Here is a 72,089-nt window from a genome sequence, read left to right on the forward strand (position 1 = left end):
GCAGAAACTGCCTTCTTGACCACTGGACACACTATTGGTCTCATCTGCTGGAACCTGTCTTCACATGCAGAGGAAGTCCCTAACTTACTGTGGTTTGGAGACCCATTGGCTGCCCTCACCTGGGTTATTTGTTCAGTCAAAGCCATTCCTGGTGTGGGACCACCGTCACATGCTGACAGCTTCAATGAGCCAAAGGTGAGAGCTGAGTGCAGGGTGGGGGACCAAAGGGGGATAAACTATCCCAGAAGAAGCTCAATGTGGCCTCCACCAGAGATACACCCCTTCCCCTAATGCGCCATACACCCCTTGAAATAATATTGGGAGAATATTACCCTCTCAGATTGGTTCCCTCAGAGTTGCATTCCGTCTCTCCCCATCCTTTCCTTCCATGTCCTTTTCCCCCCAAAGGCACAGCAACAACAAAGCTTGCACATGTATACAAATGTTAAATTGTGGTGGCGTCACTGGTGTAGCTTAAGATACATCCTACTGTTGCTGTGGGCCTTGAAGCAACAGCTGGAGAAACCGTGTGGTGGGACATTCATCATGTTTAATTCTCACCCTGGCCTCTTGGAACAATAACTCCGTTCTTGCCAACTTCATGTGACAGCAGCTCCAGCAGCATTTCAATGCTCCGGTATATGGCATTCGTGTTTATAACAAGCGACTACGGGGGCAGGTTAGTTCTAATGATACGAATTATTATGCAATATAGCATGCTGGAAACTCTCTGTATGCCCAGGGGCTAGGCTTTACCAGCTGTATCTTATCCTTACCTGACCCAAAAAGCTGATTCTTTTCACCTGAATCTTCGTTTGTGAAGAGATCCTGTTAATTTGAATTAAGTTCCAATGGGTGTTGCGTCAGGTGGTTCTGACGTTTCGATGGTAACATCAGAGTGTAGAGTATTTGGTGTGGGAAGTTTTCTTTCCAGTCGGGAGAAAATTAGTTTAACTTTTGCGTGGGGCCTTAGCTGACAGCTGTGAGTGAGAATTCTCCACCTGCAAAATGAGGATAAATTGTGTGCACATTTCATTTGGTGGGTCCAGATACAGCCATTTGAGCTAGGCAGCATGACTTGACGGGGGCAGGACTAAAGAGGCCAGGAATAGTTTATATATGGCCAGGAGTTGGTCAGTTAAGGGGGGTCTGTTAAACGGAGGCAGCGTTTGTAGGACATTTGCAATTGTTGGTGTTTGTAGAGTCAGCCAGAAGATGGAGAAGAAGACAGCGGAGGAAAGGAGGGCAGAAAGAAGAGCTTGGAAGTAGGTGGAATGGCTTGTTGGCTGAAGATTTGCTCAAGATAGCTGAATCAGTTGGCTCAGGCTGAAGAGATGAAGGGAGGATTTGCCTGCAGCAGAGAGGCAACAAATGAGCACAGGGAATTTCAGAGGAGCATGACTGATTCGTTTGCACTGGGCGCAGAGCACCGGGGGCACCACAACTATGGAAGGTGAGAGGCGGGGGGTGCCGAATTTTGGCATTGCACATGGCGCCACTGAAATTTGAGACCCCCAGATCCACCACTGGAATAAGGAACATTGTACTCTCCTTGAGAATGCTTCTTGTTTACCTGGATAGAAGATAGGAGAAGGGCTCTGCAAGTGTTTATCAAAACTAGCCTACTACGGAAAGTTTAAATTTGCCTTTGTTGCTGTGCCGACTTTTGCCTCTGGCCCTGTGTTGTTCTGGCACGTAGTGCCCGAAGGCTGCTTAGAAAGGAATGAGCCCTTGGGCTCAAGGCCGGCCCACCCGTGAGGCAACGTGAGGCAACTGTCTCAGGCAGCAGAATCCACAAGGGACAGCAGTCTCAATGCCAATATTTCTTTCTCCCTTGTTCCTGATGTAGATCTTCCCTCACACCTTCCCTGGCAAGGAGGGGGGGGCACCATTTCGGGGTCTGCCAAAATGTATTTGGTCTGAAAATGGTTCCCCTTTCCTGCGGTAGGCAGAGCAAAAAGCTTCCAGGCCAGCCCCAAGTTGCCTGGCCCCTCAATTCTTGGTCTTCACCCTGAGATTTTACATGTTCCACACAAGAAGGTCAAAGTGCTGGAATTTAAGGTCAAACCCAGAAACATACCTCTCATTTCTTCTGTTACACTACCCTGTGATTTATGTATTTTGGCATTTCCCACTTGCATTTCTAGAGATGTATTTAATCCTGTTCTGTTAAGAGATGAGTGGTGCTCAATTAAGTTTTTATTGTGTTCCAGAAACTGTGGGAGAAGGGGCTCATTACTAAACAACTCCACAAATCTTTTTAATGCAAATGAAATCTGAAGGGGGAAAGGCTTCTAAATCACGCAGACACTTAATTAGAATTGGAAACATTACATTTCATTGATTATTATTTTTTAAATAGGGAGTGCTTACGATACATTTCAAAGGCTTCGTTTTTGCCAAACTATAGACCATTTTCTAGCATAATAAAATCAAAGCATACCTCATGCCTGGCTTTATTTTTTAAAACAAGGCTTTTGCAAGAACTGCCAAACGAATGCCAAAAGGACTAGCAGGAAACTCTGGAGTCCTAAGGGTGAAGCTTTTGAACATTTGAAATATTCACATTGGGAAGTTTCCCCTTTTGTTTCTTGTGGCATTACAATTTATTGCCGCTTGTCATTTCCGTAGGGGCTTCGCCCTAGGAGTCCTCAGATGGTATTATTGTAATGCCGTTAAGCAGAGCTATCATAATAAATAAAGGCAGACGGCAGATGCCAGCAAGAATAAAAGATTCGGGATTTTCTGCTTATATCTTGCTGCTGCTACTCCCAGTTTATGCATTCAACAGAACAAAGTGGCAAAGCTTGCAAAACGGGTCATTCCATGTTTCTAAGCCAAGGAAAAGGTGGTAACTGGGTGTTCATCAGACAGGGCAAAGTCACTAAGATGCTGAGGGGGTCTATTTTAGGGAAGGTGGAAGAGGCAGATTCCGCCCCCCCCTCCCCAGTTCCAGACCACATAAGATTATTCTCCCTGAGTACCTCAATCTGGGCTATTGTGAGGTTTTAAATTACAAGTGATTTATTCTTGAATATAAAGGTAAAGGTAAAGGTACCCCTGCCCGTACGGGCCAGTCTTGACAGACTCTGGGGTTGTGCGCCCATCTCACTTAAGAGGCCAGGGGCCAGCGCTGTCCGGAGACACTTCCGGGTCACGTGGCCAGCGTGACATCGCTGCTCTGGCCAGAGCCAGAGCCAGAGCCGCACACGGAAACGCCGTTTACCTTCCCGCTGGTAAGCGGTCCCTATTTATCTACTTGCACCCGGAGGTGCTTTCGAACTGCTAGGTTGGCAGGCGCTGGGACCGAGCAGCGGGAGCGCACCCCGCCACAGGGATTCGAACCGCCGACCTTTCGATCGGCAAGCCCTAGGCGCTGAGGCTTTAACCCACAGCGCCACCTGCGTCCCTATTCTTGAATATACCCAAGGGCAATTACTGAACTCTGCTGCGAGGTTACATACATAAATGGTTTTCATATGCTTCTGGTGGCATGTTAAATGGGGTGGTGTAGCCCCCTAGCCGTTGTCCTCTCTGCAAGAGCTGGTCCAAGGCATTTGAGCACCTGACACAAACCACAAAATGGTGCCCTGTCCCCGCAAGTAGGAAAGAAGGAATGAGTGAAGATCGACATTGGGAACAAGCAGGGGAATCAAATTAACCTTACCAGATGGCTGAAGTGGGAATCAAATGCTATAATGGGAGGGGATGGGGAAGGCCTGGTCTTCGTGTGACTGGGTGGTGTAGAGCCCAGGAGACCCCAGGGGGCACAGACCAGTTGGCATATATACATGGAATGGGTGTGTGTTTTTTGGGGGGGACACACAATATGCCAGCAAGTTTGGAAAACTCAGCAGTGGCCAGAGGATTGGAGAAGATCAGTCAACATCCCAATCCCAAAGAAGGGCATTGCCAAAGAATGCTCCAACTACCGCACAATTGCGCTCATTTCACACACTAGCAAGGTTATGCTTAAATTTCTACAAGGCAGGCTTAAGCAGTATGTGGACCAAGAACTCCCAGAAGTTCAAGCTGGAACAGAGGCAGAGGAACCAGAGACCAAATTGCAAACATGTGATTATGGAGAAAGCTAGAGAGTTCCAGAAAGACATCTACTTCTGCTTCATTGACAATGCAAAATTGTGTTGACCACAGCAAACTATGGTAAGTTCTTAAAGAAATGGGAGTGCCTGATCACCTCCTCTGTCTCCTGAGAAATCTCTATGTGGGACAAGAAGCTACAGTTAGAACTGGATATGGAACAACTGATTGGTTCAAAATTGGGAAAGGAGTACGGCAAGGCTGTATATTGTCTCCCTTCTTATTTAACTTATATGCAGAATTCATCATGCGAAAGGCTGGAATGGATGAATCCCAAGCCAGAATTAAGATTGCCGGAAGAAATATCAACAATCTCAGATATGCTGATGACACAACCTTGATGGCAGAAAGTGAGGAGGAATTAAAGAACCTTTTAATGAGGGTGAAAGAGGAGAGCGCAAAATATGGTCTGAAGCTCAACATCAAAAAAATTAATATCATGGCCACTGGTCCCATCACCTCCTGGCAAATAGAAGGGGAAGAAATGGAGGCAGTGAGAGATTTTACTTTCTTGGGTTCCATGATTACTGCAGATGGTGACAGCAGTCACGAAATTAAAAGACACCTGCTTCTTCGGAGAAAAGCAATTTCAAACCTAGACAGCATCTTAAAAAGCAGAGACATCACCTTGCCGATAAAGGTCTGTATAGTTAACGCTATGGTTTTCCCAGTAGTGATGTATGGAAGTGAGAGCTGGACCATAAAGAGGGCTGATCCCTGAATAATTGATGCTTTTGAATTATGGCGCTGGAGGAGACTCTTGAGAGTCCCATGGAGATCAAACCTATCCATTCTGAAGGAAATCAGCCCTGAGTGCTCACTGGAAGGACAGATCCTGAAGCTGAGACTCCAATACTTTGGCCACTTCATAAGAAGAGAAGACTTCCTGGAAAACACCCTGATGTTGGGAAAAATTGAGGGCACAAGGAGAAGGGGACGACAGAGGACGAGATGGCTGGACAGTGTTCTCGAAGCTACCAGCATGTGTTTGGCCAAACTGTGGGTGCCAGTGGAAGACAGGAGTGCCTGGCACGCTCTGGTCCATGGGGTCACAAAGAGTCAGACACGACTAAACGACTAAACAACAATATTGTCCTTCGCCTCAGGAAGCCAGACCCTCATACACCCAAACTACTTTTGTATACACACCCCATTGAGCGCGACATCGCACCTTCTCAGCATATTGCTATTTCAGCTTCTAATTGCTACCGGGAAAAGCAGTCCAATTACTTGCTAAACTATGGCTGCAAGATTTCAGTGGTAGATTAATCAATTAGGAAGTAATTGATTAGCTGGTAGGGGACCAATTTTCATCAAGTGAGGATAAATTGTAATCAGGGGTGGTGGTGAATTGAAGGCACACATTTTGAAGTTCTTTAGGTTCAGAAGAATCACTATAGCAGTTAACTAAAGAGGAAGCATAGAAGATGGCCTTACCTTCTGAGTAGAGCTTTTGCTTGTAAAACGGCAATATCCTTAGATATTTCATAAAGGCACCTAGTTTGAGGATTTGTGTTGACAAAATAGGTAAATGTGTTTATATTTTAAACACTGGTTAATCAACTGGAATTTTTATTTGGTTGACATCCTACCTGAAGCCCATTCAACATTTCAGAATCCATCTAAAAGGTCGTGCGATAAATATGTCATGTGAACTGGAGCCCAGTCAGTTGAGATGATGGCCTCTCGAGGTTTGGGGAAACGTCATATGATGAGGATATTTGTGGAAAAGTTAGAGCAGAACCATACCAGGACAGAAGGTATCATCAACCCAAATCTATGTACCGATGATTCTGTAGGTAGGAAGAGCTTTATTTGGCAGCAATATCTCATTTTGTTAATTCTCAAGTGTAACCATCCTTAGCTGCATAGACACACTTCTTATGGTTCTAGTGCACAGGCTCCCGCACATGTCTGAAAACAGAAGAATACATAGAATCATAGAATCTTAGAATTGCAAGGGACCTTGAGGGTCATCTAGTCCAAGCAGGAATCTTAGCTAAAGCGCCCATGACAGATGACCACCCAATCTCTGCTTAAAAACCTCCAAGGAAGAAGAGTTCACCACCTCTCGTGGGAGTTTGTTCCACTGCTGAACAGCTCTTGCTGCCAGAAAGTTTTTTCAAATGTTTAGTCGGAATCTCCTTTCTTGCAACTTGAAACCATTGTTTTGAGTCCTACCCTCCAGAGCAGGAGAAAACAAGCTTGCTCCTCCTCCATGTGACAGCCCTTAAGATATTTGAAGATGGTGACCATATCTCCTCTCAGTCTCCTCTTTTGCAGGCTAAACATACCCAGATCCTTCAGGCGCTCCTCATAAGGTTTAGCTTCCAGACCCTTGATCATCTTGGTTTCCCATTTCTGCACATGTTCCAGCTTGTCAATATCCTCCTTAAAATGTGGCGCCCAGAACTGGACACAGTATTCCAAGTGTGGTCTGACTAAGGAAGAAGAGAGTGGTACTATTTACTTCCCTTGACCAGGACACTATACAGTGGTACCTTGGGTTAAGTACTTAATTCGTTCCGGAGGTCTGTACTTAACCTGAAACTGTTCTTAACCTGAAGCACCACTTTAGCTAATAGGGCCTCCTGCTGCCGCCGCGCCACCAGAGCACGATTTCTGTTCTCATCCTGAAGCAAAGTTCTTAACCTGAAGCACTATTTCTGGGTTAGCGGAGTCTGTAACCTGAAGCGTATGTAACCTGAAGTGTCTGTAACCTGAGGTACCACTGTATTTCTGTTGATGCAGCCTAGAATAGCATAAGCTTTTTTTGCTGCTGCACTACACTGTTGACTCATGTTAAGCTTGTGGTTCACCAAAACCCCTAGATCTTTTTCAAATGCACTGCTGGTAAGCCAGATGGCCCCCATTGATAGGGTTGCCATACTGTTCTACAACTGTACCGATACAGAGAAGGGTAGAAAGAAGCTGTTTGGTAAGAGGAAACCTGCAGAAATAACTCTGCCAACGAAGGTTGCTATCAAGCAGCGTGGAAAGAGGACGGTCTGCTAGGATGGTCAAGTCTGTGGCCAGAGACAGTATTGAAGGCCAGCTCTTCTTCCCCCCAAAACTGGGGTTGGCATCAGATTAATGGTGGGCTGGGTGAAGTCCTCTGGCTTATAATCCTCAAATTTGCTATAAACTGATCTCTTGAGGCTGCATTAAAGCACAGAAGGGCTCCACTGATTCTTCTGAGAGGGAACGCTCTACCAATCTAAAAAGTAAGCCCCGCCCCACCCCCAAATCGTTGTGCTTTTCTCCCCATCCTCATTTTGTTTTTTTCTTCCGCTCCCCAGAAGTTTGCTGGAAAAGTTCCGTTTGGAATTTTTGTCTCGGGACGATATGATCAATGGAAGTGACAAGGCTGGTTCAAAATTAGCCTTGCTAGCATTCAAAAATGGCAGTTTGGGTGCTGTATGGCGCCACTGTGTTTGTGCACAGACATTTGCACACATATGTGTGGACACGTATGTGTGGACTAGAGACAAGGTGCATCCGTTCAATCATTCGGTGGTGGAATTATTTTCTAGAGACCTGGAAGCTAAATCATGAAGTCTGGCAAGGGCTGTAGCAGTTCGCACCGATGCACCAGAAAATAACAGCTGGGACAGTGTGATAACACCAACTCCATGCATTCAAACTCATGCATTGACTCAATGCATGATGTGGGAGTAGGACTGCACCCACTAGCCGCCCCCCCCCCCACTGTAGCACACCCCGTTTCCGTGTTGACATGGACATGTGCAAAAAAGAGCCTTCACATGTACAGCTGCATGCATGAAGGCTTATGTGCAATCAGGAAACCCACAAAAACCAAGTTCCCCATTGTGTGGAGGCCTTTGCATGTAACACAGTTCATGTGACACCTTTCTTTGCAGACAATAGTAGGCTGGTGTAGCACACAGCTTTGAGAACAGGCCTACCTGCGGCCCGGCTCACATCCAATATTTAAAAAATACTTTCTGGAGTCGCAGAAAACAGAACATCTTTAGGTATTTGGTCCAAACTAGAAATTTGCCAAGCGTATTACTTTTGCAACAGCATCATAGCAAATCCTTTGCATTAGACAGCCTCTTACTCCACCGTCACTTCAGATTCCTCCACCTTCTGCGTTGTGAAATAGTGTGAAATATTTGAAAACATGCATGTACAGCTGAGGAATATATTAACATGTTAAAAAGCTGGAAAGCTTTTTTCAAGTTTTTCAATTCCTTTCATTTTCTATCTCTGGTGTATAAAGCACAGAGTTTACATTTAGAAGTCAGGGGTCTCTCTCATCATGCTAGTATTTTCAAGAATATGTTATTCAATGAAATGGAGTGAAATACAACTAAAACAAAAGTTCAGGATCTATTTTCCATTGCTATTGTGACACTTGTGTGTTTGGCCTCATGCATCAGATATACACTGAGCATGTGCAGGCATGCACACACTAATTTATCCATGCATCTATGCATACTTCTCCACCTGCGCATATACACATCACACATTCCCACATATGCACATCTTGATCTCTCCCCACCCGATATCTTCTGCTGGACAGACTCAAGCTGTGCCCCCATCAATTGGTGCACAGTTATGGTGCCAATGTCTACTGCCAGCCCACCAAAATGCAGACAGCAGCCTGTTCCAGCTGCTACCACTATGGTTTGCATTGCCACCCCCACTGATGATGGCAAGCTGCTGGTGAGCTTGCCACTGGAGACACATGGCTCTGCTTGCAAACTTCCCTTGCTGCCATCAGAATATTCTTCTTCCTCTCTTACCAGACCAAATGGATGGAGATGAGGTGATGTAATGGTACAACTGTGGGGGCAAGTTGAGAAATGATTTGGTGGAGGAATGCAGTGTCTCTTCATCTTACCTTACCTTTCCCTTACCTTTCCCACCCCGACCTGGCCACAGTGATCCATGCGACGGGCACCTCCAGGCTTGACTACTGTAATTCGCTCTACGCAGGGCTGCCCTTAAAACTGTCCCAGAAACTCCAGCGGGTGCAGAATGCTGCAGCGAGGCTCCTCACGGAGTCTCTGCCATGGGAGCATGTTCACCCAGTGCTTTTCCAGCTGCACTGGCTCCCGGTGGAGTACAGGGTCAGATTTAAGGTGCTGCTTTTGACCTTTAAAGCCCTTCATGGCCTAGGACCCTCGTACCTACAAGACCACCTCTCCTGGTATGCCCCATGGAGAGCCTCAAGGTCCATAAATAGCAACACCCTAGTGGTCCCGGGCCCTAAGGAAGTTAGATTAGCTTCAACCAGAGCCAGGGACTTTTCAATACTGGCTCCAGCCTGGTGGAATGCTCTGCCTCATGAGACCAGGGCCCTGCAGGATCTGATTTCTTTCCGCAGGGCCTGTAAGACAGAGTTGTTCCACCTGGCCTTTGGCTTGGAGCCAATTTGATTCCCCCCCTCTTTCTTTTTCCTTTTTCCTTTCTCCTCCTGTGATGAGGCTGTATTTTAATATTTTAATGTTTCAATATTTTAATTGTTGTATTTTAATCTTGTATTTCCATTTCTGGTTGGGAGGGGCCCATGTCAGCTTTGGCATGTGGTCCAGAGAATGATTAGCGAGTCCAGAGGCTTGGAGACGGGGTCTTTGGCCAACCCCAAAACCAAAGAATTTGGGTCAGAGTCAGAGGTCTGGCAAAACGGTTGACTAGGGCATAAGGGCCACCCTATCTCAGATTGATGCCATGAGCCTGAGCTTTTCTGCGATATGTGTCCTTTATATATTTCTCTTGTGTTTCTATTTGAAAGTAAGATCCCCGAATTGGGGATAGAAAATGGGAGCGCCTGTTTTACATTATGTTTTTATTTCCGTTATATGAGGGCATGCAGTTTTGTCAAGAAAGATTGCCAAGTACGTGCAAATTCCCCCTTCCAACCCCTGAAAGAAGTCATTCAAACAAAGGCCTAGAAGCAGTGTGTCCAAACTCACGTTCAAATTGTGTTTGTGGTCACTTCACTCAGCTTTCACAGTGCACCCAAGTAAATGGAAATTGCAGATACCCTTATGATGCTTGTGTGCAATCATATGTACTGGGATAGCTCACACATGCACACAAACAGCAAAAAACATTTTCTGGTTTGTCGTCTGCCTTTGCGCCCTCCATTTCTGGGAATCAGCAAAGAAGGTAAAATTTTGTTCAGGCCAGTAAAATGCTTCCGATACACAATCACTAGCTCTTCTGGAACTTGGACAAAATGAAGCACCTTCGTTATGCAAGTTTCCCTAATGGGAAAACCATTAGATGTGCAAGGAAAATAATACTCTTCAAAGGTGGCTTGTGTCTGGTTTGCTGTTATCACTGCTACCAAACGCCTTATACATGAGCATTTCGCTTTCTTGTGCAGATGTCTTTAAAGCCTGGTTTTGTCTATGACGGAAAACTTCTTAATAGCCCTCTGTCCTAAGCATCCTTACTAAGCAGCAAGTCACACTGAACACAGCAGGACTTACTTCTGAGTCAATATGCTTGGGAGTGTGTTGCAATTTTTCTTTTCATCGCCTTTCACGATCAAAAACTCCCTAGGTTCTTTACCAAAAATGCTGTGAAAGTATTCATAATGTAATATATCTGTAAGATTTCTAGCGTTACACAATAGTCCAGCAAAGAGAATGACTTAAATCTTGAGGCAATTCAATCGTTTGCTTGATTTTATTTAGAATGTGTCCAACACAATTCTCCGTTTGGGTTCCACATTTCAAACTCACCCTTTGTATTCTTAGGAACATTATATGAAGTCTTAAAAACTTGTTTGATAGAAGAGGGAATGTGAATTCTTAGTGACCCTGCTGGACATTTATATGTTAACTGATTCTCTCTGACATGGGACTCAAAAGTACTTATCTATTATGTTGGGTGGGTAGGGAAATCCAGGCATACAAATAGTCACAGAAATGCCTTAGGTCTTAAAAATCTGACTTTGCTTTTGTACTGGGACCATATTTCGAACCTAATACCATACACTTAAGCTTAACTCTTCTGCATTTTGTCTAACTTTTTTGTTCAATCGTTGCAGAAGTGGACAGCTAAATACACTGTTCCAAAAGTAGTACCTTGTCCTATTGGGAAGAGGAAAACCATTTGGCTCCTCACAGCCCCTTGACTTGGGTTCATCTGGTGTCAAAGCCTTCATATGATCACATTGGTTTTATTGGTGAACAACAGCACACCACAATTATCACCATAGCTAGCACATTTTGACCAACTGGGTGCTTTTGCCTTTTTTTTTTTTTAACACTAGAGCGTCTGTCTTTGCTAGAATTTGTTTTTTTTTTGTTTTTTTATGAACCAAAGGTCATATTACAGAGCACAAATGAGGTCTAAAATTTAGCCACAGCAGACCACAGCTCCACAGGAAAAAAAAAAAAACACATCTTCAAGTTAGGTTGACCTGCTTGGAAACATAGATTAAAAACAGCACAGCAAACATGGATCTGCAATGTACTGCTTCCTTATTTAAATATTAACTGCTTCGTTTTACATGGAAATGAACTAAGCAACGATGGATGGAATTTCCAGAACCGCCCGGTTGGTGTTGCTGTGCCATGGGGGGGCGGGGGGGGGAGAAGCAGGCGACAAGTGTGGCTCAGATGGAAGAAGAGGGCGGGGTGGGGAAGGGGGCAAGTGATACAATCTCAACATCTGCGCTAAAGTGACTTGTTAATGATCAACCGATCATTTGCCAGTTTCAAAATATAATCTTATACAACATTTCCCCTCCCTCCCTCTGTAAACAGATCTGTTCATAAATAATTTGGACGTCTCCATGACATTCATGATATCTAACAGAAGCTGAAGTAGAAAAAGGATGGATGTGGTATACAGCATTGAGGAAATGTCAAAGAGTACTTCATCGTTGTCGTGTTGTTTTGTTTAGCGTCTGATGAGCGGGTTGCACGTAGCATCAGCCATCAGACACAGGGGGGGTCACCCACCCGTATTTTTCATGGGTCTTCACCAAGCTCTTAAATGTTGCTTCGGCTTCCTTGCGGCTGAAGGACTTTTTTGATTTCCCGGCTTTTCTGCAGATGCGTCCCTGTGTAAAAGAAAACAAAGGGGGGGGGGAAGAGAGAAAAGAAAGGTGTGTTCAGCACCCCAATGCAGATGCAAGCGTTAAATAACCCCCCCCCAGCAATACAAATTCATCAGCCCTCTTCAGTAAGAACATACAGTGGTGCCCCGCGAGACGAATGCCTCGCAAGACGGAAAACCCACTAGACGAAAGGGTTTTCTGTTTTGGAGGCACTTTGCAAAACGAATTTCCCTATGGGCTTGCTTCGCAAGACGAAATGTCTTGCGAGTTTTCAGACTTTTTTTCCCTCCCGCCCTTTTTCTAAGCCGCTAAGCCGCTTATCTGCTTGTCCGCTAAGCTGATAAGCCGCTTAAAGCCGCTAAAAGCCGCTAATAGCGCTAATCCGCTAAGCCGTCAATGGGCTTGCTTCGCAAGACGAAAAAACCGCTAGACGAAGAGAATCGCGGAACGGATTAATTTCGTCTTGCGAGGCACCACTGTATCCATGTGCTCTCACAGACGTGTGGGTCCAGCTTCCTTCCTGGATGACAATGCATGAGTTGGCCACAACTCCAGCTAAGGCATGACTGATACAAGTTTCTTATGTGCACAGGAGACAGTTCCTGATTGATCAGAGTTCGTGTCCTCATGGAAGTAGTCTAGATGCATACAGATGTATGTATCAGGACTGAGTTTCACCCCTTGTTGTTTAGGGGGCATGGCTGGCGTGCACATCAGCATCTAGGGGATGGGGCTATAGGCAGGCACATTCCAGACAGACCCTTCACACAATCAGTACCTATGGGTACCTGATGCCTGAGCTGGACTGTGGTGCTCCTAAGTATTTACCGTATTTTTCGCCCTATAGGACGCACTTTTTCCCCTCCAAAAATGAAGGGGAAATCTGTGTGCATCCTATGGGGAGAATGCAGGCTTTCGCTGAAGCTTGGAGAGCGAGAGGGGTCGGTGCGCACCAACCCCTCTCGCTCTCCAGGCTTCAGGAAGACATCCGCAGCCTAGGCAGCCCTGCGGGAGTTCCCATAGGGCTGTCTAGGCTGCGGATAGTAGCCTGCTTCCCGGAGCGTCGGGTGCCCTGAAAGCAGAGTGCCCAGCACTTCGGGAACACATCCGCAGCCTAGGCAGCCCTGCAGGAGTTCCCCACAGGGCTCCCCACGCTGCGGATAGCAGCCTGCCGCCCGGCGCGCAGGACACCCTGAAGCAGAGCGCCCCGCACGCCGGACAGACATCCGCAGCGTGGGGAGCCCTGCAGGAGTTCCCCGCAGGGCTCCCCACACTGCGGATAGCAGCCTGCCGCCCGGCGGGGAGGGCACCCTGAAGCAGAGCGCCCCTCGTGCTGGGCAGACATCGGCCAGCCCCACAAGCTCAGGGGACAGCAGGGAGGCCCAGCGCTGCCATCCCGCTGTTCCTCGACCTGGTTCGGTTTCCCCGACCTGCTTTTGGGGGGGAGATAAAGGGAAATTCCCCCCCCCTTTATTTCCCCCCCAAAAAACTAGGTGTGTCCTATGGGACGGAGCGTCCTATGGGACGAAAAATACGGTATGTAACTTCAAGATCAAAGCCAGGTTTGGATAATCAACCAAGACCTGGCCCACTGCTATTGTTATAGATGAGCGAAGCATCACATTAAAGCGCAGAATATGCAAACTTTTTAAAAAGTGGATTTTGCCCCTAAAAAATAGTTAAATCTGACAAACAAACAAAAACAATTCTTGTAAATGCAGACTCCAATTTAGCTTTGAAGGATTTCAAGCAGCCTTCCATATTCCTAAAACAAGGACTTTTTTGTTGTCAAGCTGTAGGAAAGTCTACAGCAGGCATCCCCAAACTCAGCCCTCCAGCTGTTTTGGGACTACAATTCCCATCATCCCTGACCATTGGTCTTGTTAGCTAGGGATGATGGGAGTTGTAGTCCCAAAACAGCTGGAGGGCTGAGTTTGGGGCTGCCTGGTCTAGAGAGAGGACCCCCTCTTTGCATAACAGAACATGGCAATGACATAATATACTTTTTGCAACCTGAGTATGAGTATCAGAAGAAGACGACTGTGCCATGTAATATAGGAGAAGCAGCAAACGTGTATTATTCCAGGTTTATGTATCAGGAATCGGATACATATATATCAGTATCCCCACATAGAAAATGAAACCAAAGCCACCATTCATAAATTGCTTAGTTGTGTGTTTTCTTGGACACAAACAGTAGCACTCACAAATTAAAACATAGTATGTAAAGTCGCCCTAAGCAGCCATTTTTTTTAATCTCACAAATGAATATTTTTTTTATTATCTTGATAAACAAAAAACAAGGGGCATTTCTCATTTTACTTCCAGGCTGAAATATTTTGCAGAAGACCCCCGTTCTTCCAATATATTTCCAAACTATGTAGGTGAAATTTGGCTAAAGATTTTGAAGCCCTGACGAATGTACAATTCCCCCCCTCCCATTCTCCCCCAGTAAGGAGAAATGAAATAGAAATGTTAGGGGAAATTGAAATATATGTGACAGTTATTGTCTTATCAATTCTAGACATACCCTGATTACTTTAAGACCATAAAATGAATGAGAAAAATGTGAGAAAAGCCTGCAGCTTCAGACCTGGGCCCCCTCAAATCCAGCTTCCTGGTCCCACAGTGATGAACCAAATGCCTTTGAGCAGCTGCATAGCAGGACCTAAGCATCTCAACAGTTTCCCCATTTTGACAGGATAAAGTGCAGCTGAACAAAAATTTTAAAATCCTGTCTTAAAAGCATTTTCTCTAAAGGAGAAACAGTTCATTTTAAATATTTTTTTTATCCTCAAATCCATTTTTCCCCCACTGAAAAAATAAAAAACTGTTTAAACTCCTCCTCCAATTTTCCTTAGGTCTGCACACCTGTATTCCTTGATTTCCTTTTGCCCTGCCCCCATCCATCCAATCGTATTTTTCGCTCCGTAAGACGCACCTGACCATAAGACACACGTAGTTTTTAGAGGAGGAAAACAAGAAAAAAAATAATATTCTGAATGAAACAGTGGATGTATGATTTTTGTGGTTCATGTTGTGGCCACAGACATGTGATTTGACGGTGAGTTTGGGGTAGCCCAATGCAAAAAATCCTGAGGATCCATGGGGATCTGTGCTTTGTAACCACGCTTTTGCGCCATTGCGGCCCCACGCAGCAGTGGATGCGTGGTTTTTTTGGTGCAGACTGTAGCCATGGACATGCTATGTGATGTGATGATGAATTTGGGGTGACTCAATGCAAAAATCCTGAGGATCCATGGGCTTTTACCTCCCTCCTTCCAGGCAGCCTCCTTTATCTCTAGCGTCCCTTATCTCCCTTCCGATCGCTTTGCGATCAGCCGCTTCCTTTCAACACTCCCTTCCCTCTTGTTTGCCTTAGTCTCTTTTCCTTAGCTGGAGCAGTTTTTTGCTCCTCCTCTTCTTCTAATTTCTCTCCTCATTGCTTTAGTCTTCCTGTCTCCTTTTCTTGCAAGTTCGCTGTCTTTACCTCCCCCCTCCCAGGCAGCCTCCTTTATTGCTAGCGTCCCTGATCTCCCTCCCTGATCTCTTGCCCATTAGTGGCTTTGTTTCAACACCTACTTCCCTCTTTCAAAAAAAAGAGAGCATGATCTGCTTTTCGCCCCTGGCAATTTGGCTCCAGGGACCACGCATTTGCTCCATAAGACGCACAAACATTTCCCCTTACTTTTTAGGAAGAAAAAGGTGCGTCTTATGGAGCAAAAAATACAGTATCTTGGTTCTGCACATGGAGGGGCACAACCTCCTTCCTAACCTAACTCCTGCGAGAAGCTACAGGGAACCAGGCAGAGGGCGTTCTTGGTAGTGGCACCTGCCCTGTGGAACGCCCTCCCACCAGATGTCAAGGAAATAAACAACTACTTGACTTTTAGAAGACATCTGAAGGCAGCCCTGTTTAGGGAATTTTTCAATGTCTGTTTTACTGCTTTATTTTTATTAATTTATTATTATTATTATTATTATTATTATTATTATTCTGTTGGGAGCTGCCCAGAGTGGCTGGGGAAACTCAGCCAGATGGGCGGGGTATAAACAAATAAACAAATAATTATTATTACAGTCTGGGTGGGGGTGAAAGTGTTAGAAGACAATCACCTCTTTTGCCCTCTCCTCACTTGAAGGTGGATCCCAGTTCAAGGGGGAAAGGAGGCATCTTCAATTATTGCGTTGCCTTCCTCAAGCTTTGGGCTTGAAAATAGTCAAATGGAAGATGCTGCGATGTGAACATTAAAAAATAATAACAACAGTAGCAGCCCAAAAGCTCTCATTCTGGCAGGGGAGAATTTCGGACATTAGAAAAGAACTCAGTGAATTCACCATTCCATCCCCCTGCAGGCATATGGAGTTTTTTTAAAAAATATTTTTTATCCTCCACTAAATGGGAGACTTAATGTAAAAGGCTGCCCACGTTTGGAGGGATGCCTGAAGAGGCTTTTGTCCTTTGCATCTCCTTTGCCTCAACAGGCAAACTAAGGGCAAAGTCCTAACTGCATCCACTGTGATGTACAAGCTCAGTCGATTATACTGGTGTGCTGTTTTTTCAGGGGAAGTTTGTTGCTTTTGTTTTTTCATCTTTATTTTCGATCGTGCAATTTACGTGGAAATGGTTCAGTTTGGTTGTGCATTTTTTATGTTTTGTTTATGTTGCAGTTATCTGTTTTCTCTGTGTCTGAACATGGTTTGAACTGTGGAAAGGTGGCAGGCAGACAAAATTATGCATGTATGTATGTGGGATGCGGGTGGCGCTGTGGGTTAAACCACAGAGCTTAGGACTTGCCGATCAGAAGGTCGGCGGTTCGAATCCCTGCGACGGGGTGAGTCCCGTCGCTTGGTCCCTGCTCCTGCCAACCTAGCAGTTCAAAAGCACGTCAAAGTGCAAGTAGATAAATAGGTACCGCTCCGGCAGGAAGGTAAACGGTGTTTCCATGCACTGCTCTGGTTCGCCAGAAGCGGCTTAGTCATGCTGGCCACATGACCCGGAAGCTGTACGCCGGCTCCCTCGGCCAATAAAGCGAGATGAGCACCACAACCCCAGAGTCGGTCACGACTGGACCTAATGGTCAGGGGTCCCTTTACTTTACCTTATGTGTAAGTCCTCAACTCTTGAAATGCCTAAGTGTTACTGCCCTGTCCCGGCTTAGCCATGCTGGCATCCACTCTGTAAATTCCTGCCCCATACCACCTGCCAGGTTGCAAAGATTCGAGGCCATCTAAAGCTACAATACTCTGTTCACTTTGAGTAAGTCCCACTGAAAGAGACTTGGGACAAAATCCTATACAGTGGTACCTCAGGTTAGGAACTTAATTCGTTCTGGAGGTCCGTTCTTAACCTGAAACTGTTCTTAACCTGAGGTACCACTTTAGCTAATGGGCCTTGCGCCGCCGCTGCGCGATTTCTGTTCTCATCCTGAAGCAAAGTTCTTAACCCGAGGTACTATTTCTGGGTTAGTGGAGTCTGTAACCTGAAGGGTTACAGTACCACTGTATTTAAAATATACTAGCTGACTGGCTGTACTGCTGCCATGTAAAATAAGCCAGCAGGACACCCCATATATGTCATAGGTACCTATTCACCAAGAGGCTACTGTAGAGGCAGTATTTTGTGGGAGAAAGCTGCTGAGGAGACACAGATCCGGCCTCTACTGAGTATGCTGCAGTTGTTGCTGCGACCACGGCAGTGGCAGAAGTGACGGTCGATGCATTCCTTGAAGGGTTGATCTGCTGTCTCTGTGGATCCTGCCACCTGAGGCAGTCACCTCACCTTGCCTCATGGGTGGAGCTAGCCCTTCCATCCAGTAGCCACGTCTCCTTTCATGGTGCAACTCTGCACCATCTCCACACCCGACGGAAGGAATTTCTCTCCCTTTAACCTCAATTGGTACAACTCAGCAGCCGAACGCAGCACACCACCAAGGATCAAAACACAGGAGAGCCATAACTTTAGCTAGCAGCGCAGTGCAAGATGGGGCGGCATCTCCTCCTTGAGGATCACTTTGGAAGAGAGCACATTGCGCAAGGCCTCTTCTCTCTGCAGCTTGAGCACACAGCTGGACCTTCACTTTCTAAGATCATGACAAGTATTCTGGCTACAAAAACACCAATACAGTGGTACCTCAGGTTAAGAACTTAATTCGTTCTGGAGGTCCATTCTTAACCTGAGGTACCACTTTAGCTAATGGGGCCTCCTGCTGCCACCGCTGCCCCACGATTTCTGTTCTCATCCTGAAACAAAGTTCTTAACCCGAGGTACTATTTCTGGGTTAGTGGAGTCTGTAACCTGAAGCGTCTGTAACCTGAGGTACCACTGTACCGTGCTCTATTCCAGTCATTCTCAAAGGGTGTGGCAGGAAGATTCAAGGACAATCAAAGGAACACTTCAGTGTAGCATAGTATCTATCTATCATCTATCTATCTATCATCTATCTCTATCTATCATCATCTATCTATATCTATCTATCTATCTATCTATCTATCTATCTATCTATCTATCTATCATCTATCTATCTATCATCTATCTATCTATCTATCTATCTATCTCTATCTATCTATCTATCTATCTATCTATCATCTATCTATCTATCTATCATCTATCTATCATCTATCTATCTATCTATCTATCTATCTATCTATCTATCATCTATCTATCATCTATCTATCTATCTATCTATCTATCTATCTATCATCTTTATCTATCATCTATCTATCTATCTATCTATCTATCTATCTATCTATCTATCTATCTCTATCTATCATCATCTATCTATCATCTATATCTATCTATCTATCTATCTATCTATCTATCTATCTATCATCTATCTATCTATCTATCTATCTATCTATCTATCTATCTATCATCTAATCTATCTTATCTATCTTTCTACCTATCCTCTATCTACACACACACACACATAAAATTTGCAGAATATGGATAGATATATTTTCAAAAAAAATTCTGACAAGTATGAAAGATCATGAAAGAGAAAGGCTTTTGTGTGTTAACAAGGAGATGAGAGGGGGTTTTTTATTTCAAATTAGACATAATATGAATGAGAATAGCCAGCAAGAGCAAGCTCTCACCTCTCATTGAGTTTATATGGTACATATATAAGAGAATTGCTTATAATTCTGTTTTGAGAAGGATTCATGTTCTTATGAAGCTGCATTATTTTATACTTTATGGATGACCCTTGTTCCTATTATAAAGTAGCTGTGTTGTATGTGATAAATCAAGCGCACCAGGAGTTGTTTTCTTTTTGTTTTGCAATGTTTTCTCGGTATGGTGCAAGCCAATTTTTATTCTGAAAGTGCGGCCCATAGAAAACAAGTTTGAGGACCACTGGTCTACTCCATCAGCTGGGGCTGCCAAGGCAAAACACCCCACACAGGTGAGCAGGAAATGGGGGGAACCTTTGCGGCAAAGTATAACCGCAGCAGGCTCTTCTCAACCCTACTTTCTGTGCTGCATGTGAATACTGCGTCTTGTGTCTTGAGCTGCATCACTCCAACCCTCTTGTCCCTGCAGTAGCAAGGAATAGAAAAGGCACTCATCCCCACATGCAGAGATTCACAAAGAAGAAACCCCATGTTTTAACATGGGTGGGGCAGACAGATGAACGCCAGATGTGACGGATGAATCGCATGTAATTTGCTCCCGGCTGCTAATCTGACCATCACAATAACTTCCCTTACGTTTCACATGCTTTCCGTTAAGCAAATAACAGGTCTATGACTGCTGTTGCATGCAGATATATTAATAACCAATGCTCTAACAAGAGCAAGACCAATACTAAGCACATCTCTGAAATACATTCCATTTTCCCCACCGTGTTATTTGCTGGGAAATAGTTACAATGGAGCGAAGGCTTACCAGGGTTTACTCTGGCTTTGTCAAAACCACGTCTGTCGTTTAATAGATAAACACGGAAACTGGCAACGGGAAAATTTTGTTTTGAAGCTTGAGGTCAGAGGCGGAATTAAGAAATCTGCAGTGCCTGCTGGTAAGTCTGCATTGTTGCCATTTAAACAGACAATAAACCACCCCTGATTACACGGATCGGAAAGCAACACATTAGCAACTGGGTTTTTTTGTTTGTTTTTTTGCTTTAAAAAAAGGGGGGGTATTATGAAAACTTTTTTTAGAAAAAGAAAATAACTAAAAGTGTTTCTATTCTTCCTTCCTATCCTCGGCACCTAAAATGCAATTAAATCAAGCCAAATAGCAAATCAGGACTTGGACAGGTACTCTGCTGGTAGGAAGTAGTGGGCAAGTCAGGTCTAATAATAATAATAATAATAATAATAATAATAATAATAATAATAATAATAATTTATTATTTATACCCCGCCCATCTGGCTGAGTTTCCCCAGCCACTCTGGGCGGCTCCCAATCAAGTGTTAAAAACAGTGCAGCGTTACATATTAAAAATTTCCCTGAACAGGGCTGCCTTAAGATGTTTTCTGAATGTCAGGTAATTGTTTATCTCTTTGACATCTGATGGGAGGGCTTTCCACAGGGCGGGCGCCACTACAGAGAAGGCCCTCTGTCTGGTTCCCTGTAGCCTCACTTCTTGCAATGAGGGAACTGCCAGACGGCCCTCGGCACTGGATCTCAGTGTCCGGGCTGAACGATGGGGGTGGAGACGCTCCTTCAGGTATACAGGACTCAGTTTCCACAATCAGAAGAGTCATGTGGCAAATAAGTTCTTGGACTGCACTGCTTCAGTGAGAACGTGTGGGTTGCATGTTTGAATGCTCCCTCATTTAAAAAGACAGACCAAACCTTTCTCTGGAATCTGTTAATAAAGTAAGCTCAGACTCTGACTAGATAACAATCAAGGGAGCAATGAATGAATGGGGAGAAAACTGGATGTGCAAACCCTTTCACAAATCATGTCCACTATTAGCTGTGTGAAGCAAGTGTCTTCACATGGTACAGATTCTCTGGACGCAACGTGCTTTTCCTCTTGCAAAGTTCTTGCACAACCCTCTTGCATATGCACAACAAACTGTTCCACAGTGCAGAAGGAATTCTCTGGATTGCAAAGACTTTAACCTAGCCTTCTTTAATGTGTTGGTTTCCTCTCTTCTTTCACACTTTATGTAAGTTGTTTGCTTCCGGCGTCCAGGGCTACTGGATAATAGAATTTGTTTGCGCCCAACTGAGCCATTGGAAAAATATAGTGGTTTGCTTGCACCCTGCTGATAGGCGAAGATAGTATTTTGCATCCAGCTGAGCAACCAAGGAAGCAGGATCTTCTTCGCAGAAGTTTGAGTCTATTAAATTTTATATCTGTGAAATCTGTAAAGTGGATTTTGCATTATATAATTTATGTCGGAGAATATGAATGGGATTTTCTGCATACATTTCACAGTTAAGAGCAAACACTTGGAGACTGTTCTGTTATTAAGCAATTTATAAACATGTGGGAAAAATAAACAATGAAATAAATTTCACGTAAAAGAAAAAGACAAATGAAGCTTAGAAATAAAATATCAAATTTCCCTATTTTTCCTAGTCTGGCTTCATTCTATAGAATAACCTTTGCTTCTTGGGGATTTATCTTTTAAGCCTACTGTTATGAATGCTGGCCAAGTACCGTATTTTTTGCTCTATAAGACTCACTTTTTCCCTCCTAAAAAGTAAGGGGAAATGTGTGTGCGTTTTATGGAGCGAATGCAGGCTGCGCAGCTATCCCAGAAGCTAGAACAGCAAGAGGGATTGCTGCTTTCACTGCGCAGCGATCCCTCTTGCTGTTCTGGCTTCTGAGATTCAGCATATTTTTTTCTTGTTTTCCTCCTCCAAAAACTAGGTGCATCTTGTGGTCAGGTGCGTCCTATAGAGCGAAAAATACGGGTATGTCTCTGTTTTGGATATCTGCTATGGATCAAATTGTTCGCTAATGACCCAAGATGCTCAATGAATGGCTCTTGAGGGCAGGATTGGGGAACCTCCCATGCAACCCCCATAATCCCTAACCATTGGCCATGCTGGCTGGAACCAGTGGGAGTCCAACATTTTGAGAACCACAAGTTCCCCATCCAGCCCTGCTTTATTGGAGAATGGTGTGGAATGTAAACAGGCCGTCTTCAGCATATGCACCACCGGGGTGCAAAGATCCACCCAGCGCCCCCCAATTAACTTTTATTGAGCTTTTTTGGGGGGAAGCCAAAGTTATTGACCTTTTTTTTTTTTAGGGGGGAAATCACTCACCTGTAACAACGACGCAACGGATAAAACTGCTTTTACTTTCTGGCTCGTCAGGAATATTTGACGAGTATTTGAGTAACAGAGCAACGAAGGAGGGGGGCGGAGACTTTCGCTCCATTGCTTTTCACTGCCGCCAATCAAGAGGGACCGGTATACAGTAGGTATACATTTAGCACCCCCCAGAATTCGGCGCCTGGGTGCCCCGCACCCCTGGATAAAGACGGCCCTGAATGTGAAACCCATCTGAATGTGCAGGAGATGATACATCATCTGCTCTCACAGTGGGACCCAGATTGAAGCAGACAGACTGATGTATTAGGGGCTGAGTTGAAGAATGGAAGGAATCTTTAGGGTCACAAATATCTCTTTCTGGGGATAATGGATATAACTCGCTACCTAAACTTGGCCTATGCTGTTTGCCTCCACCTATATTCAAGTTTGTCTATGTATGTAAAAAAACCCCAGATGTATTATAAGCATGCCACTAGTTTGGGCGATCTTCCAAAAGAAGCCAAGCATTGCTCTCGAAGCAGCTCATCACTTAGGGAAATAGCAGCACCATATTCCAGCACGTATAATTTCACAGCAGTCCTAACTGGGTTTATTCTGGAAACAAACCCTACAGAGTTCTTGCTCCCTTGTTAGATGTACTTAGGATTGCAGCATTAGTTTTATTAAAACAACAACACGTCAGTCAATCTCTTTTGAGTATTTTTGCAGCTTTATTCCGTATCTGCCCATAGCAGGGAACTGAAATCAGCTAAACGCGGATTGCAGATAAAAGTGAGTTTAAGAAGGGCAGTGCATTTTAGCAGGGTGGGGAGAAGAAAGCTCTCATACTTGCCAAGGTCTGTCTCACCTGGTCACTCCTACTCATGGTCTTGATCAATTACCCCACTTGTTTCTTTAACTGCTCAACCCCATTCTCCTTTCTCTTCAGCCCTGTTTCCTTTTTGCTGTTTATGCTCTCGTAACTCCAGGGCTGGACTTCCACGACATACTCAATAGGCGGCTAAAGGTAAAGGACCCCTGACAGTTAGGTCCAGTTGCAGACGACTCTGGGGTTGCGGCGCTCATCTCGCTTTACAGGCCGAAGGAACCGGCGTTTGTCCGCAGACAGTTTTCCCGGGTCATGTGGCCAGCATGACTAAGCCACTTCTGGCACAACGGAACACTGAAACCAGAGCAGCCCACGGAAACACCTTTTACCTTCCTGCCGGAGTGGTACCTATTTATCTACTTGCACTTTGACGTGCTTTGAAACTGCTAGGTTGACAGGAGCTGGGACCGAGCAACGGGAGCCCACCCCATCACAGGGATTCGAACCGCCGACCTTCTGATCGGCAAGCCCAAGAGGCTCAGTGGTTTGGACTACAGCGCCACCTGCATCCCCAATAGGAAGCTACTGTTGTTACATTTCTTTCACTATCTCTAACTCTACGATTATTTTTTTATAAGTTCACTAACAACCAAGATAATTCTGCCTACGTCCATTTCCCAGGCTCACCAGGGGAAAGAGAAGAAGTTCAGATGCAACTTAGAGAGGTTCTTCTTTGCAATTTATAATGCGCCCACTAACACCATGACTTTTAGAAATGACTACTGAACGTGAATGAATTCATTATTATATTGACATCATTTTGCGCCACCATCATCATAGAATAAACAGCTCAAAATTGCTGGTCATCTCCATCTTTTTTTCCTCCTTTAAGCGTACACAGGTAATAAGTGGGAACACATTTGCTAGGAAATCAAAATTAAAATTTGGGTGAATAGAAATGCTTATCTGTGTGGATATCTATCTATAACAAGCAGTTCCAAAATCCTGTCAAACCAAGCCCTAGTAGGCCGTGTATAAGTGGGATCTTCTGGGATCAAAGCTACACAGCAAGATTACTTCCACGTTTCTGAATCTGGCACTGAACAAGTGCGCCCACCTCTTGGAATTAGTCCTGAGAGCAGGAGTGGCCCAAGCTTTTTTGTCGCCATAGGTAAGGCGCCCCGATGCCACCTCCCCCTGCAGATCTGGGTCCTCACCCCACCGTCTCCACTGATGCAACTGTGCTGCTGCCAGCCCCATTGTCGTAACGGTGCCCTCACCTGTGGCTGCAGCTGTGCTGCCACAAGGCAGCTGCAGTAACAAGGCTGGTGGCATGAATGAAGTGCTGGCAGCAGGGCAACATTGGGGTCAAGGGTCAGATTCACTGCCCAAAGCAAATGGCTTCACCTTGCCAATGCATAGGTCGCCCCTGCCTGAGAGGCACAAGCCAAGAGACAAATTTTGTCCTACCAAGTTATTTTGGTCTTGTTCTCCTTTCTGTGCTCTGTACCAGGGCTGGCCAAAACTGGCAGTGATCTATCCCCTTTTGGGGGGGGGGGTTCAGGTCAAAGTTGATGAGCTTTTTTTAAGGAAGGAAAGTCCCATTTTAGGGGTGCAGGGCACAGTTACTGAGGTTTTTTTAGGGGAGCCAAATTTGTTGAGCATCTTTGGGGGGGGGGGGAGCCAGTGATCTACCAATGATCTGCCACAGATGTCCAGTGATTTACGGGTAGATCACGACATACCTGTTGCGACATGCCTGCTCTATACACACCATACACTACAGCACTCCTCCCAAGAATCTTGGGAACTGTGGTTTCACCCTCACAGAGCTACAGTTCCCAGTACCCTTAAACCAACATTTCTGTTTTTACCTAGTACTATGGCTACATCCTGACTTTATTGAGGGATATAATCCTGTATATTCAGCCTAATCCTATTCACGTTTACTCAGAAGTAAATCCCACTTTGCTCACATAACTGAGTGTGATGCAAGTACACCTGGGGATATAAAAATTTGAAAATGCAGCATGTCGTCTCTTTGACACTAGCTAGGTTATAATTCTGGAAAAACCGCAGCATCTTTTGCAATGTGAAACAGCACATTGATTTTCTATCCATCAGCTTCTTACACAACCATCAAGTGATTCAAAACTCAGAAAGGAAATTTCACAAATTTAAGGTCTTGTTCAACCCACAAATTAAGTAAAAGCAAACACAACAGTTTGTCCTGCGAGGAAGTGCACCAGCCATTTAAAAGAAATACCTAGGTGAGCTGCTCCAACTCCTTGATAATTTTTGTTTCCCTTTTCTAAAGCTTTCCCCGCCCAACTCTACAATATCCCTTTACCCACAGTGACCAGAACTGTGCAAAGCATTCCAAACGTGATAGCACCACAGACTTGTATAATGGTATTATTATATTGGCAGTTTTAATTTTAATCCCTTCCCCAATGCCCCCTAACACGGAATTTGCTTTTTCAAAGCTGCCACAAAAAAGGCGAGAAAAGGCACAGATACAATGGAAAGAACGTGTTTCAAGAGTCAGCTTCAAAGCACCAGCTTAGTGATGGTTTTCTGACCCAGCAACAGTCCAAAGCCCAACCAGTTTCACGTAAGGAGAGCGACAATCAACAGGGGAGCTACTGAATCATAACTTAAGGACAGAGCACATTCAGAACGCGAGAACTGGGGTCTCTGGATACATGCTTGTGATGTAAATAAGTCTTGCTGATTGCAGAGCGATGGATTTATTACAACCATGAATTCCAAGAACCTTAAGGTTGTATGATACAGCCTCCTAGTAAGCAATATAAAGAAAAAACCTGCCCCCACTTTAACAGTTCCCATTTGTAATACAGTGGTACCTCGGGTTAAGTACTTAATTCGTTCCCGAAGTCTGTTCTTAACCTGAAACTGTTCTTAGCCTGAAGCACTACTTTAGCTAATGGGGCCTCCTGCTGCCGCCATGCCGCGGCGGCACGATTTCTGTTCTCATCCTGAAGCAAAGTTCTTAACCTGAGGTAATATTTCTGGGTTAGCACAGTCTGTAACCTGAAGCGTATGTAACCTGAAGCGTATGTAACCCAAGGTACCACTGTACTCTCAACTTACATTATTTATGTACCGTATTTTTCGCCCTATAGGACACACTTTTTCCCCTCCAAAAATGAAGGGGAAGTGCGTGTGCGTCCTATGGGGTGAATGCAGGCTTTCGCTGAAGCCTAGAGAGCAAGAGGGGTCGGTGCGCTCTCACTCTCCAGGCTTCAGGAGAGCCGCAGCGCCAGCCCCACAAGGTCGGGGGACAGCGGGGAGGCGGAACGCCGCCATCCCGCTGTCTCCCGATGTGGTTTGGAGGCTGACGGCGGGGAGACGCGTGCTTCTCCCTGCCGCCAGCCCCGCAAGCTCCAGGGACAGTGGGATTTACAGAAGATTGGAAGAAGTATATGAATTATTTGAAGAGCAACTGTAATCAACAAATTACGCTAGGACTACGAGAAGTTTTGTAAGGAGAAATATACAAAGTGTTACAAAGTAGAAAAAGATAAGAGATATTGGTTATGAGTTTGAAATATAGTGGTGCCCCGCAAGACGAACGCCTCGCAAGATGGAAAACCCGCTAGACAAAAGGGTTTTCCGTTTTGGAGGCGCTTCGCAAAACGAATTTCCCTATGGGCTTGCTTCGCAAGACGAAAATGTCTTGCGAGTTCCTGCGGGGTTTCCCCCCCCCTTTTCCTAAGCCGCTAAGCCGCTTATCAGCTGATCCGCTAAAAGCCGCTAAACCGCTAATAGCGCTAATCCGCTAAGCTGTCAATGGGCTTGTTTCGCAAGACAAAAAAACCGCTATACGAAGAGCCTCACGGAACGGATTAATTTTGTCTTGCGAGGCACCACTGTAATAGGGAAGATAAGAAATTCATACTGAGAGAATTTTCAGACAGGGTTGATGGAAGTCAAAAATTTGAATAAGATGTAAAAGTATGTTTAATTACTGTTGAAAATGATATGTTAAAAAAAAATAATAAAAATTATATTTTTTAAAAAAAGAGTTCTTTAGTAGGATCATGCTCGATACTTGCTGCAAATTTTCATCACAAATCTGATTTTCTTTTGCCATTAATCCTGTTCTGAGAATAACTGAATCAGAGAATTGTAGAGCTGGGTGGCATCATGAGAGTCATCTAGTCCAACCCCCCAGTAATGAAAGAATATTTTGCCCAATATGGGGCTCAAGCCCCTGAGATTAAGAGTCTCGTGATCTACTGACAGAGCTATCTATGGTGATAAAACACACCTACTTGAGAATTCTCTCTTTGTTCATTCTTCTTCCTTTCATAGGCTAGATCAGGGGACACAAATATAGAGCCTGCATGGACCAGCATACAATACCTGGCAGTACCTCATATGGCACCCATAATAGGCCTCAGTAAAAGATCCCCTCAAAATTTGCAATGCATGAGAGACGGTATGTTCTTCCTGCTCAATTCCTGTTGTCACTGGCCCAGCCTTTGCAGCCGCCATTTTGTGTTATGCCCCACACCCCACAAGAGCCATTTTGTGACTCCCACTCATGACACTTTCTAGAGATTCAGACTGTGCCCACTGGCTCCCAAGGGATGGGTGACCCCTGGGGTAGACTGAGTTATACCTTACTGTAATCACCGAGTGGCCCCTTTAGTGGCAGTTAAATAGGTGGAAATGGCCGTCATTTTTATGATGGATGGTGTCTGTGGGTAGGCAATACTTGCAAGAGGGTCCATTGCAAGAGGGTCCATTGCACCCCACTGGAGGATTGTGGTCAGTGAAGGTAGAGACACACATAGTCCGAGGGGAAAGGCTGGAGGATGGATGGCGGCTAACAGATTGAGGTTGAATCGTGACTGTTTTTGGGGGACAGGAGGCGGGCAGGTGTGGAGGACTCCCTGGTCCTGAATGGGGTAACACTGCCCCTGAAGGAGCAGGTGCGCAGCCTGGGAGTCATTTTGGACTCACAGCTGTCCATGGAGGCGCAGGTCAATTCTGTGTCCAGGGCAGCTGTTTACCAGCTCCATCTGGTACGCAGGATGAGACCCTATCTGTCCACAGACTGTCTCGCCAGAGTGGTGCATGCTCTGGTTATCTCTCGCTTGGACTTTTGCAATGCGCTCTATGTGGGGTGACCCGGAAACTACAACTAATCCAGAATGTGGCAGTTAGATTGGTGACTGGGAGCTGCTGCCGAGACCACATAACACCGGTCTTGAAAGACCTACATTGGCTCCCAGTACGTTTCCGAGCACAATTCAAAGTGTTGGTGCTGACCTTTAAAGCCCTAAATGGCCTCTGTCCAGTATATCTGAAGGAGCATCTCCACCCCCATTGTTCAGCCCGGACACTGAGGTCCAGCTCCGAGGGCCTTCTGGCGGTTCCCTCACTGCGATAAGCCAAACTGCAGGGAACCAGGCAGAGGGCCTTCTCGGTAGTGGCGCCCACCCTGTGAAACGCTCTCCCACCATATGTCAAAGAGAACAACTACCACCAGACTTTTAGAAGACATCTGATGGCAGCCCTGTTTAGGGAAGCTTTCAATGTTTGACGCACTATTGTCTTTTAATATTTTGTTGGAAGCCGCCCAGAGTGGCTGGGGAAACTCGGCCAGATGGGTGGGGTATAAATATTAAAATATTATTATTATTATTATTATTATTATTATTATTATTCACTTGTAGGGAAAAAAGGGGAAAGGGAGTACTTGCAGACACTGCTGGTTTAATTTGCTCTCTGCCCCTGATAGCTCCAACCAATTCAGCTCCTATCCACAAAGTCCCATTCTGGGTTCTTCTGTGTTAATCACACCAGAATGTGCTGGAAATGTGGCTGATTTTTCAATTGAGAGATACGAAATATAAACTCTTAAGAGTTGTTTGGATAGGCTGGCTGAATGACTTAAATCCTTTCCCGAGCCCCAGAGATATGCATCACTTTATCCAAAAATTCTCAGCAGCATTTTCTTGACTTGCAGATGCTAAAAATGTTTCAATGGCTTTTCACTTGATAGGAATCTTTGGGGAGATTAAAGTGGAAAAAATTATTTCTAGGTAAGAGTGCTTGTCTGTTCAGGCACTGATGCCAATCGCATTCAAACACCCCATTATAAAGTAAACGTAGGCTATATCCCCCCCCCCCCCCCATAAAAAGGTGGTTGACATTTGGCTGCTATTTAAGTTACAAAAGTCTGGTCTGAGGAGAAACTGGGTTCTTTTAAATACTATGGGACAGAACTGTAAAACCACACTTCTGATGGGCTTAATGGGTAGAAATTCTTGATCACTCATTCGACAGGAAAGGTGATTGCATGAGGTTGGATTCCACTCAAATCTGATTGGCTGAAGGACAGGCCGGCTGCAAAATAAATGAAGCTATTCTACTAGTCTTGCAAGTGGGTGGGGCAGAGAGAAAGAAGACAAGAATGAAGAAGACAAGAATAAAGAAGACAGAAGAATGAGATAAATAGAAGAACAAGCTGAGAGAGGAGGCAGAAGCAGGTGGAAGACAGGCAAGGGACTATTAAGAGCCTAGAGAAAACTGAAAATTTAGTTTGTCTCATTGGGAAATGATTTATAATGATTTATAATGATTTTTAATAATGAATTGAAAAAAAATGTTTCAAATTACTCCCCCCCCCCCAAACCCTTCCAGAATCCTTTCTGTTGGGGATAATTTAGACCGAAATTCCCAGGTGTCAGAAAAGGCTATTTATGTATGCAACAACTGCGGCCCATGTTTTGTTAGCCCGAAAAGGGAAAGGTCCCAACTAAAGAAGATTGGCAACTTAAGTTGACAGAATATACACAACTTTCAGACTTAACATATAGAAAAAGAGAGCAAGAAGAACATACGTTTAAAGAAGACTGGAAACCATTTATTGAGTATATGGAAAATAACTGTGTACAGCTGAAAACGCTGGCAGGGTTAAAATCAATTCAACAGGGTAAATAATTTTTGACGGATGTAATAATGGAAAACCGATTGGAATAATTCTTGTAAAATATGCATGGATGTAAGATATGCAAAATGAACCATGGAAAGAGAAGAAGGGAAGTCATTGATATTTTAAAGTATGTAAAATGTTTATTTGAAATGGTAAAACAGAAAATTTAATAAAAATTATAGGAAATATAAAAAGGTAAAAGGTAAAGGTACCCCTGCCCGTACGGGCCAGTCTTGACAGACTCTGGGGTTGTGCGCCCATCTCACTTAAGAGGCCAGGGGCCAGCGCTGTCCGGAGACACTTCCGGGTCACGTGGCCAGCGTGACATCGCTGCTCTGGCGAGCCAGAGCCGCACACGGAAACGCCGTTTACCTTCCCGCTGGTAAGCGGTCCCTATTTATCTACTTGCACCCGGGGGTGCTTTCGAACTGCTAGGTTGGCAGGCGCTGGGACCGAGCAGCGGGAGCGCACCCCGCCACAGGGATTCGAACCGCCGACCTTTCGATCGGCAAGCCCTAGGCGCTGAGGCTTTAACCCACAGCGCCACCTGCGTCCCAATAGGAAATATAGTCTGTCTCAAAAGAGCTGAATCACTGGCTTATGCCGAAGGCTTGGCAGTGAGGCCATATAAAGGCATTAAGCAAGTGAGAGGGATTCTGCAAGGAGCTTCTGGAGCTGACCAGAGTGAGAACTGTCTGCAAGTCTGGCTCAGAGGAAACCGGCTGAAGTCTACGGTGCCTGGTGGCGAGATTTACAGGGGAAAGTGGAATATCAATTAAATGGGCTAGGAGCTACACTTTACTAGGCAGCCATACCCAAACTTCTGTAACTGTCACTTGAAGACACTGTAACCTCATTTTAGCAAACATAAGTAAGAAATAGGACCCAGCTGAATTTGCCTTATTTTACATTTATAGTTTCTGATAAATAAATAATTCCTTTTTCATTTTTATATACTTTTACTTATAAAAGTGTGCCTAGCTGGTTTTAGGCCATGTCTAAAATACCACAGCTACAGGATTGTAGATGAAGGGTTTAGGAAACAGGATAACATAAATATATGGCAGTTAGGTTTTGAATTTATGGACAATGGTGGGAGTAAATTAGGAACCCCTTGTTCCACATGCATCAGTGAATCGGCAAAAATAAATAGAAGACGGGCTCCCCACCTATAAAGTAGGGTGACTCATCACAATCACCAAGTTAAAGGTAAAGGGACCCCTGACCATTAGGTCCAGTCGTGACCGACTCTGGGGTTGTGGCGCTCATCTCACTTTATTGGCTGAGGGAGCCGGAGTACAGCTTCCAGGTCATGTGGCCAGCATGAGTAAGCTGCTTCTGGTGAAGCAGAGCAGTGCACGGAAACGGCATTTACCTTCCTGCCAGAGTGGTACCTATTTATCTACTTGCACTTTGACGTGCTTTCGAACTGCTAGGTTGGCAGGAGCAGGGACCGAACAACGGGAGCTCACCCCGTCATGGGGATTCGAACCACTGACCTTCTGATTGGCAAATCCTAGGCTCTGTGGTGTAACCCACAGCACCACCACCCGCGTCCCTTAATCACCAAGTTAGGTGGCCCTAAAAGGGATAAATTCACAGGGGGAAAGGCTATAAATGGCTATCAGTCCTGTTTGCTAACTGCTACCTCCAAGATGAGCTTTAGCATGTGCCTGAATCCCAACAGATGAGGAAACAAGATGCTGAACTAGGCAGCTTTGCCCCAATTCAGCAGGGCACTTCTTGTGTTCTTAATAGGCTCGCCACATCTGCATGGCCCGTGTTTTCATGTTCAGAGCACATAATTTAAAAGCATCGCTTTCCAAAAAAGGAGTTTAGGAATAGTGGTTTGGAGATTGCAGCTTAGGGGTCACTGACACAGAGCCTATGGGAGGTCCACTTGAGGTGTTCCCCGGGCTCCCACAAAGCCTCTGAGTGCCTCCCCACTCACTGCCCCCTAGTTATCCTGCGGTAAGAGTGGTTACCCTTTTCTCAGTACTCTTTGTACTGAAAAGTACATACAGTTGGGGAAAACACTTCTATCTTTCAGCTCTTTGTGTTTAACAAGGCTCAGTTAACTGCACTAGATCCAGCTTTTACCCAGATTCCTTGGAAATGCAAATTGTATGTGTGTGTACTTTCTTTCTCTCTTTCTGTCTCTTGGGAGTGGAGGTGGGTCTGGGGGAGAGAAGTGACCAGAAGGGTGTTGTCCATGCCCCTCACTCAAAAGTCCAAGTGTGCCCACAGGCCTGCCCAAATATGTCCACAGCCTTGATCCACAAACATTTGTATCCAATAGCCCCACAGCCCCGGCAGGACTGTTACCATTTTTTTGGTAAGCATGTCTTAGCTTAAAGTTTTCTACCTTCAGGGAGCCTTTTCCAGATCAACTTGTTTTGCCATGGCTGCCTTGTGCACTGTCAATAATTCCAGGTCACATTCTAAGGATCACATTCAGTTCATAAAGGGAAGCAATTGGGCATAACTGGTTAGCGTGCGTGACTGTAAACCAAAAGGTTGGTGGTTCACCAACCAATGTCTGTCTTTAGGGAAAGGCCAAAGCTCAGTGGAGGTTAAGTCTCTGGCATCACTAGGTAGGGCTGGGAATGACCTCTGCCTGAAGGCCTGAGCTAGGTCAATCAATGGTCTGATTCATATGTAAGACAGCTTTCTGTGTTTCTCCCTAATGGCCAGATCCACAGGGTTTCACTGTTGACCCATGTCAATTGAGAGTATGACTTAGAAGAGATCTAAAGGTACTTTGAAGCTGCACATTCTGTGGGAAGAGAAGATAATTATGGCCAAGCTGTCTTCCACTGGTGAGTTTCCTCACTGAAGACCCTCAACGAGCTTCCAAGGTACCCTGAAACACGTTTTCCAATCCACGGTCATAGAATCATAGAGTTGGAAGAGACCACAAGGGCCATCGAGTGCAACTCCCTGCCAAGCAGGAAACACCATCAGAGCACTCCTGACATATGGTTGTCAAGCCTCTGCTTAAAGACCTCCAAAGAAGGAGACTCCACCATACTCCTTGGCAGCAAATTCCACTGTCGAACAGCTCTTACTGTCAGGAAGTTCTTCCTAATGTTTAGGTGGAATCTTCTTTCTTGTAGTTTGGAACCATTGCTCCGTGTCCGCTTCTCTGGAGCAGCAGAAAACAACCTTTCTCCCTCCTCTATGTGACATCCTTTTATATATTTGAACATGGCTATCATATCACCCCTTAACCTCCTCTTCTCCAGGCTAAACATGCCCAGCTCCCTTAGCCGTTCCTCATAAGGCATCGTTTCCAGGCCTTTGACCATTTTGGTTGCCCTCCTCTGGACACGTTCCAGTTTGTCCGTGTCCTTCTTGAACTGTGGTGCCCAGAACTGGACACAGTACTCCAGGTGAGGTCAGACCAGAGCAGAATACTCTGATGGTCCCATCTCATTAGTCTGATGATTCACAGCCAACATCAGAATCATGACATGAAGTAAAAGATGGATCACATCAGGGCTTTCTAAGCCATATTTTGAGATCTTTGGGAAAGGCCTTCTTGACTGTGCAGCATCTACCTGCATTCTCAGCAGTGGTGCCCCAATTATGGAATTCCATGGCCCTCCAAGCGGTGCAGCAAGAAAATCACTAGCACACTTGCAAAGCTATGCAGGGCTTTGTACTGTTTCAAATAGAATGGAGGACCATGTGTTGAGATTCCGGCATTGCAGGTTTGGACTTGATGACCCTCAAATTCCCTTCCTACCCTACAAGTCTATGTTTCTATGCTTCCCTTTCTCAGGTGCAGTTGGGGACCAATGAGGATGAGTTTTTCAGCACACTTTCTTGCTCAAGTTTTTGTGGGAGTCCCTGTGGAGCTGCTGCATTTTATTTGTCATTATAGAGTTAATATGCATCGGTCAGTGGCAGAATTTTCCTCTGTGCATCAGGAACGCCTCTGGGAGCAACCTCACTCTCCCCGCCCTGGTGGAGGAGGAAGTTAAAGGAACTTACGGCTCCTCAGCTGCCTTTCCAGGGAGCATGGAATTGACCCTCAGGGTTGCGGCCAAAGCTAATCCTACTCTGAGTAGACCTACCTATGTTAATGAACATAACTAATTTGGGCTCAATATTTTCAATGGGTCTCTGAGCAGAACTTAGCTGGAAACAACCCTACGTCTCCTGTGTCTTATTACTGAGATAAATAATAGTTAATGCTACATAAATAAGTTTTTGGAGCTCAGGTGCTTTTTTGCTAGATGTTTTCCACACGGTAAGACAGGCACCACTAAGGAATATACTACTAATCCCAATAATTGTAAGTAAAGGTAAAGGGACCCCTGACCATCAGGTCCAGTCACGAGCGACGCTGGGGTTGCGGTGCTCATCTCGCTTTATTGGCCGAGGGAGCCGGCGTTTGTCTGCAGACAGCTTCCGGGTCATGTGGCCAGCATGACTAAGCCGCTTCTGGCGAACCAGAGCAGTGCACGGAAACGCCGTTTACCTTCCCGCTGGAGCGGTACCTATTGATCTATTATCACTTTGACGTGCTTTCGAACTGCTAGGTTGGCAGGAGCAGGGACCGAGCAGCGGGAGCTCACCCTGTCGCAGGGATTCGAACCGCCGACCTTCTGATTGGCAAGTCCTAGTCTCTGTGGTTTAACCCACAGCGCCATCTGTGACAGGCACCACTAAGGAATATACTACTAATCCCAATAATTGTAGTAATCCATTAACATGTGCTTTGCTCCTGCTTCTCCTTCCACGGGCTGCCCAAGGGGGATCAATTTGGGGCCATTCACAGAATCATGGAGGAGTTGGAAGGGCCCACAAGGGCCGTTTAGTTAAATCTCCTGCAATGCATTGTTGGAAACTAGAGGGAGTCCCTATCTGATCCAACAGGGCTCTTATTTCCATTTAAAGCACTATCTTAACATTGCCTGATTAAACTGACAGAAGCTCTTCTGATGAAACACTGGGAATCTTACCAAGTGCTACACAATGGGTATAATGCCAGTTAAGAGTTTCACAAATTCAGTGATTGTATTTCCCAACAGATGGAAATAGGTTCCCTCTCAGTGCAAGTGCCCTTCTTAAACTAAGTGTTAAGAAAGACTAGCTCTGCAAACAGGACCAAGAATCTCAAGTGTTCCTCCTAGCCAGAGCTTCCGTACCATCTGCCTTATGCAACAGAATCATCCAGGTTATATAATGCAACTCGTATTACATGGGGCTGAATCCGACTGCTACTGGACAGCAGTTGCTCAGATTATCAAACAGACATTGACAACACTCTACTATTAATACTACCCTCTCATTTTCCCTGTGCGATTGCCTTCACATTTTTAATTACAAAAAAGCATTACGAAACTGTTGACAAACATTCACCTCTGCATTTTCCCTTTGCTCTTCAACAACACATGAGCATCATTTTTTTTTAAATAACAAGTACAGGAATTAATATTCTAGATTATAGAATTAAAATTATAGAATTCCAGTGAAAAAGAGTGCATTGTGAATAATTAGGAGTTCCTCAATACTAAGTGAGGCTTACTCCCTACAAAGTATATTTAGGATTGCAATTTAACCTTCCCTTAAAAATGTATTTCTCTGTAGCAATTGTATCACAGATCTGTATTTCTTATTCGCAAGCACACACTTTCTCTCACACAGACACTCATGTGATAAGGAGGGGTTGAAGCAATAGACTGTGTTCAGGAACAAATGTTGAAATAATTATTCGTCTCAGTGTTTAAGCTTAAAATGGTGCAGGTTGACTGCATTAGAATAGTTGATGCTGACTTCGTATATGGGCACACATGGCAAGGCAGGAACCTCTGGATCTGGTCCTCCTCTTCACTGCGGCAGCTAATTGAGCCTAATTGAATCGTCTGCTCCTGCCTCCCACATTTCGTTTTTGGATCAGCACTAAATGGGGACTCTCACCTGCCCCACCCATCCATAGTAGGCTTTCCTGACAACTAATCTGTTGAAGCGTTCTAGGGAACTCAAAAGCTTGCTCAGTACAACACGATCCTACGCTCCTTTCTAGAAGACATGACTGAGTCACATAAAGCAATTAAGTAAAAGCCTGTTACTTTAATTGCAAGAATGCAAAAAAGACCCAGCGCTGACAATTGTTCTCATTAGGCTTGAAGTAACATGAATTACTCATATCAGCGGCAAAAAGGATCATATGACTAATGGATGGGAAAGAGGCTCCATGATCTAGCCCTGAAACATGAAGCAATATGGTTTAATTAAACGTGCAACCACCTCTCCTCATCTTCTAATCCCCAAATGGACAGATATTTACGAGAAGTATTTCCAGGAGAAAATCGCCGTACAATTACAAGGAGGTTTTTGGGGAGCAGAGGGGAAAGCTGAGAAGGAAGATAGTATTGGCAGAAATAATTATGGCAAATGTCACAAAACCATGGATTTTCCCTGAAATTGCATCTATATAATATTTGGTTTCCTCATGGCTTTCTGGTAAAGCAGGGCAAAAGCAGATCAAACTGGTTTCCTCATTCCCTGTGTATAATAAAATGAAGTGTCCATCAAGCTGATATCCAAAATGTCCATTTTGTGCATCTTCACAGGGTAAAAAAACGTTTTCTCACTGAAAACTGTTTTGAGCCTAATGGCACAGACAATTTCATTGTCTTTTGGTAGACATTTAACTTAGAAGGGTTGCTGATACTTTAAGAAGGCAAGGTGGGTTCATTAGAATTGAGGGAATATGGGTAATTGTTTAGGGAAGGTTTGAAGTATAATGGGAAACTTGAATTAAACCAGTGATTTATATTGGCCTTTCTCTTGTTGAGTTAAAAAACACACAGCCTACAATTTAAATCATTAATTTAAATCAAATTTCCCATCCCACTGGTATGTCATACCTTTCCTAAGCAATGATACATACCAACCAGTTAATATAATTACTAAAATAGGTTATATCCAAAGAGAGCATGTAGACTATCTACAAAGTATACTATTATGTATTGACGTGTTCATGTATAGTTGAATAAACAAACTTGGTATTTTTATGAATTTTGGGAAATGTTACATGTAAATACACCTGCCTATTAGATGGATAAATGCTCCTTATGTATTAAGCAGCAGTGCATTAGGAATGTTAACTAGAAGACAATCACGCGGCATGCTCAATGGCCTGTTATAAATGTGAAAAGGTTGTTCAACATTTAAAGTCATTTTAGTAAAACTGAATATACTATTAGTATGCGTAAGCAACTTAATCAGTACAATCCTCTGCATGTAATCGCCCTTGAGTTCAATGGGAAATTTTTGTAAGTTAACGAATACACAGGTCCAAGTGCCCTGAGATTCCAGCACTAAATAGAAGAAGAAGAGTTTGGATTTGATATCCCGCTTTATCACTACCCTAAGGCAGTGTTTCCCAACCTTTGGTCTCCAGCTGTTTTTGGACTACAACTCCCATCATCCCTAGCTAGCAAGACCAGTGGTCAGGGATGATGGGAATTGTAGTCCAAAAACAGCTGGAGACCAAAGGTTGGGAAACACTGCCCTAAGGAGTCTCAAAGGGGCTAACATTCTCCTTTCCCTTCCTCCCCCACAACAAACACTCTGTGAGGTGAGTGCGGCTGAGAGACTTCAGAGAAGTGTGACTAGCCCAAGGTCACCCAGCAACTGCATATGGAGGAGCGGGGAATTGAACCCGGTTCGCCAGATTACGAGTCTACCGCTCTTAACCACTACACCACACTGGCACTCTCTGGTGTCTGACATTGGCCAAGGGACTGGGCCACTGAAAGTTTTCACGCCCTGCCTTCTAGAAGAACATCACAGCAAGGGGTGGGCACCAACTTGCTCCCATCCATCCATCACGGAAGAAGCAGGTGCAGTGAGATTCTTCAACCCCTGCTTTGGAACTGCAGAGTCGAAGGAAGCACACTCTGGCCCCATCAGTTGACCAGGGGGACTAAGGGATGATGTTAGGTTGTGTGGGCTTGGGCTGAGTGTTTACACAGGTGTGCACTGCTGCAGTCAAGCCAGCTTGAGGATAATTCACTCAAAAGGTGAGATATAGATATTCCAAAGAAATAAAGTGGATATATAAAGCCCAAACTTTACATAACCTTTTCAGTTATAACAGCCACTTAGTTCTCAAGACTGCCCTTAAAACTTCTAAACAAGGATTCATAATTCGAGAATGAAGCAAACTGAAAAGCTCAGCTAGTAAAAAAATAGGATTATACAAGATCACCCAGGGTGATGTAGTCTGCCCTTAGTAATATATGGGATGGCATCTCTTGGAACCAAGAGCTGGATCCCAATATCTGTGATAACTGGCGAAGCCAAGGCCACCTGTCTCAAACCCATCCTAAGAATACAGTATATGTCCTATCGTGCCACAATTATGTCATTTCTATCCTCAAAACATATTTTCCCCATGGTCCACATGGAGAAGCGGTATTTAACTCAGTGGGTGACATCTGACTAAGTCAAACGGAGAAAACCCATTGAAATAAATGGACTCGTGTTCCATTGCTTTCAATGGGTTTACTCTGGAGTATGACTTGTTCAGATAACCCCCTATATATACAATTCAGTTCTAAGGGGCTGTAAGTATTGGTTTAACATGCTGGTATTCAGAGTTAACTTCAACCAAGCTATTATTTATTTATTTTTAAAGTTGGGGTTTTTTTGTTTGTTTTTTTTTTTACTTAGTTTTCAAATCTGTTTTAATTTATCTGTGTATATGTACATTCTGCATTTGGGGGTTGGAGGGTCTTTGGAGGTTAACACTGAAGAAGAACATATTCAATGCCTATGCTGGAGCTATTAAAAAATAAAGAAAGGTGCAATCCAGCAGGATACTATCATGCTCAAAGCCCATCGAAATGAACAAGATCTGCACAATGCCTTCACTTCAGTGGGGTTTGCACAGAACTTCCCACCAGACTGCAACCCAAACACCTAAGGATGTTCCAATGGGCATTGTCCTCTCTGTCTTGCTTAGCGATACTGATGTTTGGAAAGCAGGAGGAGGCAGAAGAAGGATCTACAACCTGCATAAGTGCATTGCAATACGCAGTTGTTTAAAACCATTACTTGGAAATATGGGTTTGTAACCATTAGTCAATACCAAATTTAATTTATGACAGAGCAATTAAGAAAAAAAATATTTATAGACCGATTTATATACCGCCGTCTCGCAGAACATCAGGATGACATACGACGACAGAAAAACATTTTAAAGCAATACAAATTTTGCATTGGTCTGTGACCACAGCGCACGTTTTCAGGGGAGAAAGGGATACAAAGCACATTAAGATCTTGAGGCCATTCATTGGGAGCTAGCCCAGGCAGGAACAGCCATTACAGCAACTTTTTTTAAAAAAGAAATAAATGAGTGCGTGGATTTTCTTACCAAAATCCCTTCCCACCACATCCCAAAAACATTTTTCATGAAACAACATAGCAGAGGAATTGTTGCTGTCTCTGTTTTGAAGACCGTATATCTGACTTTGGTTGCAATCCTATCCCTGCTTACTTGGGTGTAAATCCCACTAAACTCATCCAAATGTATATGCATAGGATTGGGTTGCACATATATGAAACATATATGGGATTATACATAGACAGGGAGACAAATAGATATAAAGGGGGTCTCCTGCATATTTAGTTAAGATTAGAAAGAGCCAGAAGGCCATAGGAAGTGCTGGATTGCGGAGGCAGCATAGATCTGGCAAGGTGGTAGCTTTTTCTAGCTTAGGCTTCAGTTGATACCCATTCATTTCAGCAGACACCTCAAGAGCTTGGGGTTTATTATACACAAGAATTGTGGTGCCCCTTGCTTTGTCTCACATATTCGTACAATCTTAAGCGGGGCTGCAGAGGCTCTCCTTTGAAGCCATAGGCTTCATTTCATAACATCACCATCTCCACGCAGCACCACAATATAGATAGCTGTGTCAGGCTGTGAGACCGCTTTAAAACATCAAAAATGCTTTTCTGGATCAGAGCAAAGAACACACTGTGCCTCCATTTGTGTGAGCACTTGACCAGCCAGTCCTGGAATTAATTGCTCCCAGAATCTGACTCTTAGTCACTGGCACACTTGGTCTCCATCAATGTGCTGTATTTCCCTTTTTAGCCAACAGATGTACCGTAGTTGCCATCGTGTCATCTTGTAGCAAGGGACTGCCTACGATACTGTTCTATATGACAAAATTCTTCTGCCAGTCAATTTGTCACTGGATGACTCAAAAGTTCCAGTTCTGGGAGAGGGAGAATAACTCAGTTTTACTCACTCTCTCCAGATAATTATGAATTTTATAAATCTTGGCTTTGCATGTCTGCTCCCCAAAGTCACCTTTTGTGGGGCACTCCTGGACACCTTCTGTGGCCTGCAAAGGGTCGCTTACACCGTGTTGGGTTGCTGACCGCTGGATTCTACAGAGCCTCTTAGAATACGAATCTCTCCTACTCAGCCCACCGAATACTACGGAGCAGTCATCCTCTTCCATTTACACAAAGATTTGGGGACCAGAATCACCTCCCCCATCTTTGAGAAAGGGGTTAGGATGCCTGCCTGCCCCTCCCCCCCGCCAGCGCTAGAGTTTGGCAAAAGGTTTTCTACACACCCTTTTGAGGAGTGGGGTGGGCAGGGTTTGTTTGAGGTCCGGAAATATTTTTTGTAAGTGCTCTTGAAGCAGTGCGTGGCCCAAGATGGGCATCCCAGTATCCTTGCCAGTATTGCAGGAGAGGATGCTGGGGCACAACTGAGCATCATCCCACAGGTGCACTCCACCATCCTCTCGAGACACTATAAGGTATGAAATAACCAATCTGCTGCTCTCCAGGTGTTGCAGGACTAAAACTCTGGGACCAAAGGGCTGCTGGGTGTTGGAAATCCAACATCTGGAAAGCATTGGCTACCCCATTTGTAAGATATCTCTTGGATAAGGCACACAGCATGGGATAGTTGTGATTTTTAAGAAGAAACAACCAAACAAGACATGAGGGACTTGGATAAGTGTTGCTCCTCTGACCAATTTTTTAGCACTTTACACCTCCTTTAATATTTAAGAGGCGAAAGTTGGGAAGTTGCAGATCGCCCACATCATGTGTGGTTTGGTATTCAGCCACCTGGCTAATGCAGTGCAGCAAAATGGCAGCGCAGGAGGAGATGGATTTGAGCCAAGCCTAGGCCTTTGCTCCAGAAAAACCCCTTCAACGCCAAGGCTCAGCAAGAGAAAGGGACCAGAGGCACAGAGGGAGCCAGCTGGCCAAATATTAGCAGGGGGGAGAGGTTCAGGGGTGTTTCAACCACAGCCAGGCTGGGTGCCACCCAAGGCATGGGTGGCACCCACTGCTTCTCGGCCTAGAGAGCCCCCACCCAAGTCTCTCCCCCCCCCACCAGGAGCCCCTTCCTTCCTTACCTGCCCTTTGACAAGGCTGGCGGCAAACTGGCGCATGACGGCCTCGACGGTGTAGGCGCTGGACCAGCCTCTGGGGGTGAGGAGCTCCATGCAGATGGCGCCGCCATCCAGGACATAGCCGTTCTCCAGACGTGGGCTGAGCACCCTCATGAAGGGCGGCGCGAAGGGGAAGTTGTCCGGGAAGGTGAGGTTGAGCAAGATGTACTCGGTGTTGGTCTCCTTCATGTCCTGCCACAGCACCGAGTCTTTGTCCACCTGGTGCAGCTTCACGTTCCAGTCGAAGAGGCTCTCGTCCACCAGCTCCACCGAGATGAAGCGGTCGCTCAAGCGCGCGATGTCCTGCAGCTCTTTCATCAGCCGTCGGGTGCGCACTTGCGTGCAGTGCGCCTGCCGGCTGGCTGGCACCAGCGACGGCGGCACCAAGGCCGGGGTGCTGGAGCGCCCAACACTGCCCCCCGACGCCGGGTCCTTGCCCGAGCCAGCCTCCTTGGCGTCGCGCTGCTGTTGCTGCGCTTTCTCGGGCGCGCCGTCGGGGCTCGCCTGTTGCTGCTGCTTGGCCACTTCCAGCACCTTCTTGGGCTTGTTGCGCGCGGGGCTGCTGCCTCGGCTGCTGCTGCAGCTCTCCTTGCCGGGGCTCCCGCAGCCGCTGGCCGGCGTGCCTTGCAGCTGCTGCTGCTGCTGCTTATTCTTCTGGTTGCTTTTGCCCCGCAGCGAGGAGCCTTGCTGGATGCTGCCGCGACGGTGGTGGTGATGGTGATGCTTGGGGTCCTCGGTGTCCCTGTTGTGGATCCGGATGAGCCCGATTTTCCGCAGCAGGGTAGCCATGCTCCCAAGGGCTTTGGCCGCGGGGGTCGTCGGGGGGGAAAGGAGGGCAAAAGGAGGACGCAGAGACCCGCTACCTGCCCGAGCTAGGCAAGCCAAGCCGCGCACGCCTCGCCTCCCCTCGGGTGGCGAGCAGAGCGCAAACGGTGGGCAGAGGTTTGTGGAGTGGGGAGAATCCGTTTGGAGGAAACAGAAAAGGCAGCGGGGGAAGGGTGGATGTGGCCGGATCCTGCCGCCTGCCCTCAGGCGCCTCCTCTCAGCAGAGCCGTCGATGCTGCTGCTGCTGCTGCTGCTGCTGGCAGCATTGCCGCAGTCGAGCCGCTTCTCCCCGGGTCACCAGAGCTCCGCCGCCAGAGCCATGGAATCCCACGTTGGAAAGCGCCGCCACCCCGGCTCCCTCCGCCCCCTCCCGACGACACGCTGCTGCTGCTGCTGCTGCAAGAGGCCGCTTCCTTCCACAATAACCTTCAGCTCCGATCGACTAAACCACGCGCGCGCGCACACACAATGGGATCCAGCCGGGCTTGCTCCTGGGCTGGGGGGTGTCTTCTTCCACCCAGTTTTTCCCCCCAGAGCGAGGTGAGATGGTGGCTCTGCCGCATGCGTTTATTTTGCAATTAATTCCCACCCCCCCTAGTACCCACCGTCTGACTTTCCTCTCCTAGGGCACCCGGTTTTTTTTTTTTTGCAAGCAGGAACCCTCCGCTTCGGTCTTTTCTCCGGCCGGGGATCCGGCGCAGGCGAGGCTAATCCTGGAGCGAAGCCGTTCGTGCGCACCGGTGGGGGAGAAGATGGAGACGGCTCCCCCCTCGCCAGCCAAGGCGACCCCCCACCCCACCCCCACGCCGGCCAAGCGAGGGCGCTGACCTTCCGCTCGCCACCTCGAGGCTGCAGGCTTTTGGGGAGCCCCCGTCAGCTGCGCGCGGCGCCTCCTTCTGCCTTGCAGGCTACCCCGCGACTCTGCAGCGGATCTGACATTGCGGGGGGGTGGGGGGGGGAGGCGGAGAGGGAGGCAGAGGAGGAGAGGAAAAAAAAACCCGATTAAAGCCCGCCTACTATTCTGTATGCGCAAGAAGAGGAGGGCCGGGCCAGGCAGATGCTCACGTGGTGGCAACCTGGGTCCCTACTGGTTGGAGGGGGGAAGAAGAATGGGGGTGGGAGAAGCTGGAATTATGTGGGTCTTGGAGGATGGAGGTGCGATGGCTGCTTTTTTTGCAGCAAGCCTCCTCCACCCTCCAGCATCCCCCGCCATAGTATAATTCAGGATAATTGCAGGTGCGTGTGAACAAGAGACCTGTAAATTACCAAGGTTGCTGTCGGGGGAAGGGAGGCGGGAGGCGAAGAAATCTGTAGACCTGCAACAGTTTTTTTGTTTTGTTTAAGAAATAAGATTTAAAAGCATGCCTTTCAGACCAAGGTTGATTCCAGCAAGGACGGGGCGGAGAAATGCAAGACGCATTAATGGGCTGTGTGTGTCTGAGCCTCAAAAAATCCCGTTCGTCACAAGATAAATGTTCACATGCGTAAGGAGCGCGGACGTCCTTGGTTGTGGGCTAGGGAAGGGAAAAGATACCGGGGTTTTTATTGGGCTGCTTCTTGGCACTACAAAGAAAAAGGGATTCTTTTTTTCTGCCACCTATTTTCCATTCCTCGCGTGTAGCTATATATTTGTGTGGAAGCAACAAGAGCCCTGTGGCACCTGAAAGGCTTTCCTTGTAGCAAAAGTTTTATGTGACAATAAATGTTGGGCTTTAAGGTGCCAGAGGACTCGTGGTTTTTGCACAAGAAACGTAACACAACTACGCCTCTATCCTATATATCTGAGGAGGAGGGTGGCGCTGTGGGTTAAAGCCTCAGCGCCTAGGGCTTGCCGATCGAAAGGTCGGCGGTTCGAATCCCTGCGGCGGGGTGCGCTCCCGCTGCTCGGTCCCAGCGCCTGCCAACCTAGCAGTTCGAAAGCACCTCCGGGTGCAAGTAGATAAATAGGGACCGCTTACCAGCGGGAAGGTAAACGGCGTTTCCGTGTGCGGCTCTGGCTCTGGCTCTGGCCAGAGCAGCGATGTCACGCTGGCCACGTGACCCGGAAGTGTCTCCGGACAGCGCTGGCCCCTGGCCTCTTAAGTGAGATGGGCGCACAACCCCAGAGTCTGTCAAGACTGGCCCGTACGGGCAGGGGTACCTTTACCTTTACCTTTATAGTGCCATCAATTCACAAAGTGCTTTACAGAAGTATAGTATAGTACAGTATAAGAGCTTCAGTTTTCTTCCCTGTGATTACTGGGAGAAATAATTTCACAGGATCTGTAGTGTACAGATCAGTCAGGATCTGTAGTAACTTAGGGCTCAGCCACATTTTTGCCCCACACATTATAGGCATAAGGTCTGGGCTTTCCAGGCCTGTCTCAGAGCACTGTTTGCCCACCACTCTCCCCAGGAAAACCCCAGGAAAATCTGATGAATCAGAGCATACAGCAATTTGGGTTTTTTGCAGCTGCATCAGTGGTAAAGAGCTGGGTTTCATGGCTGCACCAGTGCAAAAAAGAAAAAAAATTAAGCTGTCAGACCAGGACCTGGAAAACATTTTCATGAATAACCTATAACGCAGTGTAATGTAATGCAATCTTACATTGACTGGAAAATATAAATTCGTTTTCTGTCATTTGTCCTGCGTCAGGTGGTGTAACAGCACCAACATGGGGGCCACATTTTACCCCGCAGTGCCAATTTTGTATGAGCAGCAACTCTCACATTTCGTCCTGACCACCTGGTTACAAGCCCTTAAACGTTGCAGCTGCCCCATGGGGTGGATCCAGGGCTGCTGTAATGTGAAAAGCACATCTCAGCAGTATTTGTGTGTGGCACAAAGAGCATGTGAGTGGATTAAATGTGCATTTTATGGCCAACTCACCTATGTGACCATTGCGCCAAGTGATGATGTGCAATTATCCACCGCAGAGCAATCAGAAACACCTGAACTCAGCTGAAACACAATACATGGTGGTTTAAATTAAGCCAACTTAAATAACTGGTGTAAATCAACTGTACCATTCGGGCATTCATATATTTCTTGAACAGGCATGTAGAGTAGCCCATGGCCACATACAATTAAGGCATATTGGTTTGCAACTAAATGGAGCCTTTATTACAACATTAAACCATAACCCGCATGCTTTTTTTGCACTGCAGAATTGTGTCTGCTTAGAGACAGTCTTTGTGGCTCCTTCTCTGTACGTATGCAAACATAGTAAGCAAGAACACTTACTTAAAGACTTAAATGTTGCAGTAGTAGGCACTCTCATCAGTAAATGTCCCATAGCACAAAGTGAGACTTCCGAGTAAACAAGGACTGAACTGGCCTGTATGTTTCGTGCTGATAGTTTTTAGATAAGAGAGTGTTCCTAGTGATATGGAAAGTATACGTGAAATATTTTCATTCAGTGGTTCTTATATTTGTTTGGGACACAGACCACTTTGAGAATCTGATGAAAACTAAACCCGCTTCCTGGTGGGGGGGGCGGGAATCTACATGAGCACATTCATACAGAATTTTGCATACAATTAGTTGTATTGCATTGGGGTAAAAAAAAGAAGGGGGGGGGCAAAGGACCCAGTTTTGTGCCCCCCAGGCACCCACGGACCATAGGTTAAGAACCCATGTTTTAAGTTATTAGAGTCATGAATATTCATAACTGTGGACAACCATTGTAGTTGAAGGACATGAAGAAGGAGTACAAAATCATCTATGAGTTCTGTGGATGATAATGACAGTGAGATACAGAATCTTCGGGTTCCTAGAACCTGTGACTTGCTAGTCCCTGGTTTGGTAGAAAGTGCACAATATGAAAAGTAATACGTGCCTTCTTGCTTCATTTAAAATGCTTACATTTCTGATTTCTAAAGTCAGATACCTTCCTCTATTTTTAACATACCATATTTTTCCATGTATAACACGCACCCATGTATAAGATGACCCCTATTTTTTTGGACCGCAGCAAGAAATAATTTTTTTTTTTTGGGGGGGGGGAATTGCCCAAAGTTGTTGAGCTTTCTTTGGGGGGAGATCGCCCAGAGTTGCTGAGCTTTTCGGGGGGGGGGGGTGTCACCGCCACCAATCACTCTACAGCCTGCCCGTCAATGCAAATCGCACGCATCGCCATGGCCACCAATCGTATGAATGTACGCAGCCAAAAGCCCACCTGCACGCTTGACGCAACCACAGCCGATTGCATGTACGACTCGCCGCTGCCGTAAATAGCCCGCCCAATTGCTGCAGCTGCAGCCATTCGTCGGCAGGCCTTGCTGCAGCAACCAGTCACACGCCAACCGCTGCTGACAATCTCCTGCTGGCTGTTGCCACCAATCGCCCGTCCCCCCTCTGGTATCCGTGTATAAGACGACCCACAATTTTTGCCTATTATTTCTAAGGAAACAATATTGTCTTATCCACAGTAGGCCCTCTCCACAGGCCACGCCTCCTCTTTTTAGGACACACCCCTCAGTGGCCTGGATTCACATTCCAAGTGCTTGGCTGGAATGTGCCCTTTAACCTCTTGTTTTCCAGGATGGAGGGTAGAGAGGGCTGTGTGAGCATAGAAATTTGCCTTTGCTGTTCTCAATGGAACTTTTCTTGAGCAATGATGTCTCCCTGACTTCTGGTGTGTCTTGTTTTTCTGGCTGGCCTTCAGTCCTTGTTCTCAAGTCCCACCTTCTGGCTTGCCCTCGGATCTTGAGCACTCTTCAGTCTGGACTTCTGGTTCATGGCTTCTCATTCTCTTCTGACTGCTGCCCATGACTGCTGCCTTCTCTTCCATTGCTTATGGTGGTTGCCTTCACCTCTTCTGACTCTGAGAACAGCTCCTCAAGAAATCCCAGCACTCTTGAGCTGGAGACTCCACAGCTCTGCCAGTGCCTGAGGAATAGGGCAAGAGTGCAGCTTTTTGAAACACCAACAGTTTCCTTGGAGGGAGAATAATAATAATAATAATTTTATTATTTATACCCCGCCCATCTGGCTGGGTTTCCCCAGCCACTCTGGGTGGCTCCCAACAGAAGACTAAAAACAGAATAAAACTTCAAACTTTAAAAACTTCCCTAAACAGGGCTGCCTTCATATGTCTTCCAAAAGTCAGATAGTTGTTTATTTCCTTGACATCTTCTGGGAGAGCATTCCACAGGGCGGGTGCCACTGCCGAGAAGGCCCTCTGCCTGGTTCCCTGTAACCTTACTTCTCGCAGTGAGGGAACCGCCAGAAGGCCCTCGGCACTGGACCTCAGTGTCCGGACTGAGGACAACCTTCTAGCTTGGTGCTCTTGAATGCTCTGCAGCTAATCTGATTTAACCAGCTCCATGGTCCTGCTCTCCTGCTCTGTCTCCTGCCAAGCTTCACCAAGACACCTTGTAGGCTACAGTCTGGAGGAAAGAGTCTTCTGTCTCCTTAAAATACTCTACTGATTTTCCTGTGCTTTGAACTCTTTCTGGTGGTCTTCAGTTTGTCAACAGGTGACACCCAACTAGAACCCTGGGGTCAAAGCTCATGCATCAAAGCCATAGCTGTCAACTTACACAAAATAAGGGATCAGCAGCCAAAATAAGGGATTTTAGTCAACCAGCAGCCAAACGAAGCCTCAAGCGGTGGTTCCCACAGCGCAGCAACCCAGCAGAAGGGATGCAGCAAGGAAAAGCACCGTCACCTCTCCGCTGGGAAGCGCTGAGCAAAGGCGAGTCCCCAGGCAACGCGGCCGATTTGATCGGCACAAGGCATGCAAGCTCCATCCCCCAGTCGTTCTTAGACTCCGTTTTGGGTGAGCAACGCAGCCAAGCAACACAGTTGGAGCCTCCCTCCTCCCTGGCCGGCAGGAAGGGAGGGAGAGGAGCGGCTTCCTTTGAAACCTGGGAAATTTAAGGGACATCATCAATCCGGGACAGCAGTGGGAAACGACGCTGGGATAAGGCAGTTTCCTGCCAAATAAGGGACGGTTGACAGCTATGATACAAACTGAGCCAAAGAGTGAAGAGGAGGGAGGGTGGAACATTGAGGAGAAAGCTATGTTAAGGTGTACTGTTCTTCCAAGTGTTCAAAAGGAGATTGCCTTCAATCAATAAATCCATACATGTTACTAGAACCACCATCTCTCTTGCTTCCTCTAAATCTCTCCAAAGCCATGGTTTTCATCAACCCTTTGACTTGTTCCTCACCTTCAGATGAAACATAGTCTGAAGCGTGTGCATTTACACTGACAAATCTCCAGCCTATTACACTTGACTCTCATCTTTCTTCCTGGCTATGCTTTCCTCCTGTTGTCACCTCTTTGACACATTTGAGATGGTACATTCCTTTGGGGCACGATCTTTCTTACGCTTGCATTGTTATTCTTTTAAAAATGCCATGTACAATATTGTTGTGAGTTTGTGAGCTGCCTGGACCCTGCTTCTGATTCCTGGGTGCTGGACACTGAATTTAGCATGTTAAAATACAAGTCAGGCTGGCATCAGATGTTCAAGAAATCACCTGGGACTGCCTCCTAATTCCTGGATCCAATACAGATTCAATTGCTGGAATAGTGAGGCCAGCCTGGTAATGACCCACTAAACATGGTTTGTTAGGGGGACAAAGGGGGTGTTTCTGTGCCAGAGGGTAAATGGGAGGGGTCCCATCATCATCTCAGAATTAGTTAGAGAGACAAAAGGCTTTGAAGTAGAGTTTTAGAGTTGTTGTGATGTAAGTTTGAGAGAAAAAGTGGCAGTCTTTAAACGCAGCAGGCTAGAGTCAGAGCTATGTTTGATTTCTTTTTGAATCCACAGCTGCAGAAATGGGGGAATCAGGACCCTATTGAAGTGTTAATTCCATTGCAGGCGCAGGTTATATATCTTGAGTAAATAAACCATATATCACAAAGACACTACAGTCTCCACTGGGCCTTGTTTCCAAAAGGAAACACAAACCCTCAGTAAGTGCTTGTAACCCCTGGAATCTTGCACCGCTAGGAGATTGGGGTGACCTGTAACAATATGAGCGACAGTAAAAAGGAATTTATATATGACAAAGGTGAGGCACCTGGTGATTGGACATGCGTGCATGGAATGCCAGACAACCAAGCAATAGCACAAGGCCATTTCCCCCAGAGAGAAAGCAGGAGGAATCGGAGGTGAAAAATCAGGGAGTAGTTATGGGTTCCCCAGGGCGTATGAGGAGAGCCTACTGTCCCTACTTCCTTCCAAGGAAACCAAGAGAAGAAATCTCTGCAACACAAAGTTCAGGAGAAACTAGGTCAGCGCCACCTGCCACTCGGCGTTCAGAAAAGAACATGCAGTGCCCGTCGTCACTTCAGTTAGAGCTGCCGTTCGATGCCCTCGTTCTGCTCTTCTTCGCTCTCATGCCACGTTAGGGCCTACCATTTCGTTATTTGCCCACAGCCATTTCGCTCCTTGGAGCACGCACTTTCTGGTTCCCATGGCAACACCCATCTTATTCTGTTTGTTCCCTACGGCTTCCTCCTTGCAGCCGTTGAGTCTTCGCTCTCTCTCTCTCTCTCTCTCTTCACTGAAGCCGTTTGTGCTGTTGCATCTTACTGGCATTTTCCAATGCCTACTTTGCAGCTGACCCGAGTCCCCTTTGGTTTAGCTCTACGTACATAGCTTTCTAAGCCTGTTCATGCTCCTTCTCCATCTGTGGCACCTTGATTACATTCAGTTATCCCAGCCACTGCTTTCAGCAGAGGTTTCTTTTGTTCACTGACACAGGGGCACCAAGATAGACCATGGTACGTAGAATGCCATCACCCGTTCACACATATATTATCCACAGACAATGCCATCACCATCCCTGGCATTTGTACCACACTTTTGAGTGTTTGCTTCATGTAGCGCTATCTCAGCAATCCTTTCAGCAACCCTGAAGGGTATCCCCAGTGCTACTTTTGTAGAAAAAGAGGTGCCAGAACTCACCATGAACTTCTCTTATGATGACAATGGCACCCACCTGAGAGGTGGCAGAACTGAGATCTGGTGAGTTCTGGCTGAAAAAAAAGTCCTGGGTATCCCCATATTGCGGGACCGCGGGTGGCGCTGTGGGTAAAACCTCAGTGCCTAGGACTTGCCGATCGCATGGTCGGCGGTTCGAATCCCTGCGGTGGGGTGAGCTCCCGTGTTCGGTCCCAGCTCCTGCCCACCTAGCAGTTTGAAAGCACCCCTAAGTGCAAGTAGATAAATAGGTACCGCTTTATAGCAGGAAGGTAACGGCGTTTCCGTGCGCTGCGCTGGTGCTGGCTCGCCAGAGCACCTTCGTCACGCTGGCCACGTGACCTGGAAGTGTCTGCGGACAGTGCTGGCTCCCGGCCTCTTAAGCGAGATGAGCACGCAACCCCAGAGTCGGACACGACTGGCCCGTGCGGGCAGGGGTACCTTTACCTTTACCTTTATCCCCATATTGCGGCTGAGGAGTAGAGGTTGAAAAAACACGGCCTACCTAAAGCTGTGTTGTTGATTTCCTGTAAGAATAAAGATGTGAACAGACAACTTGTTGGTTTAAAGCTCTTAGCCACTGTGCAATGCTATCTTCTGGTGCATGTCTTTTTTATTTAAAATTACCATTGTAATGGCATTCCACTACTATTATTGTGACTACAGTGGTACCTCGGGTTACATACGCTCCAGGTTACAGACTCCGCTAACCCAGAAATAGTACCTTGGGTTAAGAACTTTGCTTCAGGATAAGAACAGAAATCGTGCTCTGGCAGCACGGCGGCAGCGGGAGGCCCCATTAGCTAAAGTGGTGCTTCAGGTTAAGAACAGTTTCAGGTTAAGAACAGACCTCCAGAACGAATTAAGTACTTAACTTGAGGTACCACTGTATTTTACATTTATGAAGGGATCGTAGTGCCAACTGGGTTCTACTGTACTGAAATATGCATTATTTTGCTGAGCCATCCTTCTCCCTGAGATGCTAGATTTCCGTATGTGGGGGGTGGTGGTGGTGGTGGCCAGGTTCTCCCTTTCCAGTAAAAACTGAAGGGGATTCTGCTTGTTCACAGAGTCTGGGGTGCAGCGGTTGCTCTGTCTCCTCAGTACCTCAGACCCTGCCAACTGCTTCCGGGTCTTGTTGCCATGACAACAGCAAATGCTGGGCTAAGGTTCAATTTTGCACTTCTTAAAGAAGTGGGCTCCAGCTCTTGTCCTCAGAACCGCTGGACTCTCTTGTGAGGCGGCTGCAATATTTAAATAAATTTTCTGAATTGGCATCTTACACATAAATGGGGGACGGATTTAGAATGACAGTGAAATGTTGAACTTAATGTCAGTGACTGCTTATTCTAGAATTCCGGTGTGCGTACAATTTATCTGCAGCTTGGTCTGACATGACTATGTAGGGTTTAATGAATTTAAGATGTGTCAGGCTTAGAAAGTTCCATGTGCCCAGTAACACTTCCCTACCTTACAAAATTGTTATATGAATCAGGATTAAACAATAGCTGCAAAAACACTATAAATAAATTAATGGCACCGTAAGTGCACTATTTTTGGGGATATCTCTTAGGTTTTGCTGGGAAGCTGCAAGAGGCATCAAATACTGGGGCTAGGAACATCCTCCTAACAAGAAAGGGACACGGTAAAGGGATGGTATCCGCAATATACAAAATACTACTCCAAAATCCCATGAACCCCCTAGACGCAATCAAAAAACAATGGGAGGATGACATAGGCTATGAGATTAACCCCACTCAATGGACCAGAATGTGGTCTAAACACCCCTTTAAATCCATATCAATGAAAAGAAAAGAACTCACTCTGAAACTCACCTACAGGTGGTACCTAACACCAAGAAAACTAGTGCTAATATGCCCAGGAACCTCACCAAAATGCTGGAGAGGGTACACCTCCACAGACACATACCTCCACATGTGGTGGGAGTGTCCCAAAACCCAACTATTCTGGACAACAGCCATACGAGAAATATGTAAAATAACTAAGCAAGTATTAGAAATCACCCCAGAATTGGCCCTACTAAACATCTTCCAAGACAATAATGCTCATTTACACCACAAAGAACTCATAACCCACCTACTTTCATCAGCCAGAAGCATCATAGCCCGACACTGGAGAGACCTGTCAGGAGTAAGCATGGACCAATGGTACCAAATAGTATGGGAAACAGCCTTCCTAGAAAAATTAACCAATAAACTGAAACTGACATGGGGACAAACAGAAGAAGACGCCTTCACCCCAATATGGTTCCCCTGTATCACATACACAGCCCAACAAGACAATGACAAAAATCCACCAACAGCAAAGAAATCAATATGGCTAACCTGATCCAAAACACCCACCCACCCACCCCACTCACACACGAAAACAAAGATCACCACAGCCAGTCACAAACAAACAAACAACCACTCCCTACCAGGGGTCGGCAACCCGTGGCTCCGGAGCCGCATGTGGCTCTTTTACACCTTTGCTGCGGCTCCGGGGCAGATACTAGCGAGGGGAGGAGGCACATTGTGTGCCCCAACACTCCCCACTGTGGCGGGCGCTGTACTGGCTGTGACGTCGCATGGGGGTGGTGCGTGCATTAGTCACGCACCGTCCCGACGTCACCTTCCCGCCCGCCCGCCCGCTACATTGTAAGGGGCATGTACGCTGGTCACTGCATTGAAAGGGGGCATGTATGCTGGTCACTGTTTTGAAGGGGAGTGAAGAACACACACACACAAAAAGGTAACATGTTAATTTAACGTTTATTTCTATGAGGAGGAGTAATTCTGAGGGGTCAAACAAAGAAATAATAAAAAAGTGACAAAAAAGTTATTTTTATAATGACGAGTTTTGCGGCTCCCAGTTGTTGTTTTTTTCCAGAAACGGGTCCAAGTGGCTCTTTTTGTCTTAAAGGTTGCAGACCCCTGCCCCAGGCCAACCCCAACCTCTCTCACCACCAAAGAAACACAAGTGAATAGCAGAGAACCTGCACAAGCGACACTGACACAAAACCCCCACATATATTACCGTATTTGTTGCTCTATAAGACTCACTTTTTCCCTCCTAAAAAGTAAGGGGAAATGTGTGTGCGTCTTATGGAGTGAATGCAGGCTGCGCAGCTGTCACAGAAGTCAGAACAGCAAGAGGGATTGCTGCTTTCACTGCGTAGCGATCCCTCTTGCTGTTCTAGCTTCTGAGATTCAGAATATTTTTTTTTTCTTGTTTTCCTCCTCCAAAAACTAGGTGCGTCTTGTGGTCTGGTGCGTCTTATAGAGCGAAAAATACGGTAAGTAAAATAGAAACATCGCCACCCGACACCACCCCCGCTCACCTTCTCCCCCTCTTTCCCCCTTTTCTTCCTAATGTCTCGACAAATGAAACTGATCTGTAAAAAATGTTACTTGGGGGGAAAAAGAGAGAGAGATTGCACATACTTTTGTAAACCAAGAAAACCTTTAATAATAATACATTAAAAAAATAATACTGGGGCTAGGCCGCTTGCTGGTGCACCCTGCTACATGGTTGCCCATTGGTTTAAGGTTCTTCTCATTGATTTATAAGGCCCTAAACAACTTGGGGAACTGGTTCTCTGAGACAGTTTACACCCCATATGAACCTGCCAATACCCTGAGATCTCCTGAGGAGCCCCTCCCAGTGGTGCCATGGCCAACTTTGGTCCACCTGGCAACAGCCAGGTAAAGGGCATTGTCTGCAGGCGTGCTTGTTCTGTAAAACAGTCTCCCCTCACAGAGGGCATCAGCATTTAAAAATATTTCGTTTAGCCCGGACACTGAGGTCCAGCACCGAGGGCTTTCTGGCGGTTCCCTCACTGCGTGAAGCCAAGTTATAGGGAACCATGCAGAGGGCCTTCTCGGTAGTGGCACCCGCCCTGTGGAACACCCTCCCATCAGATGTCAAGGAAATAAACAACTATCCGACTTTTAGAAGACATCTGAAGGCAGCCCTGTTTAGGGAAGTTTTTAATGTTTAATGTTTTATTACGTTTTTAATGTTCTGTTGAGAGCCGCCCAGAGTGGCTGGGGAAACAAACAAACAAACATCCAGACATTTGTTGATTGCTGATTGATAACTCATTTGCTTATTTAGCTATTAATTGACAAAAGTATTACTGCCCCCCTCACCAAATAGCAGTGGGGTGTACAGCAATGTATGTTTACTAGAAACCATAAAGCACCCTTAAAAACTGTGTGAAATAATAAAATAGACTGCCTATCAAAAGTTTTGAACAGCTGCCTGGGCCTGGAATCTGTTTGCTTTCTGTGTGCTTTTAATTGTTCTAATGTTTTTATGTTTTGTTTTTTAATGATGCAGCACACTGCTACACTGCTATGTGAGAGCAGTATAGACATATTTTAATAAATTAAAATAACGATGTCTAAATTTTCCAAGGCAGCATGCCCACCATCGCTGTGGGGTGGACAGCAACCGAGAGCTGTTTGCTTAGGGTTATTTCCCATTTTTAAACCATTAGGCCCACAAAGTGCTTAACTGCATTTAAAAGACCTAATTTCTCCTTTCCCTTTCCCGTTCTGTCCCAAAGACTGTATAGCTCTAACCCTCCCCTAAGCTGCCTTCGTGCATTGAGTATCTGTGGGGGAAAGGATGCCGCCCTCAGAGGACCTTAAATAAGTAAGAAATGCACCTGGAAGGATAGCCATGCGGCTGGCTCAGTAAAAACCCACAGCACGTCCAGCCTTGCGGCTTTTGTGTCTGTATTGGCTAAGCTTGAGACAGACTGTTCACCTGGCCTCTTCCTAGTCAGCATAACAAAGGCAGCTGTGGAGACCTATAATCGCCGCAATTGGTGGTGGTGTTGATGCCGCAATTCTTTTTGCTTGCTTGGCAAAAGGACCCTTGCTGCCCAGAGGGCTTTAAAGCATGTCCAGTAAAGCTGTTCTTTCCTTTCTTCCTCTGACCCGATACTTGCATACCCTCCAAGTTGTCCCTATTTTCCAGGGACAGTCCTGGAATTACGAAAGCCATCCCGGCTTCTGATTTGATCCCGGAATGTGGCAGCAGTGAGGGAGCATCCTGTGGCCTTTCCGCGGCCTCTGAGAACCGTCTCTGAGGTGCAGGTGGACGGCAGGTGGATGGGCAAGAAAAAAGAGGGAGCTGAGCAGGGCACAAGAAGTCTTGATTAAAAAATAAAATGCTTTGCGTGTCCATGTCTAACCTTGCCCCTTCCCAAAATTTATTTATTGGCATGTGTTTTTCTTTTTGTAAATCTACCAAAGAATAAAATACAGTGGTACCTCGGGTTACATACACTTCAGGTTACATACGCTTCAGGTTACAGACTCCGCTAACCCAGAAATAGTACCTCGGGTTAAGAACTTTGCTTCAGGATGAGAACAGAAATCATGCTCCAGCGGCGCAGCGGCAGCAGGAGGCCCCATTAGCTAAAGCAGTGCGAATTAAGTACTTAACCCAAGATACCACTGTAAAATAAAATAAAATCGGATTAAGGGTTTTTTTCAGGTGGGTGGAGGGCGTGTGTGCTGTGTCCCGTTGGTGTAACGGTGTTGGAAATGCTCTGCCAGGGATGGGGGGGGGATGGGGAGTCGAGGAGGGTCAGTTGTGGGGGGAGTGAGAAATGTCCCTATTTTCATCTGAGGAATGATGGAGGGTTGAGCCTCCAAGCTGAGGACCAGGCTCCTCACCAGGGTTGGACCAAGACATTCCGCCACCTGAGGCGAACCACAAAATTATGCCCCCCACCCCACACCTGGTCAGGGAAGAAGCAGTGAATGAAGATCTGCATCAGGAACAAGAGGGGAATAAAGGTCTGCTATGCTTGTGGCGCTGTGGGTTAAAGCCTCAGCGCCTAGGGCTTGCCGATCGAAAGGTCGGCGGTTCGAATCCCTGCGGCGGGGTGCGCTCCCGCTGCTCAGTCCCAGCGCCTGCCAACCTAGCACCTCCCGGTGCAAGTAGATAAATAGGGACCGCTTACCAGCGGGAAGGTAAACGGCGTTTCCGTGTGCGGCTCTGGCTCTGGCTCTGGCCAGAGCAGCGATGTCACGCTGGCCACGTGACCCGGAAGTGTCTCCGGACAGCGCTGGCCCCTGGCCTCTTAAGTGAGATGGGCGCACAACCCCAGAGTCTGTCAAGACTGGCCCGTACGGGCAGGGGTACCTTTACCTTTACCTTTATGCTTGAGGAACAAGGGTGGAAGGAGACCACCAGCATCTTCGATCCACTAAGCAGGAACAGTGAGTGATGCGTTCATTGGAGGCCAAATCTGCTGTCTACGTGGATCCTGCCACCTTGCTTTGTGAGTGAGCCGGCCCTGCTCCTCACTTCTAGTGACTTTACTTTGTGCAGGGGTGGATTTGGGTAACATGGCATCCTGAGTGAGGACAAATTTTGCCCCTACTTTCTTATTTTCACCATAATTCCTTTTGATATACGTGCCTTAGTAGGTACTCATGGGTGTTGTTGCTTGTTTGTTGTTATTTTATCCAGGGTTTGTTAGACTACAACTCCCATCAGCCCCATCATCATGGCTGGCGGCCAGGAATGATGGAATTTATAGTCCAAAGCTTCTGGAGAAGACTGGGAAGACACAATAGGAAAGGACTCTGAGAGTAGATAGGATAGCGCTGGCCAAATATAAACCAATCTGCGTAGCTATAGGGTGTGGGGAGAGAAGAGAAGAGAAATTGTATGTCAGACTGCACAGCCATTACCATTGCAGAATGGAGTGGAAGTTCTCAAATGACCTAAAGACAAAACTGCCATGTATTACAGCAGCCCGGCAAATGTCTGCTGAAAGCATTCTTTTAAATATTTGAAGGAAGGAAGATTCATGATGAGCTCCCTAGATAGCTTGTTCCACTGCTGAACTGCCCTTCTAATTAGGATTTCAGCTTGGACCCTATATCATTCTGTTGCCACCTCTTCTGTTCTACTAAGGGCCCTTTGAAAACCCAAATAGGAGAGCTACGTACGTCGATTGCATGGGGAGCCTCTTGATTTAGGGAGCAGAAAGTGTGGGGCAGCGTTGGATGGAGGTGTATGCATGGGGAAGATGGGATTAAAGGAGGAATAAGGACTTCACAGTCCACATTAAACCAATGGGCCCTGAATGTGGGTTAACACAAATTTTTGTTCTTTGTGATGTTGTGTACTCCTGTGTTTTCCACAAACAGTTTTGGCCAGAAAAGAACTTCTTTTAGGGGCAGCCAATATAGCAGATATGAAAAATCTGCAAGGAAGGGTATGTTTCTGCCCTTTCCAGTGTTTTTTGCTGCCTAGAGCCCTGTTTATCCCGTTTACCTAGTTACCAGCTCTGGCCACGAGGCTCCTTGTAAGGCATGAAACCGAACAAGTCAGACCATCTCAAATTGAGAAGTGAGAAAGAAGGAAAGACCTTGTGCACTGCTACTCTGATAAAGCCCCAGCAGCTAATTTTAATTCATCATCATCATCATCATCTTCATCATAATCAGGCAATCCAATGGTGGATTTCCATCATTAGTTCTGATTTGGCACTTAGCCTCTGCTGCTGTAGACAGCTAGCCTGGGAATCTCAGATTTCTCAAGGACTTTTTCCATACTTGTGCTAGACCTAATACAGTGCCAGCAGCCAGTCCCCACATAGTGTGTGTGTGTGTGGATACAGGTGTGGGTTTGGGGTGTAGGGAAAGCCACAAAACTTCTTCACCTTTGTTATTGCTTGACAAGCACCCATGGTGTTAGTTTTATGCCATAAGAACTGCACAGAAATTGGTTTGTTTGTTTCTAAGGAAAAGCTCCTGTTATGGCAGGGCAGTGTGAGCTACAGAGCACTGCAGTAGACGAGGTCACCAGGGACACTGAAGACATAATCCAGCACTTTAAAGGCATGATCCAGCACTTCAATGGAGGACCTCAGTAGTGCAGCTATAGACAACACCGTGGAGGATCCAGTTCTTATGGAGCCCAGAGGGAGGAGAAAGAAGTAGTTGAGACAGGCATACTCTCTGCGCATCCAGACCCAACTAGTCCAGCATCTTCATCCTGATGGATGCCACTTCTTCCATCGCTGCACCCTCCATCTTCACCTTCAACATGGCAAGAAACCTACACACCTACATCAGCCAGCACTCATGTATGAAGTTCCCAAGTGTGCCAGGTCCTGGTACATACTGTTGGATATGGTCTGGGATGGGCAACGATGTAGGACAGTCTTCATATGCATAGATGAAATTGCACACCTTCTAACACATGCTGAGGTCTTAATAAAAAGGTAAAGGGACCCCAACCATTAGGTCCAGTCACGTACGACTCTAGGGTTGCTGCACTCATCTCGCTTTACTGGCTGAGGGAGCTGGCGTACAGCTTCCAGGTCATGTGGCCAGTATGACTAAGCCGCTTCTGGCGAACCAGAGCAGCGCACGGAAACGCCGTTTACCTTCCCGCCGGAGTGGTACCTATTTATCTACTTGCACTTTGACATGCTTTCGAACTGCTAGGTTGGCAGGAGCAGGGACCGAGCAACGGGAGCTCACCCCGTCACGGGGATTCAATCCGCCGACCTTCTGATTGGCAAATCCTAGGCTCTGTGGTTTAACCCACAGCGCCGCCCACGTCCCTCGAGGTCTTAATAAGATGCATTAAATACGCACGTGCAGGGGAATGGATGACACCATTAAAAGGGGGTGGGGCGAGAGAAAGAAATCCCCAAATGAGCAAAACAATCCTAATCCTCACATCTGGACGAAAGATACGCTGTTGCTGCACTGCTGGAAAGGCCACAATGTGACTGGTGCGGCAATAAAACCTGTTAGCTCATTTGCAAAGCTAAGCAGGGTCTGGTTTCAAATTGGTTGGGGGACTGCGGGTTGAGATTAACATGTGTCACAAGGGATTGGACTAGATGACCCTCACGGGTCCCTTCCAACTCTACGATTCGATGATTCTCTGTCCACAGCATTCCTGGAAACACCACCAAAGCCTACCAGTCAAGGACTGAGCTGGAGATGGTATCTACTTGTGGATGGTATAGAGGCCACACCCTCAACATGCAAAAAATTTAGAAAACTGGACAGTAACCACAAGCCCCACCCCCCTGCCCTTGCAGAGCTCTCTTCCACTGACAGACTCTCCAATGTAGGTAAAGATAAGGTAAAGGACCCCTGGACGGTTAAGTCTAGTCAAAGGCGACTATGGGGTTGTGGCGCTCATCTGGCTTTCAGGATGAGGGAGCTGGTGTTTGTTCACAGACAGCTTTCTGGGCCATGTGGCCAGCATGACTAAACCGCTTCTGGTGCAACAGGATACTGTGTCAGAAACCAGACCACACAGAAATACCTTTTACCTTCCTGTTGCAGTGGTACCTATTTATCTACTTGCACTGGTGTGCTTTCGAACTGCTAAATTGGCAGGAGCTGGGACAGAGCAACGGGAGCTCACCCCGTTGTGGGGATTTGAACCGCCAACCTTCTGATTGGGAAGCCCAAGAGGCTCAGTGGTTTAGACCACAGCGCCACCCGCGTCCAATGTAGGATAGCACCCTAGATAATGTGTTTATGCTAATCTGTTGCAGCCAAAGCAGCAAAGTCTTGTTGCACCTTAGAGACTAACAACTAAATAATAAAATTGTAGGAATGAGGGGAGAGTTGTGCTACTAATCCCTCAGGATTTTGCAGGCAGTACTGTTAAACTGGTGGATCTGAGTACAGGGTTTTAGGAAAAGCGTTCTATCACAAATATAGGGCAAAGAATAGAAACAAATCTGCTACTATGAAACCACAATACCTTACCTCAGAACTGTTGTGAAATGAATCGGATTGCTCAGTAATAATAAGTGATATCTAGCTGTAGAAGAGCTATAAAACAAGTTGCAGTGGAATAATGGTATTTAACCACATTTCCTGGCTTAAGTATTCTGGCTGTATTTTCACAAAGCACAATATTACCAGGAAGAGGCTCTATGTAAAACCCCCAAATAATAATATGTTTAAATATTTGTGAAACAGATTTACTTGAAGCTGCCTGGGCTTCTATTGCATTGGCCTTCTAGAGAAAAGCTTTCTTACACAGTTTAGCAGATATGGCTGAAAAAAATGCTCAGAGAAGTATTTGCCTAAGTAAATATTCAAAACATGTTTGTGGAAAGCAATCCCCACCCCCAGTTCCCAAGTGTGAAAAATTATACTAAGAGAAATATGATTCCAAGAGCTACAAGGATCTACCTAGACAGCAACAAGAAATAAATATGATTTACAGGCCTAGTTGAAAATAATCAAGTTGTCACATTGAGTTTGGACGAGTGAATATCGATTTATCGGTTTAGATTTCCATCCCACTCTCCTAAGGCCTGCACATTGCCAAGGTTATTTTTAATTAACTTAAAATGCATTTGAGATCTGCTCAGACTCTGTAGGCAACTCACAACACAACGTGTTAACTGCATTGCTTGCTATAATTTATGTTCAGTGGGGTTCACCTGAAAGGAAATCTGTTTAGGGCTACAGTTCATACCACCCAACTGAATATGAGAGTTAAGGGAATGATCCCACTGGGAAGGTCTGCAGCACAAGGTCTACTAATGTGAACAAGAGCTTTTTATGCTTTTCACTTCTATGGAGATTGTGCAGGAGACCTTCCTAGGGGATTATGCCCAGTGTAAGCAAGGCCATTCTTTCGATTTGACTTTGTGACGTCTTGACATGAACAACTTTGAGTTGACCACAACATTGTGCAGAGTGAGAGGAGTGGAAGCCATTGAGACACCTACATGTTGTACTGTAATTCTAAATACATTCGCTTGGAAGTGTCCTGGAGCTGATCACTAGTGTTGGGGACAGGGGAATGCATGCCGTGACATAAAGAATATCCTCAGAACGCCACTCTGTAGCTTCCATCCCTGGCTAAGTAGCAATGAAACACAACAGTTTCAGGGTGGAGAGCTGAACTCTCCAGTGGCATGTTGTTTGTTGGCATCTGTCCCGAGAGACAATGGAGTGTGCCTCCGAGGGTGAAGCAAACCACTGTGTTGGCAGCACCAAAGTGACCTTCTGGGGTGCAAGCCTAGGCAGTGCGTATGGAGGTCCTGGGCTTTTTAGACAAGACTCCTCTTCTTGGCAACACTGGTGTGGTCCAAAGGAAAGCACAGCAATATGTTTGGCACAAGCTTGGCTGCAGGAGTTGCTGGAAGGAGGCGTACAAGGCGCCATCCAATCCCCTTAGGAACCCCACTTGGGATTTGTGTAGGGTTTAAAGTAAAGGTAAAGGGACCCCTGACCATTAGGTCCAGTCGTGGCCGACTCTGGGGTTGCGGCGCTCATCTTGCTTTATTGGCCGAGGGAGCCGGTGTACAGCTTCCAGGTTATGTGGCCAGCATGACTAAGCCGCTTCTGGCGAACCAGAGCAGTGCACGGAAATGCCATTTACCTTCCCGCCGGAGCGGTACCTATTTATCTACTTGCACTTTGACATGCTTTCGAACTGCTAGGTTGGCAGGAGCAGGGACCGAGCAACGGGAGCTCACCCCATCACGGGGATTCGAACCGCCGACCTTCTGATCGGCAAGTCCTAGGCTCTGTGGTTTAACCCACAGCGCTGCCCGCGTCCCTCGAGGGATTTACCTTCCCGCCATTTACCTTCCCGCTGGAGTGGTACCTATTTATCTACTTGCACTTTGATGTGCTATCGAACTGCTAGTTTGGCAGGAGTGTGTATGGTTTACTCCTTAACAATTTCTTCTCCTGAAGATGTCCCACAAGACAGCAGAGGTTTAGGAGCAGAATTTTCCTTCTCCTAAATGGGCTCCTTTCCCAGGTTGAGGAGACCCATCTACCCTTCACTTCCTTTCACAGCATGCATAGAAACTACCTTTCTGACCATTGGCTAGTGGGACCATTGAACTCACTATTAGTCTCTTCCACTCTATCTGCCTGAGCCTGTCTTTACATGCAGAGGAAGTCCCCAACTTTACAAGGGTTTAAGACCCATAGGTTACCCTGTTTTAGCCGTCCATTTGAACCTGTTTTCCAGGGTGTCGTATGCTGACAGCTTCTAGAAGCCACAGGTGAGAGCTGAGTGCAGGGTGGGGACCAAAGGTGGACAAACTATCCCAGAAGGAGCTCAACACACACCCAGCCCTAGAGGTACGACCCTCCCCTAACATCCTACATACCCCATTTATGTACCAAGTAGCACAGAAGGAAAAGGTTAGGAGCTGTGGACACACTTGCAGGTACCCAGTTGTTTCATATAATTGTTAAGTTAATGCACCATCCTGCCCCCAAAGATCTTCATCAAATATTCCAATAAGTCTGACACATTTATGGACCTTACTTTGACTAAGGTCATTTCTAGGCTGTCTCTGTTTTGAAGGTATGATTCAGTCGTATGCAGCAAATTTAGGCTGCATAGTTAAAATGGGTTTGGTACTTCTGTACCTAACACCCCCTCTCTGCAAACAACAACACACCCTGATTTTTTTGCAGTTAGAAAAGTGATGGGAAATGCATCAGAATGTGTGGGATATGATCAGGCAACATCATATAACCTCCCTGCAAACAAATAATCATGAATGCTCAATAAGCAGGCAAGTTATATTATTTCTGCATGAAATTGTATGGAAGAGCCCCAAGTCGAATTCTCCATTCTAACTGAAAATCATTCATAGTCCATCATTTGGGATATATAGCTTTCAAATTTATTGCTTTATTCTCTAAACAAGCGTCCCAGGAAGGAAATGTATTTTCCCACAGATTGACTCCTCACAAATTTTGAGGCTGTATAAAAAAGGATGCATTCAGACGGCACTTTGTTTTGCCTTCACAGCGTCTCCCCTGACTTGTTAACTTTTACGCTGATCTTCCGCACAATGTCAAAAGCCACTTCTTGAAATCTAGTGGAATCTAACAGAAGTTTAGCGCTCCTTTCTGTGTTAATTGTTTCTAGGAAAAAATCCATTTTTAACTCTGTTAACATGGAAAATCCTGGGAGTTTTGTGCTGAAATTTCACACAATGTAACTGGGGCTGGTGTCCTGACATTCTGTTCTTTCCCACTGTTTAAAAATTAGCGCAACATGTCTGTATATTAATGCAACAACACAGCAAGTATTGCAGTGTAAAAGGAACATCAGAAACTGGGGCAGAAATGCTAGCATTACAAAATATAACATTTATAGTCAGTGACTCTCTTCTGTGTGGTTTTAGTTATTTAAACTTCAGCAAGTGCAGAGCAGGTATTTCGCATGCTGCCAGTATTGTCTCTATGCTCCCTTGTCACACTGTCAGCTCTTAAGTATTAGTGTGACATGTCCTGTAACAACAGACCCGGAATAATTATAGGACTCGGTTTCACACTGTGAAACGTAAGACAGGGGAAATCTGCCTGCGATTAGTAAAGATGCATTGAGTAGCACCTGTGGAACACAGGTATTTTCTGTGCCATTTTGTACTTTTCCATACTGGCTGTCACCTGCATCTCTGGGAAAGACCCCAATGTGCAAGAAGATCAAACCTATCCGTTCTGAAGGAAATCAGCCCTGAGTGCTCACTGGAGGAGGAGTTTGGATTTGATCTCCCGCTTTATCACTACCCTACGGAGTCTCAAAGCGGCTAACAATCTCCTTTCCCTTCCTCCCCCACAACAAACACTCTGTGAGGTGCGTGGGGCTGAGAGACTTCAGAGAAGTGTGACTGGCCCAAGGTCACCCAGCAGCTGTACAGTGGTGCCCCGCAAGTCGAATGCCTCGCAAGACGGAAAACTCGCTAGACGAAAGAGTTTTCCATTTTGGAGGTGCTTTGCAAAACAAATTTCCTATGGGCTTGCTTCGCAAGACAAAAATGTCTTGCGAGTTCCTGCGGGTTTTTTCCCCTTCCCCCCCTTTTCCAAAGCCGCTAAGCTGCTTATCCGCTTATCCGCTAAGCCAATAAAAGCCGCTAAGCCGCTAATAGCGCTAATCCGCTAAGCCGTCAATGGGCTTGCTTCGCAAGACGAAAAAACCGCTAGACGAAGAGACTCGCAGAACGGATTCTTTTCGTTTTGCAAGGCACCACTGTATGTGGAGGAGCGGGGATGCGAACCCGGTTCACCAGATTACGAGTCTACCGCTCATAACCACTACACCACACTGGAAGGACAGATCCTGAAGCTGAGGCTCCAATACTTTGGCCACCTCATGAGAAGAGAAGACGCCCTGGAAAAGACTCTGATGTTGGGAAAGATGGAGGGCACAAGGAGAAGGGGACGACAGAGGACAAGATGGTTGGACAGTGTTCTCGAAGCTACCAGCATGAGTTTGACCAAACTGCGGGAGGCAGTGGAAGACAAGAGTGCCTGGCATGCTCTGGTCCATGGGGTCACAAAGAGCCAGACACGACAAAACAACTAAACAATAACAACAATGTATGCCTGAGGTAGCTGCTTTTCTTCAGAGTCCTGATTTTCTGGAAACAGCCTTCACTTGGGCTGCCAGACAAGCTCCCCCCCCCCCCCCCCCGAGAATCAGTGCCTGACACAGAGGGTAAAGCTATTGCGTGGAATAAAATAAGCAGGGCACCTGAGCGTGTGAATCCTTGCACACCCCTAAAAGGGCTTTTTGCACTGTAACTACAATCATGTATCGTATAGACCCGAATATAAGCCCCCCCCCCAATTCCAACCGTGAAAAGTTTAAGCGTGGCTTATATTCGCAACCTTACAAAAATAGGCTTTTACGATATTGCTGCTGAAACAGACATATGGAAGAACGGAACAAAAAAAAAACACAACGTTTTATTGCCTATTTGCGAGCTTGAGTGCCTGTGGAATTGTAGCAATTGAACGACAATTTGCGATTTTAGCGATTGTACAGTAACTTTTGCGGGCTTGCAAGATCAAAGGTTTAAATTGGCCTGGAGTTACTATTCTACAAGCCACAGCAATTTTCAGCCTGTAACCCAATTTTAAGGGAGCAGCTTATATTCGGGTATTGTCCTTTTTTTCTTTTTGCCCCTTGAATTTTAAAGTGTGGCTTATTTGTGGGTGCGGCTTATATCCGGGCCGATATGGTACCTGAAATATGGGTGGTTACTTCAGAGACATGATACCTGTACAAAACGATCTTACTGTGAAAATTCCGAGGAATTTCACCGAAAAAAAGGGAGAAATAAGTTTCTTATATTCTTAAAAGGCCAGTGTATTTAGAGCTGCGCAGTTCTTTCTCAAGAGCAAGTGTTCTCTTCCTGTCTTCAGTCCTTTCAAAGGATGATCTTCCTTTCCACCTCCTTGCTGAATTGATGGAGAATATCCCTAAGGATATCCCTAAGGGACGCAGGTGGCGCTGTGGGTTAAAGCCTCAGCGCCTAGGACTTGCCGATCGAAAGGTCGGCGGTTCGAATCCCCGCTGCTCGGTCCCAGCGCCTGCCAACCTAGCAGTTCGAAAGCACCTCCGGGTGCAAGTAGATAAATAGGGACCGCTTACCAGCGGGAAGGTAAACGGCGTTTCCGTGTGCGGCTCTGGCTCGCCAGAGCAGCGATGTCACGCTGGCCACGTGACCCGGAAGTGTCTCCGGACAGCGCTGGCCCCTGGCCTCTTAAGTGAGATGGGCGCACAACCCCAGAGTCTGTCAAGACTGGCCCGTACGGGCAGGGGTACCTTTACCTTTACCTTTTATCCCTAAGGAAGAGCTTTATAATTTGAGAATGTGCCGGTCTTTTAAAGAATAAAGCCACGTTAAATTTCTGTTCTACCCAAAGAGACACTTGAGCCGAAGTCTGTCTTGTTTCCAGACTCTTTTATCAGAAAGGGCTTCCCCCCTAATTCCTGATGTGTGAAGTTCCTTGATGAGAGAACTGCACTTTGCACCCACAGCCAAGGGCAATTTTTTCTCTTTTTCTGTGGGATTGTATTTCATACTCTTGTTATGTTCCCCACTTACTACCTTGTAACCTTGCATTTGTGTTTAGCGTTTGCTGTTTTATTGATTTTGTGCCGTTAGCTTTCTTTTGCTCTATTGATAAAGAACCGCACAACAGAATTTATTAAAACCAATCAATCAATCCCAGGGTTCAGCACTGACATGAAAACAGATGTCAAGGGTGAGCTCTGCTGCCAACACCAGACACAATAAAGACCTGAATTAAAGTGGTTTTCTGCAGTATTCTTGAATGCAATTTACCAGGAAGCCAATCTGCAAATAAGGATAAATGAATCTCGCTTGCATCCTTGCATCCTTCTTTGACAGCCTGAGAGCCTAACTACATGTTATGCATGATTAAGGGTGTGTTGTTGTTTTGGAGCACAATTTTGTGAGCGATGTTTTGAAGTGGGAAAACAGCAGAGGAGAAAAAGGCTGTACATATCTCCTGCTGTTCCCCCTCCCACGGCAGGTTCTTTTTAAGGGTGGGGGGCAGTTGCGCCAAGGAAAAGTACTGTGGAGCGGCAGTACTGTGTTTCAGTGTTTGAAAGCATCATATATTCTTCCTCCCATGTTGGTCGCAATGGTCAGTGAAAATGGATGGCAATGACCGCTCCCCACTTAAAACGGGGGGAGCCCTTTGCGTGGACGCGTGCAGCCCTGGATCTGGAGTGGCCCCATCAGCATAGGCTTTGCCTTCCCTCAGGTGGGATACCTGAAGGTCCCCGCCTACCCCAGTGAGTTGTCCAATCCCACCTGGGGGAAGCGTTGCCAGGGAAACCAGGCCAGGTAGGGGGAGGGATTACCTGCCCACACAATAGAGGGTGGATCTTACCTGGTAATCCTCACTGGGCTCCAGAGCTTCTCCCACCCTACCCACCCTCAGTTAATGTCTTCTTTTGCAGGTTAACTTTTCTTCATAGGTTTTGCAGGTTAACCTGTCTCCACAGGTATGCGGGCGCTGCTACGATAAGGTCGCTGTTGAAGGGCCGGAAAGGAATTTCCCTGCATTGGCAGGTTTCGCCTTTCCCGTAGCAAAACGTCACAACTTTGGCGGTATCAGGCCTTGGGCGGAATCCTTTAGTCCATCTTCCTCTTTGCGGCGGCGATTCCAGGGTTCTCCGTTAAAGGGGTTTCTGAAGGGAGGCTTTGACCATACGCCGAAAGGTTGTCATTGCTCTCCCCTGCGGCGGCGGCGTAACGGGGGCGGCTATCTCTGCTTGAACATATGTTCTCCAAAGCCAGCCCATCCCCCCCCACACACTGGATAACCCTGTAGCTCCCTAGGTCCCCGGCTGGGGACTGGGGAGGGAGAACGCCCAATGCCTGAGCCAAGGTCTACCCACATTTGAAATTTAATAAAGTTGTTGCCAATTTAATCCCATAGCACGTTGTCTAGAGTCGTTATTCCACATGACGGGGGGGGACCACTTGGGATCTGGGGACTCCGCCTGTCCGCGCAAACAACAGCTCTGCCTCCAACATCAGAATATTTTTGTACCAGCCCTGGCACTCATCCACAGAGGGGGGTGCCCATTCTGCCTCTGCATGAGTCACTGTACTGCTGCATCCAAGGATATCCCTTGCATCCTTCTGACCAGCAGAAGGTGTGGCTGGTGGGGAATGCGTTCCATTTTGTTTTAGCCTTATGTTGTTGTTGTTGTTGTTTAGTCGTTTAGTTGTGTCCGACTCTTCATGACCCCATGGACCAGAGCACGCCAGGCACTCCTGTCTTCCATTGCCTCCCACAGTTTGGTCAAACTCATGCTGGTAGCTTCAAGAACACTATCCAACCACCTTGTCCTCTGTCCCCTTCTCCTTGTGCCCTCCATCTTTCCCAACATCAGGGTCTTTTCCAGGGAGTCTTCTCTTCTCATGAGGTGGCCAAAGTGTTGGAGTCTCAGCTTCAGGATCTGTCCTTCCAGTGAGCACTCAGGGCTGATTTCCTTAAGAATGGATAGGTTTGATCTTCTTGGAGTCCATGGGACTCTCAAGAGTCTCCTCCAGCACCATAATTCAAAAGCATCCATTCTTCGGCGATCAGCCATCTTTATGGTCCAGCTCTCACTTCCATACATCACTACTGGGAAAACCATAGCTTTTACTATACGGACCTTTGTCGGCAAGGTGATGTCTCTGCTTTTTAAGATGCTGTCTAGGTTTAGCCTTATAGGTAACAATTTAAAGATTTTATTTATTTATTTATTGGATTAATATACTGCCCTTCATCAAAAAAATCTCAGGGTGGTTCACAAGATAAAAACACAAGATAAAGACACAAATAAAAGCAAAGCAATAACTCCCCCGCCTCCCACAGACACATTTAAAAAGGCTGCAGAATATTAATCAGCCAAATCGGTCCTGATGTGGAGATGCAACAGAATGACTCATCCTCAGAGAAATCTGCATGTTGCATCTCTGCAGAAGTCACCGCTCTGGGGGTTCCTGCCTTCCAATCAGAGAGTAAAAGGGTAGGTTGGTTGTTGTTGTATCGAGCATCCTGAAAAGGAAACCCGTTTGGACCGGACGGTGAAATGTGCCTCCCATTTTAATCCAGAAAAAGAAAAGTAGAATCAGATCAGCTGTGGGGAATGTGGGAGACCCTGCGTTATAGATGCACATGGCTCTGCTTCTTTTAAACTTCAAAGCACTGCACAAACCCAAATTCATGAATCCAATTAAGGTGATCTAATTAAGCTTTGGTATAAACTAAATTTCGACAATTGGCTTTCCCGTTCTAGATGACAGATGGTTTAATTGATCTACTTTTGGCAATGGCTGGGTGCAAAATTGTCTCGAAGCCAGAAGTAATCCGAATGAAGAAAGGCAGCCAAGGAGGCAGAAAGGAACAGTCTAAGTTTATTTCTAAATGCTTAGCATGCGTACAGTGCTTTAGCTACAGCTCCTGTCAAGTACTGGCTGGGGCCGACGAGAATTGTAGTTCTGAAGATCGGAAGAAAACTAGGTTGGCAAAAGCTGCTTTAGAGTGTTATCTTTAAACAGGACCTTTTCAAGAAGAACGGTAATATCAGAATATTGCAATCATGGGAGGGTGGGGTTTGCCTTCAGCTTTCCAGCAAATTCATGCTGAAGGTGAATTTTGATTGACAGGCTACTGTAGTCAAGCAACAGTACACCGGTGTTCCTATTATAAAACTAAATTGAGGCACATTTATATCATGCATGTTTGTGGATACCTTTTGTTTTGTGGTAACACACTGGGGAGAAATCTAATTTACACAGTTGCATAGAAACTCTGGCAAAGGCAATGAAGAAGAAAGCTTTATAACCACATATAGGTGCCTAAAGTGGTTGCTAAGTGACAGTTCTGCTTTGAATGGATTTTTTAGGGTCTCTGCCTCTTCCTGGGGTTACCATTAATCCCACTACCTACAGAAAAACCTTAGAAGTTTTATTTTTTCATGGCATGCTGCTGGATGATTCTGGTCTAAAGTTAGTAGAGTGGTACCTCGGGTTACATACACTTCAGGTTACAGACTCCGCTAACCCAGAAATAGTGCTTCAGCTTAAGAACTTTGCTTCAGGATGAGAGCAGAAATCATGCTCCGGCGGCACGGCAGCAGCAGGAGGCCCCATTAGCTAAAGTGGTGCTTCAGGTTAAGAACAGTTTCAGGTTAAGTATGGACCTCCGGAACGAATTAAGTACTTAACCTGAGGTACCACTGTATACTACTCACTCACACTGGATACTACTCACTCACACATTTGTTGCTGAGAATCTAATCAATATTTCCCCAAAACATTTTTCAGAACTGCTATTTCTTCCACAACTCCCAAATTTAATTCTGCTTTTTTCAGCACCCCCCCCCTGGTTTAGAGCATAAGGGTAAAAAGGTAAAGGACCCCTGGACTGTTAAGTCCAGTCAAAGGTGACTCTGGGGTTGCGGAGCTCACCTCGCTTTCAGGTCGAGGGAGCCGGTGTTTGTCCACAGACAGCTTTTCCGAGTCATGGGGCCAGCATGACTAAACTGCTTCTGGCACAATGGGACACTGTGATGGAAAACAGAGCACACGGAAACACCGTTTACCTTCCTGTCGCCGTGGTACCTATTTATCTACTTGCACTGGCGTGCTTTCGAACTGCTAGGTTGGCAGGAGCTGGGACAGAGCAACGGGAGCTCACCCCGTCACAGGGATTCAAACCGCTGACCTTCTGATCGGCAAGCCCAAGAGGCTCAGTGGTTTAGACCATAGCGCCACCCATTTCCTTTAGAAAGTTCCTTCATTGCAGCAGTAGTACTATAACTTGAAGTCTGAGCTGATGTTGTATTATTATAACATTTGGTGTGAAGCTGTGGCTTCTGATGTGGTAAATGTGGTCCTCTTTTTCTAGAAAAAGAGGTGCCAGAACTTACCATGAACATCTCCCTCATTCTCTTAGAATATCAATGGCACCCGCCTGAGAGGTGCTGGAACTAAGTTCCTGTGAGTTCCCCCTGAAAAAAGCCCTGGGTAATTTACCCAGGGTATAGTATAGATTTCCCCCTCTCCATTGCCTGCTGCTCCACAGAGATAGAAAGGCTAGCATCATCTATCACTGAAATTCTTATTGGCACTTCTGGTCTAAATTTGAACAGTGTCACCGCTCTTCTATTCCAAGTTTTCACCACAAAGATGCCAGGAAATCCAGAAACAACACTAAGTACCCATTAAGGGCCTCGGTCCTGTATACCTGAAGGAGCATCTCCACCCCCATCATCCAGCCCGGACACTGAGGTCCAGCGCCAAGGGCCTTCTGGCAGTTCCCTCGCTGCGAGAAGTGAGGTTACAGGGAACCAGGCAGAGGGCCTTCTCGGCAGTGGTGCCCGCCCTGTGGAACGCCCTCCCACCAGATGTCAAGGAAATAAACAGCTATCTGACTTTTAGAAGACATCTGAAGGCAGCCCTGTTTAGGGAAGTTTTTAATGTTTGATGTTGTATTGTTTTTAATATTCGGTTGGAAGCCACCCAGAGTGACTGGGGAAACCCAGCCAGATGGGCGGGGTATAAATAAATTATAAATTGTTGTTGTTGTTGTTGTTGTTGTTGTTGTTGTTGTTGTTGTTGTTGTTGTTGTTGTTATATTATGAACAATGGTGGCTTTCACTTTTACCATTCAACAGTGTGCCACTCTGTTTTTCTATCTCTATGATCCCTTGGTTGTTGCTTTTCCTACATTATTATTATTATCCTATTATTTGTGTGCAATTGCAAACAACTTCTCCAAGAATTGCTTTCCAAAGGTTTTTCTGGGAAGGTGAGTGTCCACTGTCCTCCACGGTGCTGGATTTATGCATAAACTACGTAAACCACAATTTAGGATCTCAGATTATGAGGAACCTCTAAATACCCTGTTCCACACACTAAATATCAGATTTCACATGCAGTGGAACCTTGGTTATCAAACGTAATCCGTTCCATAAGACGGTTTGACTTCCGAAGTGTTCGACAACCGAGGCGCAATTGCTGGTTGGCAAATTCCTTTTTAAAAAATGGAGAAATGCACCTTGGGAGCCGTTTGCCTTCTGAGGCGCGTTTGAAAACGGATGCATTCACTTTGTCGGTGTTCAGGTTCTGAATTGTTCGGCTTCCGAAGCGTTTGACAACCAAGGTTCCACTGTAATTGGTTAAGAAATAAAGGGAAAAGAGGCTCCAACATTTTCATTCTGGTTTGACAACTATGTCATATTGTTTTTATAAACGTGTGCTGAAATAATGTGCTTGACATTATTGACTGAATCTTGTTGACTCTGCCCCAACTGACAGCTGACTAGATTCAGTAAAAAGAAAAAGGGGTTTTGTACATCAGACATATGCATTCCTTTCCGCCTCTACAAAATGCTGTGCAATACTGAGATTATTACTG

General features: G+C 46.1%; 1 protein-coding gene across 1 annotated transcript; it reads right to left on the minus strand.

The window, feature by feature from the left end:
- Positions 1–10,750: 10,750 nt before the first annotated feature.
- On the minus strand, positions 10,751–43,387 carry UBE2QL1 (ubiquitin conjugating enzyme E2 QL1). Its single transcript, XM_079983657.1, has 2 exons — positions 41,572–43,387; positions 10,751–12,148 (listed from the first exon to the last, which is right to left on the minus strand). The coding sequence occupies exons 1-2, from the start codon at positions 42,394–42,396 to the stop codon at positions 12,017–12,019; spliced, it is 957 nt and encodes a 318-aa protein (XP_079839783.1). The 5' UTR covers positions 42,397–43,387; the 3' UTR covers positions 10,751–12,016.
- Positions 43,388–72,089: the final 28,702 nt, after the last annotated feature.

The sequence above is a fragment of the Podarcis cretensis genome (genome assembly GCF_951804945.1).
Source record: "Podarcis cretensis genome assembly, chromosome: 7".
NCBI classification, from domain to species: Eukaryota; Metazoa; Chordata; class Lepidosauria; order Squamata; family Lacertidae; genus Podarcis; species Podarcis cretensis.

What these genes read in the sequence shown, in the direction of transcription:
- UBE2QL1 (XM_079983657.1), bottom strand. Translation starts at nt 42,396, where the DNA reads ATGGCTACCCTGCTGCGGAAAATCGGGCTCATCCGGATCCACAACAGG. An exon ending in CCAGCCTTGTCAAAGGGCAG is followed by an intron (nt 12,149 to 41,571) that starts GTAAGGAAGGAA and finishes TCTTTTACACAG; the next exon opens with GGACGCATCTGCAGAAAAGC.